Here is a 71,744-nt window from a genome sequence, read left to right as displayed (position 1 = left end):
CAAAGAGAAAGAAGCTTTCTGAGCAACTTCTTTGTGTTCTGTGAAATCATCTCACAGAGTTACAGCTTTCCCCTGAAGAAGCCTTTCGCTAAGACAGTTCTTGTGGAATTGGCAAAGTGATATTTGGAAGCCCATAGAGGGCTAAGGTGAAAAAGGAAATATCATCAGATGAAATCAGGAAAGAAGCTTTCTGAGAAACTGCTTAGTGTTCTGTTAATTCATCTCACAGAGTTACATGTGTATTTAGAGGATCTCTTCGCTAGCCTTCTTTCTCTGGAATCTGAGAACAGATATTTCGGTTTCCTTTGAAGACCATAGGGCCAAAGGAAATATCCTCCGATAACAAAGAGAAAGAAGCTTTCTAAGAAACTTCTTTGTGTTCTGTGAAATCATCTCACAGAGTTACAGCTTTCCCCTGAAGAAGCCTTTCGCTAAGACAGTTCTTGTGGAATTGGCAAAATGATATTTGGAAGCCCATAGAGGGCTATGGTGAAAAAGGAAATATCCTTAAATAAAATCTGGAAAGAAGCTTTCTGAGAAACTGCTTAGTGTTCTGTGAATTCATCTCACAGAGTTACATGTGTATTTCGAGGATCTCTTTGCTAGCCTTCTTTCTCTGGAATCTGAGAACAGATATTTCGGATCCCTCTGAAGACTACAGGGCCAAAGGAAATATCCTCCGATAACAAAGAGAAAGAAGCTTTCTGAGAAACTTCTTTGTGTTCTGTGAAATCATCTCACAGAGTTACAGCTTTCCCCTCAAGAAGCCTTTCGCTAAGACAGTTCTTGTGGAATTGGCAAAGTGATATTTGGAAGCCCATAGAGGGCTATGGTGAAAAAGGAAATATCGTCAGATGAAATCTGGAAAGAAGCTTTCTGGGAAACTGCTTAGTGTTTGTTAATTCATCTCACAGAGATACATGTGTATTTCGAGGATCTCTTTGATAGCACTATTTCTGTGGAATCTGAGAACAGATATTTTGGATCACTTTGAAGGCTATAGGGCCAAAGGAAATATCCTCGAATAACAAAGAGAAAGAAGCTTTCTGAGAAATTTCTTTGTGTTCTGTGAAATCATCTCACAGAGTTACAGCTTTCCCCTCAAGAAGCCTTTCGCTAAGACAGTTCTTGTGGAATTGGCAAAGTGATATTTGGAAGCCCATAGAGGGCTATGGTGAAAAAGGAAATAACCTCAGATGAAATCTGGAAAGAAGCTTTCTGAGAAACTGCTTAGTGTTCTGTTAATTCATGTCACAGAGTTACATGTGTATTTCGAGGATCTCTTTGCTAGCCTTCTTTCTCTGGAATCTGAGAACAGTTATTTCGGTTCCCTTTGAAGAGTATAGGGCCAAAGGAAATATCTTCCGATAACAAAGAGAAAGAAGCTTTCTGAGAAACTTCTTTGTGTTCTGTGAAATCATCTCACAGAGTTACAGCTTTCCCCTCAAGAAGCCTTTCGCTAAGACAGTTCTTGTGGAATTGGCAAAGTGATATTTGGAAGCCCATAGAAGGCTAAGGTGAAAAAGGAAATAACCTCAGATGAAAACTGGAAAGAAGCTTTCTGAGAAACTGCTTAGTGTTCTGTTAATTCATCTCACAGAGTTACATGTGTATTTCGAGGATCTCTTTGCTAGCCCTATTTCTGTGAAATCTGAGAACAGATATTTCGGATCCCTTTGAAGACTATAGGGCCAAAGGAAATATCCTCCGATAACAAAGAGAAAGAAGCTTCCTGAGAAACTTCTTTGTGTTCTGTGAAATCATCTCACAGAGTTACAGCTTTCCCCTCAAGAAGCCTTTGGCTAAGACAGTTCTTGTGGAATTGGCAAAGTGATATTTGGAAGCCCATAGAGGGCTACGGTGAAAAAGGAAATATCCTCAGATGAAATCTGGAAAGAAGCTTTCTGAGAAACTGCTTAGTGTTCTGTTAATTCATCTCACAGAGTTACATGTGTATTTCGAGGATCTCTTTGCTAGCCCTATTTCTGTGAAATCTGAGAACAGATATTTCGGATCCCTTTGAAGACTATAGGGCCAAAGGAAATATCCTCCGATAACAAAGAGAAAGAAGCTTTCTGAGAAACTTCTTTGTGTTCTGTGAAATCATCTCACAGAGTTACAGCTTTCCCCTCAAGAAACCTTTCGCTAAGACAGTTCTTGTGGAATTGGCAAAGTGATATTTGTAAGCCCATAAAGGGCTATGGTGAAAAAGGAAATATCCTCAGATGAAATCTGGAAAGAAGCTTTCTGAGAAACTGCTTAGTGTTCTGTTAATTCATGTCACAGAGTTACATGTGTATTTCGAGGATCTCTTTGCTAGCCTTCTTTCTCTGGAATCTGAGAACAGTTATTTCGGTTCACTTTGAAGACTATAGGGCCAAAGGAAACATCCTCAGACAACAAAGAGAAAGAAGCTTTCTGAGAAACTTCTTTGTGTTCTGTGAAATCATCTCACAGAGTTACAGCTTTCCCCTCAAGAAGTCTTTGGCTAAGACAGTTCTTGTGGAATTGGCAAAGTGATATTTGGAAGCCCATAGAGGGCTCTGGTGAAAAAGGAAATATCCTCAGATGAAATCTGGAAAGAAGCTTTCTGAGAAACTGCTTAGTGTTCTGTGAATTCATCTCACAGAGTTACATGTGTATTTCGAGGATCTCTTTGCTAGCCTTATTTCTGTGGAATCTGAGAACAGATATTTCGGATCCCTTTGAAGACTATAGGGCCAAAGGAAATATCCTCCGATAACAAAGAGAAAGAAGCTTTCTGAGAAACTTCTTTGTGTTCTGTGAAATCATCTCACAGAGTTACAGCTTTCCCCTCAAGAAGCCTTTCGCTAAGACAGTTCTTGTGGAATTGGCAAAGTGATATTTGGAAGCCCATAGAGGGCTATGGTGAAAAAGGAAATATCATCAGATGAAAACTGGAAAGAAGCTTTCTGAGAAACTGCTTAGTGTTCTGTTAATTGATCTCACAGAGTTACATGTGTATTTCGAGGATCTCTTTGCTAGCCCTATTTCTGTGAAATCTGAGAACAGATATTTCGGATCCCTTTGAAGACTATAGGGCCATAGGAAATATCCTCCGATAACAAAGAGAAAGAAGCTTTCTGAGAAACTTCTTTGTGTTCTGTGAAATCATCTCACGGAGTTACAGCTTTCCCCTCAACAAGCCTTTCGCTAAGACAGTTCTTGTGGAATTGGCAAAGTGATATTTGGAAGCCCATAGAGGGCTATGGTGAAAAAGGAAATATCCTTAGATAAAAACTGGAAAGAAGCTTTCTGAGAAACTGCTTAGTGTTCTGTGAATTCATCTCACAGAGTTACATGTGTATTTCGAGGATCTCTTTGGTAGCCTTCTTTCTGTGGAATCTGAGAACAGATATTTCGGATCCCTCTGAAGACTATAGGGCCAAAGGAAATATCCTCTGATAACAAAGAGAAAGAAGCTTTCTGAGAAACTTCTTTGTGTTCTGTGAAATCATCTCACAGAGTTACAGCTTTCCCCTCAAGAAGTCTTTGGCTAAGACAGTTCTTGTGGAATTGGCAAAGTGATATTTGGAAGCCCATAGAGGGCTATGGTGAAAAAGGAAATATCCTCAGACTAAATCTGGAAAGAAGCTTTCTGAGAAACTGCTTAGTGTTCTGTTAATTCATCTCACAGAGTTACATGTGTATTTCGAAGATCTCTTTGCTAGCCTTCTTTCTGTGGAATCTGAGAACAGATATTTCGGATCCCTTTGAAGACTATAGGGCCAAAGGAAATATCCTCCGATAACAAAGAGAAAGAAGCTTTCTGAGAAACTTCTTTGTGTTCTGTGAAATCATCTCACAGAGTTACAGCTTTCCCCTCAAGAAGCCTTTCGCTAAGACAGTTCTTGTGGAATTGGCAAAGTGATATTTGGAAGCCCATAGAGGGCTATGGTGAAAAAGGAAATATCCTCAGATGAAATCTGGAAAGAAGCTTTCTGAGAAACTGCTTAGTGTTCTGTTAATTCATCTCACAGAGTTACATGTGTATTTCGAGGATCTCTTTGCTAGCCTTCTTTCTGTGGAATCTGAGAACAGATATTTCGGATCCCTTTGAAGACTACAGTGCCAAAGGAAATATCCTCCAATAACAAAGAGAAAGAAGCTTTCTGAGAAACATCTTTGTGTTCTGTGAAATCATCTCACAGAGTTACAGCTTTCCCCTGAAGAAGACTTTCGCTAAGACAGTTCTTGTGGAATTGGCAAAGTGATATTTGGAAGCCCATAGAGGGCTATGGTAAAAAAAGGAAATAACCTCAGATGAAATCTGGAAAGAAGCTTTCTGAGAAACTGCTTAGTGTTCTGTTAATTCATCTCACAGAGTTACATGTGTATTTCGAGGATCTCTTTGATAGCCTTCTTTCTGTGGAATCTGAGAACAGATATTTCGGATCCCTTTGAAGACTATAGGGCCAAAGGAAATATCCTCCGATAACAAAGAGAAAGAAGCTTTCTGAGAAACTTCTTTGTGTTCTGTGAAATCATCTCACAGATTTACAGCTTTCCCCTGGAGAAGCCTTTCGCTAAAACAGTTCTTGTGGAACTGGCAAAGTGATATTTGGAAGCCCATAGAGGGCTATGGTGAAAAAGGAAATATCCTCAGATGGAATCTGGAAAGAAGCTTTCTGAGAAACTGCTTACTGTTCTGTTAATTCATCTCACAGAGTTACATGTGTATTTCGAGGATCTCTTTGCTAGCCCTATTTCTGTGAAATCTGAGAACAGATATTTCGGATCCCTTTGAAGACTATAGGGCCAAAGGAAATATCCTCCGATAACAAAGAGAAAGAAGCTTTCTGAGAAACTTCTTTGTGTTCTGTGAAATCATCTCACAGAGTTACAGCTTTCCCCTCAAGAAACCTTTCGCTAAGACAGTTCTTGTGGAATTGGCAAAGTGATATTTGTAAGCCCATAAAGGGCTATGGTGAAAAAGGAAATATCCTCAGATGAAATCTGGAAAGAAGCTTTCTGAGAAACTGCTTAGTGTTCTGTTAATTCATGTCACAGAGTTACATGTGTATTTCGAGGATCTCTTTGCTAGCCTTCTTTCTCTGGAATCTGAGAACAGTTATTTCGGTTCACTTTGAAGACTATAGGGCCAAAGGAAACATCCTCCGACAACAAAGAGAAAGAAGCTTTCTGAGAAACTTCTTTGTGTTCTGTGAAATCATCTCACAGAGTTACAGCTTTCCCCTCAAGAAGTCTTTGGCTAAGACAGTTCTTGTGGAATTGGCAAAGTGATATTTGGAAGCCCATAGAGGGCTCTGGTGAAAAAGGAAATATCCTCAGATGAAATCTGGAAAGAAGCTTTCTGAGAAACTGCTTAGTGTTCTGTGAATTCATCTCACAGAGTTACATGTGTATTTCGAGGATCTCTTTGCTAGCCTTATTTCTGTGGAATCTGAGAACAGATATTTCGGATCCCTTTGAAGACTATAGGGCCAAAGGAAATATCCTCCGATAACAAAGAGAAAGAAGCTTTCTGAGAAACTTCTTTGTGTTCTGTGAAATCATCTCACAGAGTTACAGCTTTCCCCTCAAGAAGCCTTTCGCTAAGACAGTTCTTGTGGAATTGGCAAAGTGATATTTGGAAGCCCATAGAGGGCTATGGTGAAAAAGGAAATATCATCAGATGAAAACTGGAAAGAAGCTTTCTGAGAAACTGCTTAGTGTTCTGTTAATTGATCTCACAGAGTTACATGTGTATTTCGAGGATCTCTTTGCTAGCCCTATTTCTGTGAAATCTGAGAACAGATATTTCGGATCCCTTTGAAGACTATAGGGCCATAGGAAATATCCTGCGATAACAAAGAGAAAGAAGCTTTCTGAGAAACTTCTTTGTGTTCTGTGAAATCATCTCACAGAGTTACAGCTTTCCCCTGAAGAAGCCTTTCGCTAAGACAGTTCTTGTGGAATTGGCAAAATGATATTTGGAAGCCCATAGAGGGCTATGGTGAAAAAGGAAATATCCTTAGATAAAAACTGGAAAGAAGCTTTCTGAGAAACTGCTTAGTGTTCTGTGAATTCATCTCACAGAGTTACATGTGTATTTCGAGGATCTCTTTGGTAGCCTTCTTTCTGTGGAATCTGAGAACAGATATTTCGGATCCCTCTGAAGACTATAGGGCCAAAGGAAATATCCTCCGATAACAAAGAGAAAGAAGCTTTCTGAGAAACTTCTTTGTGTTCTGTGAAATCATCTCACAGAGTTACAGCTTTCCCCTCAAGAAGTCTTTGGCTAAGACAGTTCTTGTGGAATTGGCAAAGTGATATTTGGAAGCCCATAGAGGGCTATGGTGAAAAAGGAAATATCCTCAGACTAAATCTGGAAAGAAGCTTTCTGAGAAACTGCTTAGTGTTCTGTTAATTCATCTCACAGAGTTACATGTGTATTTCGAAGATCTCTTTGCTAGCCTTCTTTCTGTGGAATCTGAGAACAGATATTTCGGATCCCTTTGAAGACTATAGGGCCAAAGGAAATATCCTCCGATAACAAAGAGAAAGAAGCTTTCTGAGAAACTTCTTTGTGTTCTGTGAAATCATCTCACAGAGTTACAGCTTTCCCCTCAAGAAGCCTTTCGCTAAGACAGTTCTTGTGGAATTGGCAAAGTGATATTTGGAAGCCCATAGAGGGCTATGGTGAAAAAGGAAATATCCTCAGATGAAATCTGGAAAGAAGCTTTCTGAGAAACTGCTTAGTGTTCTGTTAATTCATCTCACAGAGTTACATGTGTATTTCGAGGATCTCTTTGCTAGCCTTCTTTCTGTGGAATCTGAGAACAGATATTTCGGATCCCTTTGAAGACTACAGTGCCAAAGGAAATATCCTCCAATAACAAAGAGAAAGAAGCTTTCTGAGAAACTTCTTTGTGTTCTGTGAAATCATCTCACAGAGTTACAGCTTTCCCCTGAAGAAGACTTTCGCTAAGACAGTTCTTGTGGAATTGGCAAAGTGATATTTGGAAGCCCATAGAGGGCTCTGGTGAAAAAGGAAATAACCTCAGATGAAATCTGGAAAGAAGCTTTCTGAGAAACTGCTTAGTGTTCTGTGAATTCATCTCACAGAGTTACATGTGTATTTCGAGGATCTCTTTGCTAGCCTTCTTTCTGTGGAATCTGAGAACATATATTTCGGATCCCTTTGAAGACTATAGGGCCAAAGGAAATATCCTCCGATAACAAAGAGAAAGAAGCTTTCTGAGAAACTTCTTTGTGTTCTGTGAAATCATCTCACAGATTTACAGCTTTCCCCTGGAGAAGCCTTTCGCTAAAACAGTTCTTGTGGAACTGGCAAAGTGATATTTGGAAGCCCATAGAGGGCTATGGTGAAAAAGGAAATATCCTCAGATGGAATCTGGAAAGAAGCTTTCTGAGAAACTGCTTACTGTTCTGTTAATTCATCTCACAGAGTTACATGTGTATTTCGAGGATCTCTTTGCTAGCCCTATTTCTGTGAAATCTGAGAACAGATATTTCGGATCCCTTTGAAGACTATAGGGCCAAAGGAAATATCCTCCGATAACAAAGAGAAAGAAGCTTTCTGAGAAACTTCTTTGTGTTCTGTGAAATCATCTCACAGAGATACAGCTTTCCCCTGAAGAAGCCTTTCGCTAAGCAGGTCTTGTGGAATTGGCAAGGTGATATTTGGAAGCCCATAGAGGGCTAGGGTGAAAAATGAAATATCCTCAGACTAAATCTGGAAAGAAGCATTCTGCGAAACTGCTTAGTGTTCTGTGAATTCATCTCACAGAGTTACATGTGTATTTCGAGGATCTCTTTGCTAGCCCTATTTCTGTGGAATCTGGGAACAGATATTTCGGATCCCTTTGAAGACTATAGGGCCAAAGGAAATATCCTCCGATAACAAAGAGAAGGAAGCTTTCTGAGAAACTTCTTTGTGTTCTGTGAAATCATCTCACAGAGTTACAGCTTTCCCCTGAAGAAGCCTTTCGCTAAGACAGTTCTTGTGGAATTGGCAAAGTGATATTTGGAAGCCCATAGAGGTCTATGGTGAAAAAGGAAATATCCTCAGATGAAATCTGGAAAGAAGCTTTCTGAGAAACTGCTTAGTGTTCTGTGAATTCATCTCACAGAGTTACATGTGTATTTCGAGGATCTCTTTGCTAGCCTTCTTTCTGTGGAATCTGAGAACATATATTTCGGATCCCTTTGAAGACTATAGGGCCAAAGGAAATATCCTCCGATAACAAAGAGAAAGAAGCTTTCTGAGAAACTTCTTTGTGTTCTGTGAAATCATCTCACAGAGATACAGCTTTCCCCTGAAGAAGCCTTTCTCTAAAACAGTTCTTGTGGAACTGGCAAAGTGATATTTGGAAGCCCATAGAGGGCTATGGTGAAAAAGGAAATATCCTCAGATGAAATCTGGAAAGAAGCTTTCTGCGAAACTGCTTAGTGTTCTGTTAATTCATCTCACAGAGTTACATGTGCATTTCGAGGATCTCTTTGCTAGCCCTATTTCTGTGAAATCTGAGAACAGATATTTTGGATCCCTTTGAAGACTATAGGGCCAAAGGAAATATCCTCCGATAACAAAGAGAAAGAAGCTTTCTGAGAAACTTCTTTGTGTTCTGTGAAATCATCTCACAGAGTTACAGCTTTCCCCTCATGAAGCCTTTCGCTAAGACAGTTCTTGTGGAATTGGCAAAGTGATATTTGGAAGCCCATAGAGGGCTACGGTGAAAAAGGAAATATCCTCAGATGAAATATGGAAAGAAGCTTTCTGAGAAACTGCTTAGTGTTCTGTTAATTCATCTCACAGAGTTACATGTGTATTTCGAGGATCTCTTTGCTAGCCTTCTTTCTGTGGAATCTGAGAACAGATATTTCGGATCCCTTTGAAGACTACAGTGCCAAAGGAAATATCCTCCAATAACAAAGAGAAAGAAGCTTTCTGAGAAACTTCTTTGTGTTCTGTGAAATCATCTCACAGAGTTACAGCTGTCCCCTGAAGAAGACTTTCCCTAAGACAGTTCTTGTGGAATTGGCAAAGTGATATTTGGAAGCCCATAGAGGGCTATGGTGAAAAAGGAAATAACCTCAGATGAAATCTGGAAAGAAGCTTTCTGAGAAACTGCTTAGTGTTCTGTGAATTCATCTCACAGAGTTACATGTGTATTTCGAGGATCTCTTTGCTAGTCTTCTTTCTGTGGAATCTGAGAACATATATTTCGGATCCCTTTGAAGACTATAGGGCCAAAGGAAATATCCTCCGATAACAAAGAGAAAGAAGCTTTCTGAGAAACTTCTTAGTGTTCTGTGAAATCATCTCACAGATTTACAGCTTTCCCCTGGAGAAGCCTTTCGCTAAAACAGTTCTTGTGGAACTGGCAAAGTGATATTTGGAAGCCCATAGAGGGCTATGGTGAAAAAGGAAATATCCTCAGATGGAATCTGGAAAGAAGCTTTCTGAGAAACTGCTTACTGTTCTGTTAATTCATCTCACAGAGTTACATGTGTATTTCGAGGATCTCTTTGCTAGCCCTATTTCTGTGAAATCTGAGAACAGATATTTCGGATCCCTTTGAAGACTATAGGGCCAAAGGAAATATCCTCCGATAACAAAGAGAAAGAAGCTTTCTGAGAAACTTCTTTGTGTTCTGTGAAATCATCTCACAGAGATACAGCTTTCCCCTCAAGAAGCCTTTCGCTAAGACAGTTCTTGTGGAATTGGCAAAGTGATATTTGGAAGCCCAGAGAGGGCTATGGTGAAAAAGGAAATAACCTCAGATGAAATCTGGAAAGAAGCTTTCTGAGAAACTGCTTAGTGTTCTGTGAATTCATCTCACAGAATTACATGTGTATTTCGAGGATCTCTTTGCTAGCCTTCTTTCTGTGGAATCTGAGAACAGATATTTCGGATCCCTTTGAAGACTACAGGGCCAAAGGAAATATCCTCCGATAACAAAGAGAAAGAAGCTTTCTGAGAAACTTCTTTGTGTTCTGTGAAATCATCTCACAGAGTTACAGCTTTCCCCTGAAGAAGCCTTTCGCTAAGACAGTTCTTGTGGAATTGGCAAAGTGATATTTGGAAGCCCAGAGAGGGCTATGGTGAAAAAGGAAATAACCTCAGATGAAATCTGGAAAGAAGCTTTCTGAGAAACTGCTTAGTGTTCTGTGAATTCATCTCACAGAATTACATGTGTATTTCGAGGATCTCTTTGCTAGCCTTCTTTCTGTGGAATCTGAGAACAGATATTTCGGATCCCTTTGAAGACTACAGGGCCAAAGGAAATATCCTCCGATAACAAAGAGAAAGAAGCTTTATGAGAAACTTCTTTGTGTTCTGTGAAATCATCTCACAGAGTTACAGCTTTCCCCTCAAGAAGCCTTTCGCTAAGACAGTTCTTGTGGAATTGGCAAAGTGATATTTGGAAGCCCATAGAGGGCTCTGGTGAAAAAGGAAATATCCTCAGATGAAATCTGGAAAGAAGCTTTCTGCGAAACTGCTTAGTGTTCTGTTAATTCATCTCACAGAGTTACATGTGCATTTCGAGGATCTCTTTGCTAGCCCTATTTCTGTGAAATCTGAGAACAGATATTTCGGATCCCTTTAAAGACTATAGGGCCAAAGGAAATATCCTCCGATAACAAAGAGAAAGAAGCTTTCTGAGAAGCTTCTTTGTGTTCTGTGAAATCATCTCACAGAGTTACAGCTTTCCCCTGAAGAAGCCTTTCGCTAAGACAGTTCTTGTGGAATTGGCAAAGTGATATTTGGAAGCCCATAGAGGGCTATGGTGAAAAAGGAAATATCCTCAGATGAAATCTGGAAAGAAGCTTTCTGAGAAACTGCTTAGTGTTCTGTTAATTCATCTCACAGAGTTACATGTGTATTTCGAGTATCTCTTTGCTAGCCCTATTTCTGTGAAATCTGAGAACAGATATTTCGGATCCCTTTGAAGTCTATAGGGCCAAAGGAGATATCCTCCGTAACAAAGAGAAAGAAGCTTTCTGAGAAACTTCTTTGTGTTCTGTGAAATCATCTCACCGAGTTACAGCTTTCCCCTCAAGAAGCCTTTCGCTAAGACAGTTCTTGTGGAATTGGCAAAGGGATATTTGGAAGCCCTAACAGGGCTATGGTGAAAAAGTAAATATCATCTGATGAAATCTGGAAAGAAGTTTTCTGAGAAACTGCTTAGTGTTCTGTGAATTCATCTCACAGACTTACATGTGTATTTCGAGGATCTCTTTGCTAGCCTTCTTTCTGTGGAATCTGAGAACAGATATTTCGGTTCCCTTTGAAGAGTATAGGGCCAAAGGAAATATCCTCCGATAACAAAGAGAAAGAAGCTTTCTGAGAAACTTCTTTGTGTTCTGTGAAATCATCTCACAGAGTTACAGCTTTCCCCTGAAGAAGCCTTTCGCTAAGACAGTTCCTGTGGAATTGGCAAAATGATATTTGGAAGCCCATAGAGGGCTATGGTGAAAAAGGAAATATCCTCAGATTAAATCTGGAAAGAAGCTTTCTGAGAAACTGCTTAGTGTTCTGTTAATTCATGTCACAGAGTTACATGTGTATTTCTTGGATTTCTTTGCTAGCCTTCTTTCTGTGGAATCTGAGAACAGATATTTCTGATCCCGTTGAAGACTATAGGGCCAAAGGAAATATCCACCGATAACAAAGAGAAAGAAGCCTTCTGAGAAACTTCTTTGTGTTCTATTTAATCATCTCACAGAGTTACAGCTTTCCCCTGAAGAAGCCTTTCTCTGAGACAGGTCTTGTGGAATTGGCAAAGTGATATTTGTAAGCCCATAGGGGCCTACGGTGAAAAAGGAAATATCCCCAGATGAAATCTGGAAAGAAGCTTTCTGAGAAACTGCTTAGTGTTCTGTTAATTCATCTCACAGAGTTACATGTGTATTTCGAGGATCTCTTTGCTAGCCTTATTTCTGTGGAATCTGAGAACAGATATTTCGGATCCCTTTGAGGGCTATAGGGCCAAAGGAATTATCCTCCGATAACAAAGAGAAAGAAGCTTTCTGAGAAACTTCTTTGTGTTCTGTGAAATCATCTCACAGAGTTACAGCTTTCCCCTGAAGAAGACTTTCGCTAAGTCAGTTCTTGTGGAATTGGCAAAGTGATATTTGGAAGCCCATAGAGGGCTCTGGTGAAAAAGGAAATAACCTCAGATGAAATCTGGAAAGAAGCTTTCTGAGAAACTGCTTAGTGTTCTGTGAATTCATCTCACAGAGTTACATGTGTATTTCGAGGATGTCTTTGCTAGTCTTCTTTCTGTGGAATCTGAGAACATATATTTCGGATCCCTTTGAAGACTATAGGGACAAAGGAAATATCCTCCGATAACAAAGAGAAAGAAGCTTTCTGAGAAACTTCTTTGTGTTCTGTGAAATCATCTCACAGATTTACAGCTTTCCCCTGGAGAAGCCTTTCGCTAAAACAGTTCTTTTGGAACTGGCAAAGTGATATTTGGAAGCCCATAGAGGGCTATGGTGAAAAAGGAAATATCCTCAGATGGAATCTGGAAAGAAGCTTTCTGAGAAACTGCTTACTGTTCTGTTAATTCATCTCACAGAGTTACATGTGTATTTCGAGGATCTCTTTGCTAGCCCTATTTCTGTGAAATCTGAGAACAGATATTTCGGATCCCTTTGAAGACTATAGGGCCAAAGGAAATATGCTCCGATAACAAAGAGAAAGAAGCTTTCTGAGAAACTTCTTTGTGTTCTGTGAAATCATCTCACAGAGATACAGCTTTCCCCTGAAGAAGCCTTTCGCTAAGAAGGTCTTGTGGAATTGGCAAGGTGATATTTGGAAGTCCATAGAGGGCTATGGTGAAAAAGGAAATATCGTCAGATGAAATCTGGAAAGAAGCTTTCTGCGAAACTGCTTAGTGTTTGTTAATTCATCTCACAGAGATACATGTGTATTTCGAGGATCTCTTTGATAGCACTATTTCTGTGGAATCTGAGAACAGATATTTTGGATCCCTTTGAAGGCTATAGGGCCAAAGGAAATATCCTCGAATAACAAAGAGAAAGAAGCTTTCTGAGAAATTTCTTTGTGTTCTGTGAAATCATCTCACAGAGTTACAGCTTTCCCCTCAAGAAGCCTTTCGCTAAGACAGTTCTTGTGGAATTGGCAAAGTGATATTTGGAAGCCCATAGAGGGCTATGGTGAAAAAGGAAATAACCTCAGATGAAATCTGGAAAGAAGCTTTCTGAGAAACTGCTTAGTGTTCTGTTAATTCATGTCACAGAGTTACATGTGTATTTCGAGGATCTCTTTGCTAGCCTTCTTTCTCTGGAATCTGAGAACAGTTATTTCGGTTCCCTTTGAAGACTATAGGGCCAAAGGAAATATCTTCCGATAACAAAGAGAAAGAAGCTTTCTGAGAAACTTCTTTGTGTTCTGTGAAATCATCTCACAGAGTTACAGCTTTCCCCTGAAGAAGCCTTTCGCTAAGACAGTTCTTGTGGAATTGGCAAAGTGATATTTGGAAGCCCATAGAGGGCTATGGTGAAAAAGGAAATATCGTCAGATGAAATCTGGAAAGAAGCTTTCTGCGAAACTGCTTAGTGTTCTGTTAATTCATCTCACAGAGATACATGTGTATTTCGAGGATCTCTTTGATAGCACTATTTCTGTGGAATCTGAGAACAGATATTTTGGATCCCTTTGAAGGCTATAGGGCCAAAGGAAATATCCTCGAATAACAAAGAGAAAGAAGCTTTCTGAGAAATTTCTTTGTGTTCTGTGAAATCATCTCACAGAGTTACAGCTTTCCCCTCAAGAAGCCTTTCGCTAAGACAGTTCTTGTGGAATTGGCAAAGTGATATTTGGAAGCCCATAGAGGGCTATGGTGAAAAAGGAAATATCCTCAGATGAAATCTGGAAAGAAGCTTTCTGAGAAACTGCTTAGTGTTCTGTTAATTCATGTCACAGAGTTACATGTGTATTTCGAGGATCTCTTTGCTAGCCTTCTTTCTCTGGAATCTGAGAACAGTTATTTCGGTTCCCTTTGAAGACTATAGGGCCAAAGGAAATATCCTCCGATAACAAAGAGAAAGAAGCTTTCTGAGAAACTTCTTTGTGTTCTGTGAAATCATCTCACAGAGTTACAGCTTTCCCCTGAAGAAGCCTTTCGCTAAGACAGTTCTTGTGGAATTGGCAAAGTGATATTTGGAAGCCCATAGAGGGCTAAGGTGAAAAAGGAAATAACCTCAGATGAAAACTGGAAAGAAGCTTTCTGAGAAACTGCTTAGTGTTCTGTTAATTCATCTCACAGAGTTACATGTGTATTTCGAGGATCTCTTTGCTAGCCCTATTTCTGTGAAATCTGAGAACAGATATTTCGGATCCCTTTGAAGACTGTAGGGCCAAAGGAATTATCCTCCGATAACAAAGAGAAAGAAGCTTCCTGAGAAACTTCTTTGTGTTCTGTGAAATCATCTCACAGAGTTACAGCTTTCCCCTCAAGAAGCCTTTCGCTAAGACAGTTCTCGTGGAATTGGCAAAGTGATATTTGGAAGCCCATAGAGGGCTCTGGTGAAAAAGGAAATATCCTCAGATGAAATCTGGAAAGAAGCTTTCTGAGAAACTGCTTAGTGTTCTGTTAATTCATCTCACAGAGTTACATGTGTATTTCGAGGATCTCCTTGCTAGCCCTATTTCTGTGAAATCTGAGAACAGATATTTCGGATCCCTTTGAAGACTATAGGGCCAAAGGAAATATCCTCCGATAACAAAGAGAAAGAAGCTTTCTGAGAAACTTCTTTGTGTTCTGTGAAATCATCTCACAGAGTTACAGCATTCCCCTGAAGAAGCCTTTCGCTAAGACAGTTCTTGTGGAATTGGCAAAATGATATTTGGAAGCCCATAGAGGGCTATGGTGAAAAAGGAAATATCCTTAGATAAAATCTGGAAAGAAGCTTTCTGAGAAACTGCTTAGTGTTCTGTGAATTCATCTCACAGAGTTACATGTGTATTTCGAAGATCTCTTTGCTAGCCTTCTTTCTGTGGAAACTGAGAACAGATATTTCGGATCCCTTTGAAGACTATAGGGCCAAAGGAAATATCCTCCGATAACAAAGAGAAAGAAGCTTCCTGAGAAACTTCTTTGTGTTCTGTGAAATCATCTCACAGAGTTACAGCTTTCCCCTCAAGAAGCCTTTCGCTAAAACAGTTCTTGTGGAATTGGCAAAGTGATATTTGGAAGCCCATAGAGGGCTATGGTGAAAAAGGAAATATCCTCAGATGAAATCTGGAAAGAAGCTTTCTGAGAAACTGCTTAGTGTTCTGTGAATTCATCTCACAGAGTTACAAGTGTATTTCGAGGATCTCTTTGCTAGCCTTCTTTCTGTGGAATCTGAGAACAGATATTTCGGATCCCTTTGAAGACTACAGTGCCAAAGGAAATATCCTCCAATAACAAAGAGAAAGAAGCTTTCTGAGAAACTTCTTTGTGTTCTGTGAAATCATCTCACAGAGTTACAGCTTTCCCCTGAAGAAGACTTTCGCTAAGACAGTTCTTGTGGAATTGGCAAAGTGATATTTGGAAGCCCATAGAGGGCTATGGTGAAAAAGGAAATAACCTCAGATGAAATCTGGAAAGAAGCTTTCTGAGAAACTGCTTAGTGTTCTGTGAATTCATCTCACAGAGTTACATGTGTATTTCGAGGATCTCTTTGCTAGCCTTCTTTCTGTGGAATCTGAGAACATATATTTCGGATCCCTTTGAAGACTATAGGGCCAAAGGAAATATCCTCCGATAACAAAGAGAAAGAAGCTTTCTGAGAAACTTCTTTGTGTTCTGTGAAATCATCTCACAGATTTACAGCTTTCCCCTGGAGAAGCCTTTCGCTAAAACAGTTCTTGTGGAACTGGCAAAGTGATATTTGGAAGCCCATAGAGGGCTATGGTGAAAAAGGAAATATCCTCAGATGGAATCTGGAAAGAAGCTTTCTGAGAAACTGCTTACTGTTCTGTTAATTCATCTCACAGAGTTACATGTGTATTTCGAGGATCTCTTTGCTAGCCCTTTTTCTGTGAAATCTGAGAACAGATATTTCGGATCCCTTTGAAGGCTATAGGGCCAAAGGAAATATCCTCCGATAACAAAGAGAAAGAAGCTTTCTGAGAAAATTCTTTGTGTTCTGTGAAATCATCTCACAGAGATACAGCTTTCCCCTGAAGAAGCCTTTCGTTAAGCAGGTCTTGTGGAATTGGCTAGGTGATATTTGGAAGCCCATAGAGGGCTATGGTGAAAAAGGAAATATCCTCAGATGAAATCTGGAAAGAAGCTTTCTGCGAAACTGCTTAGTGTTCTGTTAATTCATCTCACAGAGTTACATGTGCATTTCGAGGATCTCTTTGCTAGCCCTATTTCTGTGAAATCTGAGAACAGATATTTCGGATCCCTTTGAAGACTATAGGGCCAAAGGAAATATCCTCCGATAACAAAGAGAAAGAAGCTTTCTGAGAAACTTCTTTGTGTTCTGTGAAATCATCTCACAGAGTTACAGCTTTCCCCTCAACAAGCCTTTCGCTAAGACAGTTCTTGTGGAATTGGCAAAGTGATATTTGGAAGCCCATAGAGGGCTACGGTGAAAAAGGAAATATCCTCAGATGAAATCTGGAAAGAAGCTTTCTGCGAAACTGCTTAGTGTTCTGTTAATTCATCTCACAGAGTTACATGTGTATTTCGAGGATCTCTTTGCTAGCCTTCTTTCTGTGGAATCTGAGAACAGATATTTCGGATCCCTTTGAGGACTATAGGGCCAAAGGAATTATCCTCCGATAACAAAGAGAAAGAAGCTTTTTGAGAAACTTCTTTGTGTTCTGTGAAATCATCTCACAAAGTTACAGCTTTCCCCTGAAGAAGCCTTTCGCTAAGACAGTTCTTGTGGAATTGGCAAAGTGATATTTGGAAGCCCATAGAGGGCTATGGTGAAAAAGGAAATATCCTCAGATGAAATCTGGAAAGAAGCTTTCTGAGAAACTGCTTAGTGTTCTGTTAATTCATCTCACCGAGTTACATGTGTATTTCGAGTATCTCTTTGCTAGCCTTCTTTCTGTGGAATCTGAGAACAGATATTTCGGATCCCTTTGAAGACTATAGGGCCAAAGGAAATATCCTCCGATAACAAAGAGAAAGAAGCTTTCTGAGAAACTTCTTTGTGTTCTGTGAAATCATCTCACAGAGTTACAGCTTTCCCCTCAGGAAGCCTTTCGCTAAGACAGTTCTTGTGGAATTGGCAAAGTGATATTTGGAAGCCCATAGAGGGCTCTGGTGAAAAAGGAAATATCCTCAGATGAAATCTGGAAAGAAGCTTTCTGAGAAACTGCTTAGTGTTCTGTTAATTCATCTCACAGAGTTACATGTGTATTTCGAGGATCTCCTTGCTAGCCCTATTTCTGTGAAATCTGAGAACAGATATTTCGGATCCCTTTGAAGACTATAGGGCCAAAGGAAATATCCTCCGATAACAAAGAGAAAGAAGCTTTCTGAGAAATTTCTTTGTGTTCTGTGAAATCATCTCACAGAGTTACAGCTTTCCCCTCAAGAAGCCTTTCGCTAAGACAGTTCTTGTGGAATTGGCAAAGTGATATTTGGAAGCCCATAGAGGGCTAAGGTGAAAAAGGAAATATCATCAGATGAAATCTGGAAAGAAGCTTTCTGAGAAACTGCTTAGTGTTCTGTTAATTCATCTCACAGAGTTACATGTGTATTTAGAGGATCTCTTCGCTAGCCTTCTTTCTCTTGAATCTGAGAACAGATATTTCGGTTTCCTTTGAAGACCATGGGGCCAAAGGAAATATCCTCCGATAACAAAGAGAAAGAAGCTTTCTAAGAAACTTCTTTGTGTTCTCTGAAATCATCTCACAGAGTTACAGCTTTCCCCTGAAGAAGCCTTTCGCTAAGACAGTTCTTGTGGAATTGGCAAAGTGATATTTGGAAGCCCATAGAGGGCTATGGTGAAAAAGGAAATATCCTTAAATAAAATCTGGAAAGAAGCTTTCTGAGAAACTGCTTAGTGTTCTGTGAATTCATCTCACAGAGTTACATGTGCATTTCGAGGATCTCTTTGCTAGCCCTATTTCTGTGAAATCTGAGAACAGATATTTCGGATCCCTTTAAAGACTATAGGGCCAAAGGAAATATCCTCCGATAACAAAGAGAAAGAAGCTTTCTGAGAAGCTTCTTTGTGTTCTGTGAAATCATCTCACAGAGTTACAGCTTTCCCCTGAAGAAGCCTTTCGCTAAGACAGTTCTTGTGGAATTGGCAAAGTGATATTTGGAAGCCCATAGAGGGCTATGGTGAAAAAGGAAATATCCTCAGATGAAATCTGGAAAGAAGCTTTCTGAGAAACTGCTTAGTGTTCTGTTAATTCATCTCACAGAGTTACATGTGTATTTCGAGTATCTCTTTGCTAGCCCTATTTCTGTGAAATCTGAGAACAGATATTTCGGATCCCTTTGAAGTCTATAGGGCCAAAGGAAATATCCTCCGTAACAAAGAGAAAGAAGCTTTCTGAGAAACTTCTTTGTGTTCTGTGAAATCATCTCACCGAGTTACAGCTTTCCCCTCAAGAAGCCTTTCGCTAAGACAGTTCTTGTGGAATTGGCAAAGGGATATTTGGAAGCCCTAACAGGGCTATGGTGAAAAAGTAAATATCATCTGATGAAATCTGGAAAGAAGCTTTCTGAGAAACTGCTTAGTGTTCTGTGAATTCATCTCACAGACTTACATGTGTATTTCGAGGATCTCTTTGCTAGCCTTCTTTCTGTGGAATCTGAGAACAGATATTTCGGTTCCCTTTGAAGAGTATAGGGCCAAAGGAAATATCCTCCGATAACAAAGAGAAAGAAGCTTTCTGAGAAACTTCTTTGTGTTCTGTGAAATCATCTCACAGAGTTACAGCTTTCCCCTGAAGAAGCCTTTCGCTAAGACAGTTCCTGTGGAATTGGCAAAATGATATTTGGAAGCCCATAGAGGGCTATGGTGAAAAAGGAAATATCCTCAGATTAAATCTGGAAAGAAGCTTTCTGAGAAACTGCTTAGTGTTCTGTTAATTCATGTCACAGAGTTACATGTGTATTTCTTGGATTTCTTTGCTAGCCTTCTTTCTGTGGAATCTGAGAACAGATATTTCGGATCCCGTTGAAGACTATAGGGCCAAAGGAAATATCCACCGATAACAAAGAGAAAGAAGCCCTCTGAGAAACTTCTTTGTGTTCTATTTAATCATCTCACAGAGTTACAGCTTTCCCCTGAAGAAGCCTTTCTCTGAGACAGGTCTTGTGGAATTGGCAAAGTGATATTTGTAAGCCCATAGGGGGCTACGGTGAAAAAGGAAATATCCCCAGATGAAATCTGGAAAGAAGCTTTCTGAGAAACTGCTTAGTGTTCTGTGAATTCATCTCACAGAGTTACATGTGTATTTCGAGGATCTCTTTGCTAGCCTTATTTCTGTGGAATCTGAGAACAGATATTTCAGATCCCTTTGAGGACTATAGGGCCAAAGGAATTATCCTCCGATAACAAAGAGAAAGAAGCTTTCTGAGAAACTTCTTTGTGTTCTGTGAAATCATCTCACAGAGTTACAGCTTTCCCCTGAAGAAGCCTTTCGCTAAGACAGTTCTTGTGGAATTGGCAAAGTGATATTTGGAAGCCCATAGAGGGCTATGGTGAAAAAGGAAATAACCTCAGATGAAATCTGGAAAGAAGCTTTCTGAGAAACTGCTTAGTGTTCTGTGAATTCATCTCACAGAGTTACATGTGTATTTCGAGGATCTCTTTGCTAGTCTTCTTTCTGTGGAATCTGAGAACATATATTTCGGATCCCTTTGAAGACTATAGGGACAAAGGAAATATCCTCCGATAACAAAGAGAAAGAAGCTTTCTGAGAAACTTCTTTGTGTTCTGTGAATTCATCTCACAGATTTACAGCTTTCCCCTGGAGAAGCCTTTCGCTAAAACAGTTCTTTTGGAACTGGCAAAGTGATATTTGGAAGCCCATAGAGGGCTATGGTGAAAAAGGAAATATCCTCAGATGGAATCTGGAAAGAAGCTTTCTGAGAAACTGCTTACTGTTCTGTTAATTCATCTCACAGAGTTACATGTGTATTTCGAGGATCTCTTTGCTAGCCCTATTTCTGTGAAATCTGAGAACAGATATTTCGGATCCCTTTGAAGACTATAGGGCCAAAGGAAATATGCTCCGATAACAAAGAGAAAGAAGCTTTCTGAGAAACTTCTTTGTGTTCTGTGAAATCATCTCACAGAGATACAGCTTTCCCCTGAAGAAGCCTTTCGCTAAGCAGGTCTTGTGGAATTGGCAAGGTGATATTTGGAAGCCCATAGAGGGCTATGGTGAAAAAGGAAATATCGTCAGATGAAATCTGGAAAGAAGCTTTCTGCGAAACTGCTTAGTGTTTGTTAATTCATCTCACAGAGATACATGTGTATTTCGAGGATCTCTTTGATAGCACTATTTCTGTGGAATCTGCGAACAGATATTTTGGATCCCTTTGAAGGCTATAGGGCCAAAGGAAATATCCTCGAATAACAAAGAGAAAGAAGCTTTCTGAGAAATTTCTTTGTGTTCTGTGAAATCATCTCACAGAGTTACAGCTTTCCCCTCAAGAAGCCTTTCGCTAAGACAGTTCTTGTGGAATTGGCAAAGTGATATTTGGAAGCCCATAGAGGGCTATGGTGAAAAAGGAAATAACCTCAGATGAAATCTGGAAAGAAGCTTTCTGAGAAACTGCTTAGTGTTCTGTTAATTCATGTCACAGAGTTACATGTGTATTTCGAGGATCTCTTTGCTAGCCTTCTTTCTCTGGAATCTGAGAACAGTTATTTCGGTTCCCTTTGAAGACTATAGGGCCAAAGGAAATATCTTCCGATAACAAAGAGAAAGAAGCTTTCTGAGAAACTTCTTTGTGTTCTGTGAAATCATCTCACAGAGTTACAGCTTTCCCCTCAAGAAGCCTTTCGCTAAGACAGTTCTTGTGGAATTGGCAAAGTGATATTTGGAAGCCCATAGAGGGCTAAGGTGAAAAAGGAAATAACCTCAGATGAAAACTGGAAAGAAGCTTTCTGAGAAACTGCTTAGTGTTCTGTTAATTCATCTCACAGAGTTACATGTGTATTTCGAGGATCTCTTTGCTAGCCCTATTTCTGTGAAATCTGAGAACAGATATTTCGGATCCCTTTGAAGACTATAGGGCCAAAGGAAATATCCTCCGATAACAAAGAGAAAGAAGCTTCCTGAGAAACTTCTTTGTGTTCTGTGAAATCATCTCACAGAGTTACAGCTTTCCCCTCAAGAAGCCTTTCGCTAAGACAGTTCTTGTGGAATTGGCAAAGTGATATTTGGAAGCCCATAGAGGGCTATGGTGAAAAAGGAAATATCCTCAGATGAAATCTGGAAAGAAGCTTTCTGAGAAACTGCTTAGTGTTCTGTTAATTCATCTCACAGAGTTACATGTGTATTTCGAGGATCTCTTTGCTAGCCCTATTTCTGTGAAATCTGAGAACAGATATTTCGGATCCCTTTGAAGACTATAGGGCCAAAGGAAATATCCTCCGATAACAAAGAGAAAGAAGCTTTCTGAGAAACTTCTTTGTGTTCTGTGAAATCATCTCACAGAGTTACAGCTTTTCCCTCAAGAAGCCTTTCGCTAAGACAGTTCTTGTGGAATTGGCAAAGTGATATTTGGAAGCCCATAGAGGGCTAAGGTGAAAAAGTAAATATCATCAGATGAAATCTGGAAAGAAGCTTTCTGAGAAACTGCTTAGTGTTCTGTTAATTCATCTCACAGAGTTACATGTGTATTTCGAGGATCTCTTTGCTAGCCTTCTTTCTGTGGAATCTGAGAACAGATATTTCGGTTCCCTTTGAAGACCATAGGGCCAAAGGAAATATCCTCCGATAACAAAGAGAAAGAAGCTTTCTGAGAAACTTCTTTGTGTTCTGTGAAATCATCTCACAGAGTTACAGCTTTCCCCTGAAGAAGCCTTTCGCTAAGACAGTTCTTGTGGAATTGGCAAAGTGATATTTGGAAGCCCATAGAGGGCTATGGTGAAAAAGGAAATATCGTCAGATGAAAACTGGAAAGAAGCTTTCTGAGAAACTGCTTAGTGTTCTGTTAATTCATCTCACAGAGTTACATGTGTATTTCGAGGATCTCTTTGCTAGCCCTATTTCTGTGAAATCTGAGAACAGATATTTCGGATCCCTTTGAAAACTATAGGGCCAAAGGAAATATCCTCCGATAACCAAGAGAAAGAAGCTTCCTGAGAAACTTCTTTGTGTTCTGTGAAATCATCTCACAGAGTTACAGCTTTCCCCTCAAGAAGCCTTTCGCTAAGACAGTTCTTGTGGAATTGGCAAAGTGATATTTGGAAGCCCATAGAGGGCTCTGGTGAAAAAGGAAATATCCTCAGATGAAATCTGGAAAGAAGCTTTCTGAGAAACTGCTTAGTGTTCTGTTAATTCATCTCACAGAGTTACATGTGTATTTCGAGGATCTCTTTGCTAGCCCTATTTCTGTGAAATCTGAGAACAGATATTTCGGATCCCTTTGAAGACTATAGGGCCAAAGGAAATATCCTCCGATAACAAAGAGAAAGAAGCTTTCTGAGTAACTTCTTTGTGTTCTGTGAAATCATCTCACAGAGTTACAGCTTTCCCCTGAAGAAGCCTTTCGCTAAGACAGTTCTTGTGGAATTGGCAAAGTGATATTTGGAAGCCCATAGAGGGCTATGGTGAAAAAGGAAATATCGTCAGATGAAATCTGGAAAGAAGCTTTCTGCGAAACTGCTTAGTGTTCTGTTAATTCATCTCACAGAGATACATGTGTATTTCGAGGATCTCTTTGATAGCACTATTTCTGTGGAATCTGAGAACAGATATTTTGGATCCCTTTGAAGGCTATAGGGCCAAAGGAAATATCCTCGAATAACAAAGAGAAAGAAGCTTTCTGAGAAATTTCTTTGTGTTCTGTGAAATCATCTCACAGAGTTACAGCTTTCCCCTCAAGAAGCCTTTCGCTAAGACAGTTCTTGTGGAATTGGCAAAGTGATATTTGGAAGCCCATAGAGGGCTATGGTGAAAAAGGAAATATCCTCAGATGAAATCTGGAAAGAAGCTTTCTGAGAAACTGCTTAGTGTTCTGTTAATTCATGTCACAGAGTTACATGTGTATTTCGAGGATCTCTTTGCTAGCCTTCTTTCTCTGGAATCTGAGAACAGTTATTTCGGTTCCCTTTGAAGACTATAGGGCCAAAGGAAATATCCTCCGATAACAAAGAGAAAGAAGCTTTCTGAGAAACTTCTTTGTGTTCTGTGAAATCATCTCACAGAGTTACAGCTTTCCCCTGAAGAAGCCTTTCGCTAAGACAGTTCTTGTGGAATTGGCAAAGTGATATTTGGAAGCCCATAGAGGGCTAAGGTGAAAAAGGAAATAACCTCAGATGAAAACTGGAAAGAAGCTTTCTGAGAAACTGCTTAGTGTTCTGTTAATTCATCTCACAGAGTTGCATGTGTATTTCGAGGATCTCTTTGCTAGCCCTATTTCTGTGAAATCTGAGAACAGATATTTCGGATCCCTTTGAAGACTGTAGGGCCAAAGGAATTATCCTCCGATAACAAAGAGAAAGAAGCTTCCTGAGAAACTTCTTTGTGTTCTGTGAAATCATCTCACAGAGTTACAGCTTTCCCCTCAAGAAGCCTTTCGCTAAGACAGTTCTTGTGGAATTGGCAAAGTGATATTTGGAAGCCCATAGAGGGCTCTGGTGAAAAAGGAAATATCCTCAGATGAAATCTGGAAAGAAGCTTTCTGAGAAACTGCTTAGTGTTCTGTTAATTCATCTCACAGAGTTACATGTGTATTTCGAGGATCTCCTTGCTAGCCCTATTTCTGTGAAATCTGAGAACAGATATTTCGGATCCCTTTGAAGACTATAGGGCCAAAGGAAATATCCTCCGATAACAAAGAGAAAGAAGCTTTCTGAGAAACTTCTTTGTGTTCTGTGAAATCATCTCACAGAGTTACAGCATTCCCCTGAAGAAGCCTTTCGCTAAGACAGTTCTTGTGGAATTGGCAAAATGATATTTGGAAGCCCATAGAGGGCTATGGTGAAAAAGGAAATATCCTTAGATAAAATCTGGAAAGAAGCTTTCTGAGAAACTGCTTAGTGTTCTGTGAATTCATCTCACAGAGTTACATGTGTATTTCGAGGATCTCTTTGGTAGCCTTCTTTCTGTGGAATCTGAGAACAGATATTTCGGATCCCTCTGAAGACTATAGGGCCAAAGGAAATATCCTCCGATAACAAAGAGAAAGAAGCTTTCTGAGAAACTTCTTTGTGTTCTGTGAAGTCATCTCACAGAGTTACAGCTTTCCCCTCAAGAAGTCTTTGGCTAAGACAGTTCTTGTGGAATTGGCAAAGTGATATTTGGAAGCCCATAGAGGGCTATGGTGAAAAAGGAAATATCCTCAGACTAAATCTGGAAAGATGCTTTCTGAGAAACTGCTTAGTGTTCTGTTAATTCATCTCACAGAGTTACATGTGTATTTCGAAGATCTCTTTGTTAGCCTTCTTTCTGTGGAATCTGAGAACAGATATTTCGGATCCCTTTGAAGACTATAGGGCCAAAGGAAATATCCTCCGATAACAAAGAGAAAGAAGCTTCCTGAGAAACTTCTTTGTGTTCTGTGAAATCATCTCACAGAGTTACAGCTTTCCCCTCAAGAAGCCTTTCGCTAAGACAGTTCTTGTGGAATTGGCAAAGTGATATTTGGAAGCCCATAGAGGGCTATGGTGAAAAAGGAAATATCCTCAGATGAAATCTGGAAAGAAGCTTTCTGAGAAACTGCTTAGTGTTCTGTTAATTCATCTCACAGAGTTACATGTGTATTTCGAGGATCTCTTTGCTAGCCTTCTTTCTGTGGAATCTGAGAACAGATATTTCGGATCCCTTTGAAGACTACAGTGCCAAAGGAAATATCCTCCAATAACAAAGAGAAAGAAGCTTTCTGAGAAACTTCTTTGTGTTCTGTGAAATCATCTCACAGAGTTACAGCTTTCCCCTGAAGAAGACTTTCGCTAAGACAGTTCTTGTGGAATTGGCAAAGTGATATTTGGAAGCCCGTAGAGGGCTATGGTGAAAAAGGAAATATCATCTGATGAAATCTGGAAAGAAGCTTTCTGAGAAACTGCTTAGTGTTCTGTGAATTCATCTCACAGAGTTACATGTGTATTTCGAGGATCTCTTTGCTAGCCTTCTTTCTGTGGAATCTGAGAACATATATTTCGGATCCCTTTGAAGACTATAGGGCCAAAGGAAATATCCTCCGATAACAAAGAGAAAGAAGCTTTCTGAGAAACTTCTTTGTGTTCTGTGAAATCATCTCACAGATTTACAGCTTTCCCCTGGAGAAGCCTTTCGCTAAAACAGTTCTTGTGGAACTGGCAAAGTGATATTTGGAAGCCCATAGAGGGCTATGGTGAAAAAGGAAATATCCTCAGATGGAATCTGGAAAGAAGCTTTCTGAGAAACTGCTTACTGTTCTGTTAATTCATCTCACAGAGTTACATGTGTATTTCGAGGATCTCTTTGCTAGCCCTTTTTCTGTGAAATCTGAGAACAGATATTTCGGATCCCTTTGAAGGCTATAGGGCCAAAGGAAATATCCTCCGATAACAAAGAGAAAGAAGCTTTCTGAGAAAATTCTTTGTGTTCTGTGAAATCATCTCACAGAGATACAGCTTTCCCCTGAAGAAGCCTTTCGTTAAGCAGGTCTTGTGGAATTGGCTAGGTGATATTTGGAAGCCCATAGAGGGCTATGGTGAAAAAGGAAATATCCTCAGATGAAATCTGGAAAGAAGCTTTCTGCGAAACTGCTTAGTGTTCTGTTAATTCATCTCACAGAGTTACATGTGCATTTCGAGGATCTCTTTGCTAGCCCTATTTCTGTGAAATCTGAGAACAGATATTTCGGATCCCTTTGAAGACTATAGGGCCAAAGGAAATATCCTCCGATAAAAAAGAGAAAGAAGCTTTCTGAGAAACTTCTTTGTGTTCTGTGAAATCATCTCACAGAGTTACAGCTTTCCCCTCAACAAGCCTTTCGCTAAGACAGTTCTTGTGGAATTGGCAAAGTGATATTTGGAAGCCCATAGAGGGCTACGGTGAAAAAGGAAATATCCTCAGATGAAATCTGGAAAGAAGCTTTCCGCGAAACTGCTTAGTGTTCTGTTAATTCATCTCACAGAGTTACATGTGTATTTCGAGGATCTCTTTGCTAGCCTTCTTTCTGTGGAATCTGAGAACAGATATTTCGGATCCCTTTGAGGACTATAGGGCCAAAGGAATTATCCTCCGATAACAAAGAGAAAGAAGCTTTCTGAGAAACTTCTTTGTGTTCTGTGAAATCATCTCACAAAGTTACAGCTTTCCCCTGAAGAAGCCTTTCGCTAAGACAGTTCTTGTGGAATTGGCAAAGTGATATTTGGAAGCCCATAGAGGGTTATGGTGAAAAAGGAAATATCCTCAGATGAAATCTGGAAAGAAGCTTTCTGAGAAACTGCTTAGTGTTCTGTTAATTCATCTCACCGAGTTACATGTGTATTTCGAGTATCTCTTTGCTAGCCTTCTTTCTGTGGAATCTGAGAACAGATATTTCGGATCCCTTTGAAGACTATAGGGCCAAAGGAAATATCCTCCGATAAGAAAGAGAAAGAAGCTTTCTGAGAAACTTCTTTGTGTTCTGTGAAATCATCTCACAGAGTTACAGCTTTCCCCTCAAGAAGCCTTTCGCTAAGACAGTTCTTGTGGAATTGGCAAAGTGATATTTGGAAGCCCATAGAGGGCTCTGATGAAAAAGGAAATATCCTCAGATGAAATCTGGAAAGAAGCTTTCTCAGAAACTGCTTAGTGTTCTGTTAATTCATCTCACAGAGTTACATGTGTATTTCGAGGATCTCCTTGCTAGCCCTATTTCTGTGAAATCTGAGAACAGATATTTCGGATCCCTTTGAAGACTATAGGGCCAAAGGAAATATCCTCCGATAACAAAGAGAAAGAAGCTTTCTGAGAAATTTCTTTGTGTTCTGTGAAATCATCTCACAGAGTTACAGCTTTCCCCTCAAGAAGCCTTTCGCTAAGACCGTTCTTGTGGAATTGGCAAAGTGATATTTGGAAGCCCATAGAGGGCTAAGGTGAAAAAGGAAATATCATCAGATGAAATCTGGAAAGAAGCTTTCTGAGAAACTGCTTAGTGTTCTGTTAATTCATCTCACAGAGTTACATGTGTATTTAGAGGATCTCTTCGCTAGCCTTCTTTCTCTGGAATCTGAGAACAGATATTTCGGTTTCCTTTGAAGACCATAGGGCCAAAGGAAATATCCTCCGATAACAAAGAGAAAGAAGCTTTCTAAGAAACTTCTTTGTGTTCTCTGAAATCATCTCACAGAGTTACAGCTTTCCCCTGAAGAAGCCTTTCGCTAAGACAGTTCTTGTGGAATTGGCAAAGTGATATTTGGAAGCCCATAGAGGGCTATGGTGAAAAAGGAAATATCCTTAAATAAAATCTGGAAAGAAGCTTTCTGAGAAACTGCTTAGTGTTCTGTGAATTCATCTCACAGAGTTACATGTGTATTTCGAGGATCTCTTTGCTAGCCTTCTTTCTGTGGTATCTGAGAACAGATATTTCGGATCCCTCTGAAGACTACAGGGCCAAAGGAAATATCCTCCGATAACAAAGAGAAAGAAGCTTTCTGAGAAACTTCTTTGTGTTCTGTGAAATCATCTCACAGAGTTACAGCTTTCCCCTCAAGAAGCCTTTCGCTAAGACAGTTCTTGTGGAATTGGCAAAGTGATATTTGGAAGCCCATAGAGGGCTATGGTGAAAAAGGAAATATCGTCAGATGAAATCTGGAAAGAAGCTTTCTGCGAAACTGCTTAGTGTTTGTTAATTCATCTCACAGAGATACATGTGTATTTCGAGGATCTCTTTGATAGCACTATTTCTGTGGAATCTGAGAACAGATATTTTGGATCCCTTTGAAGACTATAGGGCCAAAGGAAATATCCTCCGATAACAAAGAGAAAGAAGCTTTCTGAGAAACTTCTTTGTGTTCTGTGAAATCATCTCACAGAGTTACAGCTTTCCCCTCAAGAAACCTTTCGCTAAGACAGTTCTTGTGGAATTGGCAAAGTGATATTTGTAAGCCCATAAAGGGCTATGGTGAAAAAGGAAATATCCTCAGATGAAATCTGGAAAGAAGCTTTCTGAGAAACTGCTTAGTGTTCTGTTAATTCATGTCACAGAGTTACATGTGTATTTCGAGGATCTCCTTGCTAGCCTTCTTTCTCTGGAATCTGAGAACAGTTATTTCGGTTCACTTTGAAGACTATAGGGCCAAAGGAAACATCCTCCGACAACAAAGAGAAAGAAGCTTTCTGAGAAACTTCTTTGTGTTCTGTGAAATCATCTCACAGAGTTACAGCTTTCCCCTCAAGAAGTCTTTGGCTAAGACAGTTCTTGTGGAATTGGCAAAGTGATATTTGGAAGCCCATAGAGGGCTCTGGTGAAAAAGGAAATATCCTCATATGAAATCTGGAAAGAAGCTTTCTGAGAAACTGCTTAGTGTTCTGTGAATTCATCTCACAGAGTTACATGTGTATTTCGAGGGTCTCTTTGCTAGCCTTATTTCTGTGGAATCTGAGAACAGATATTTCGGATCCCTTTGAAGACTATAGGGCCAAAGGAAATATCCTCCGATAACAAAGAGAAAGAAGCTTTCTGAGAAACTTCTTTGTGTTCTGTGAAATCATCTCACAGAGTTACAGCTTTCCCCTCAAGAAGCCTTTCGCTAAGACAGTTCTTGTGGAATTGGCAAAGTGATATTTGGAAGCCCATAGAGGGCTATGGTGAAAAAGGAAATATCATCAGATGAAAACTGGAAAGAAGCTTTCTGAGAAACTGCTTAGTGTTCTGTTAATTGATCTCACAGAGTTACATGTGTATTTCGAGGATCTCTTTGCTAGCCCTATTTCTGTGAAATCTGAGAACAGATATTTCGGATCCCTTTGAAGACTATAGGGCCATAGGAAATATCCTCCGATAACAAAGAGAAAGAAGCTTTCTGAGAAACTTCTTTGTGTTCTGTGAAATCATCTCACAGAGTTACAGCTTTCCCCTGAAGAAGCCTTTCGCTAAGACAGTTCTTGTGGAATTGGCAAAATGATATTTGGAAGCCCATAGAGGGCTATGGTGAAAAAGGAAATATCCTTAGATAAAAACTGGAAAGAAGCTTTCTGAGAAACTGCTTAGTGTTCTGTGAATTCATCTCACAGAGTTACATGTGTATTTCGAGGATCTCTTTGGTAGCCTTCTTTCTGTGGAATCTGAGAACAGATATTTCGGATCCCTCTGAAGACTATAGGGCCAAAGGAAATATCCTCCGATAACAAAGAGAAAGAAGCTTTCTGAGAAACTTCTTTGTGTTCTGTGAAATCATCTCACAGAGTTACAGCTTTCCCCTCAAGAAGTCTTTGGCTAAGACAGTTCTTGTGGAATTGGCAAAGTGATATTTGGAAGCCCATAGAGGGCTATGGTGAAAAAGGAAATATCCTCAGACTAAATCTGGAAAGAAGCTTTCTGAGAAACTGCTTAGTGTTCTGTTAATTCATCTCACAGAGTTACATGTGTATTTCGAAGATCTCTTTGCTAGCCTTCTTTCTGTGGAATCTGAGAACAGATATTTCGGATCCCTTTGAAGACTATAGGGCCAAAGGAAATATCCTCCGATAACAAAGAGAAAGAAGCTTTCTGAGAAACTTCTTTGTGTTCTGTGAAATCATCTCACAGAGTTACAGCTTTCCCCTCAAGAAGCCTTTCGCTAAGACAGTTCTTGTGGAATTGGCAAAGTGATATTTGGAAGCCCATAGAGGGCTATGGTGAAAAAGGAAATATCCTCAGATGAAATCTGGAAAGAAGCTTTCTGAGAAACTGCTTAGTGTTCTGTTAATTCATCTCACAGAGTTACATGTGTATTTCGAGGATCTCTTTGCTAGCCTTCTTTCTGTGGAATCTGAGAACAGATATTTCGGATCCCTTTGAAGACTACAGTGCCAAAGGAAATATCCTCCAATAACAAAGAGAAAGAAGCTTTCTGAGAAACTTCTTTGTGTTCTGTGAAATCATCTCACAGAGTTACAGCTTTCCCCTGAAGAAGACTTTCGCTAAGACAGTTCTTGTGGAATTGGCAAAGTGATATTTGGAAGCCCATAGAGGGCTATGGTTAAAGAGGAAATAACCTCAGATGAAATCTGGAAAGAAGCTTTCTGAGAAACTGCTTAGTGTTCTGTGAATTCATCTCACAGAGTTACATGTGTATTTCGAGGATCTCTTTGCTAGCCTTCTTTCTGTGGAATCTGAGAACATATATTTCGGATCCCTTTGAAGACTATAGGGCCAAAGGAAATATCCTCCGATAACAAAGAGAAAGAAGCTTTCTGAGAAACTTCTTTGTGTTCTGTGAAATCATCTCACAGATTTACAGCTTTCCCCTGGAGAAGCCTTTCGCTAAAACAGTTCTTGTGGAACTGGCAAAGTGATATTTGGAAGCCCATAGAGGGCTATGGTGAAAAAGGAAATATCCTCAGATGGAATCTGGAAAGAAGCTTTCTGAGAAACTGCTTACTGTTCTGTTAATTCATCTCACAGAGTTACATGTGCATTTCGAGGATCTCTTTGCTAGCCCTATTTCTGTGAAATCTGAGAACAGATATTTCGGATCCCTTTGAAGACTATAGGGCCAAAGGAAATATCCTCCGATAACAAAGAGAAAGAAGCTTTCTGAGAAACTTCTTTGTGTTCTGTGAAATCATCTCACAGAGTTACAGCTTTCCCCTCAACAAGCCTTTCGCTAAGACAGTTCTTGTGGAATTGGCAAAGTGATATTTGGAAGCCCATAGAGGGCTACGGTGAAAAAGGAAATATCCTCAGATGAAATCTGGAAAGAAGCTTTCTGCGAAACTGCTTAGTGTTCTGTTAATTCATCTCACAGAGTTACATGTGTATTTCGAGGATCTCTTTGCTAGCCTTCTTTCTGTGGAATCTGAGAACAGATATTTCGGATCCCTTTGAGGACTATAGGGCCAAAGGAATTATCCTCCGATAACAAAGAGAAAGAAGCTTTCTGAGAAACTTCTTTGTGTTCTGTGAAATCATCTCACAAAGTTACAGCTTTCCCCTGAAGAAGCCTTTCGCTAAGACAGTTCTTGTGGAATTGGCAAAGTGATATTTGGAAGCCCATAGAGGGCTATGGTGAAAAAGGAAATATCCTCAAATGAAATCTGGAAAGAAGCTTTCTGAGAAACTGCTTAGTGTTCTGTTAATTCATCTCACCGAGTTACATGTGTATTTCGAGTATCTCTTTGCTAGCCTTCTTTCTGTGGAATCTGAGAACAGATATTTCGGATCCCTTTGAAGACTATAGGGCCAAAGGAAATATCCTCCGATAACAAAGAGAAAGAAGCTTTCTGAGAAACTTCTTTGTGTTCTGTGAAATCATCTCACAGAGTTACAGCTTTCCCCTCAAGAAGCCTTTCGCTAAGACAGTTCTTGTGGAATTGGCAAAGTGATATTTGGAAGCCCATAGAGGGCTCTGGTGAAAAAGGAAATATCCTCAGATGAAATCTGGAAAGAAGCTTTCTGAGAAACTGCTTAGTGTTCTGTTAATTCATCTCACAGAGTTACATGTGTATTTCGAGGATCTCTTTGCTAGCCCTATTTCTGTGAAATCTGAGAACAGATATTTCGGATCCCTTTGAAGACTCTAGGGCCAAAGGAAATATCCTCCGATAACAAAGAGAAAGAAGCTTTCTGAGAAACTTCTTTGTGTTCTGTGAAATCATCTCACAGAGTTACAGCTTTCCCCTGAAGAAGCCTTTCGCTAAGACAGTTCTTGTGGAATTGGCAAAGTGATATTTGGAAGCCCATAGAGGGCTAAGGTGAAAAAGGAAATATCATCAGATGAAATCAGGAAAGAAGCTTTCTGAGAAACTGCTTAGTGTTCTGTTAATTCATCTCACAGTGTTACATGTGTATTTAGAGGATCTCTTCGCTAGCCTTCTTTCTCTGGAATCTGAGAACAGATATTTCGGTTTCCTTTGAAGACCATAGGGCCAAAGGAAATATCCTCCAATAACAAAGAGAAAGAAGCTTTCTAAGAAACTTCTTTGTGTTCTATGAAATCATCTCACAGAGTTACAGCTTTCCCCTGAAGAAGCCTTTCGCTAAGACAGTTCTTGTGGAATTGGCAAAATGATATTTGGAAGCCCATAGAGGGCTATGGTGAAAAAGGAAATATCCTTAAATAAAATCTGGAAAGAAGCTTTCTGAGAAACTGCTTAGTGTTCTGTGAATTCATCTCACAGAGTTACATGTGTATTTCGAGGATCTCTTTGCTAGCCTTCTTTCTATGGAATCTGAGAACAGATATTTCGGATCCCTCTGAAGACTACAGGGCCAAAGGAAATATCCTCCGATAACAAAGAGAAAGAAGCTTTCTGAGAAACTTCTTTGTGTTCTGTGAAATCATCTCACAGAGTTACAGCTTTCCCCTCAAGAAGCCTTTCGCTAAGACAGTTCTTGTGGAATTGGCAAAGTGATATTTGGAAGCCCATAGAGGGCTATGGTGAAAAAGGAAATATCGTCAGATGAAATCTGGAAAGAAGCTTTCTGCGAAACTGCTTAGTGTTTGTTAATTCATCTCACAGAGATACATGTGTATTTCGAGGATCTCTTTGATAGCACTATTTCTGTGGAATCTGAGAACAGATATTTTGGATCCCTTTGAAGGCTATAGGGCCAAAGGAAATATCCTCGAATAACAAAGAGAAAGAAGCTTTCTGAGAAATTTCTTTGTGTTCTGTGAAATCATCTCACAGAGTTACAGCTTTCCCCTCAAGAAGCCTTTCGCTAAGACAGTTCTTGTGGAATTGGCAAAGTGATATTTGGAAGCCCATAGAGGGCTATGGTGAAAAAGGAAATAACCTCAGATGAAATCTGGAAAGAAGCTTTCTGAGAAACTGCTTAGTGTTCTGTTAATTCATGTCACAGAGTTACATGTGTATTTCGAGGATCTCTTTGCTAGCCTTCTTTCTCTGGAATCTGAGAACAGTTATTTCGGTTCCCTTTGAAGACTATAGGGCCAAAGGAAATATCTTCCGATAACAAAGAGAAAGAAGCTTTCTGAGAAACTTCTTTGTGTTCTGTGAAATCATCTCACAGAGTTACAGCTTTCCCCTCAAGAAGCCTTTCGCTAAGACAGTTCTTGTGGAATTGGCAAAGTGATATTTGGAAGCCCATAGAAGGCTAAGGTGAAAAAGGAAATTACCTCAGATTAAAACTGGAAAGAAGCTTTCTGAGAAACTGCTTAGTGTTCTGTTAATTCATCTCACAGAGTTACATGTGTATTTCGAGGATCTCTTTGCTAGCCCTATTTCTGTGAAATCTGAGAACAGATATTTCGGATCCCTTTGAAGACTATAGGGCCAAAGGAAATATCCTCCGATAACAAAGAGAAAGAAGCTTCCTGAGAAACTTCTTTGTGTTCTGTGAAATCATCTCACAGAGTTACAGCTTTCCCCTCAAGAAGCCTTTCGCTAAGACAGTTCTTCTGGAATTGGCAAAGTGATATTTGGAAGCCCATAGAGGGCTCTGGTGAAAAAGGAAATATCCTCAGATGAAATCTGGAAAGAAGCTTTCTGAGAAACTGCTTAGTGTTGTGTTAATTCATCTCACAGAGTTACATGTGTATTTCGAGGATCTCTTTGCTAGCCCTATTTCTGTGAAATCTGAGAACAGATATTTCGGATCCCTTTGAAGACTATAGGGCCAAAGGAAATATCCTCCGATAACAAAGAGAAAGAAGCTTTCTGAGAAACTTCTTTGTGTTCTGTGAAATCATCTCACAGAGTTACAGCTTTCCCCTCAAGAAACCTTTCGCTAAGACAGTTCTTGTGGAATTGGCAAAGTGATATTTGTAAGCCCATAAAGGGCTATGGTGAAAAAGGAAATATCCTCAGATGAAATCTGGAAAGAAGCTTTCTGAGAAACTGCTTAGTGTTCTGTTAATTCATGTCACAGAGTTACATGTGTATTTCGAGGATCTCTTTGCTAGCCTTCTTTCTCTGGAATCTGAGAACAGTTATTTCGGTTCACTTTGAAGACTATAGGGCCAAAGGAAACATCCTCCGACAACAAAGAGAAAGAAGCTTTCTGAGAAACTTCTTTGTGTTCTGTGAAATCATCTCACAGAGTTACAGCTTTCCCCTCAAGAAGTCTTTGGCTAAGACAGTTCTTGTGGAATTGGCAAAGTGATATTTGGAAGCCCATAGAAGGCTAAGGTGAAAAAGGAAATAACCTCAGATGAAAACTGGAAAGAAGCTTTCTGAGAAACTGCTTAGTGTTCTGTTAATTCATCTCACAGAGTTACATGTGTATTTCGAGGATCTCTTTGCTAGCCCTATTTCTGTGAAATCTGAGAACAGATATTTCGGATCCCTTTGAAGACTATAGGGCCAAAGGAAATATCCTCCGATAACAAAGAGAAAGAAGCTTCCTGAGAAACTTCTTTGTGTTCTGTGAAATCATCTCACTGAGTTACAGCTTTCCCCTCAAGAAGCCTTTCGCTAAGACAGTTCTTGTGGAATTGGCAAAGTGATATTTGGAAGCCCATAGAGGGCTCTGGTGAAAAAGGAAATATCCTCAGATGAAATCTGGAAAGAAGCTTTCTGAGAAACTGCTTAGTGTTCTGTTAATTCATCTCACAGAGTTACATGTGTATTTCGAGGATCTCTTTGCTAGCCCTATTTCTGTGAAATCTGAGAACAGATATTTCGGATCCCTTTGAAGACTATAGGGCCAAAGGAAATATCCTCCGATAACAAAGAGAAAGAAGCTTTCTGAGAAACTTCTTTGTGTTCTGTGAAATCATCTCACAGAGTTACAGCTTTCCCCTCAAGAAGCCTTTCGCTAAGACAGTTCTTGTGGAATTGGCAAAGTGATATTTGGAAGCCCATAGAGGGCTATGGTGAAAAAGGAAATATCATCAGATGAAAACTGGAAAGAAGCTTTCTGAGAAACTGCTTAGTGTTCTGTTAATTGATCTCACAGAGTTACATGTGTATTTCGAGGATCTCTTTGCTAGCCCTATTTCTGTGAAATCTGAGAACAGATATTTCGGATCCCTTTGAAGACTATAGGGCCATAGGAAATATCCTCCGATAACAAAGAGAAAGAAGCTTTCTGAGAAACTTCTTTGTGTTCTGTGAAATCATCTCACAGAGTTACAGCTTTCCCCTGAAGAAGCCTTTCGCTAAGACAGTTGTTGTGGAATTGGGAAAATGATATTTGGAAGCCCATAGAGTGCTATGGTGAAAAAGGAAATATCCTTAGATAAAAACTGGAAAGAAGCTTTCTGAGAAACTGCTTAGTGTTCTGTGAATTCATCTCACAGAGTTACATGTGTATTTCGAGGATCTCTTTGGTAGCCTTCTTTCTGTGGAATCTGAGAACAGATATTTCGGATCCCTCTGAAGACTATAGGGCCAAAGGAAATATCCTCCGATAACAAAGAGAAAGAAGCTTTCTGAGAAACTTCTTTGTGTTCTGTGAAATCATCTCACAGAGTTACAGCTTTCCCCTCAAGAAGTCTTCGGCTAAGACAGTTCTTGTGGAATTGGCAAAGTGATATTTGGAAGCCCATAGAGGGCTATGGTGAAAAAGGAAATATCCTCAGACTAAATCTGGAAAGAAGCTTTCTGAGAAACTGCTTAGTGTTCTGTTAATTCATCTCACAGAGTTACATGTGTATTTCGAAGATCTCTTTGCTAGCCTTCTTTCTGTGGAATCTGAGAACAGATATTTCGGATCCCTTTGAAGACTATAGGGCCAAAGGAAATATCCTCCGATAACAAAGAGAAAGAAGCTTTCTGAGAAACTTCTCTGTGTTCTGTGAAATCATCTCACAGAGTTACAGCTTTCCCCTCAAGAAGCCTTTCGCTAAGACAGTTCTTGTGGAATTGGCAAAGTGATATTTGGAAGCCCATAGAGGGCTATGGTGAAAAAGGAAATATCCTCAGATGAAATCTGGAAAGAAGCTTTCTGAGAAACTGCTTAGTGTTCTGTTAATTCATCTCACAGAGTTACATGTGTATTTCGAGGATCTCTTTGCTAGCCTTCTTTCTGTGGAATCTGAGAACAGATATTTCGGATCCCTTTGAAGACTACAGTGCCAAAGGAAATATCCTCCAATAACAAAGAGAAAGAAGCTTTCTGAGAAACTTCTTTGTGTTCTGTGAAATCATCTCACAGAGTTACAGCTTTCCCCTGAAGAAGACTTTCGCTAAGACAGTTCTTGTGGAATTGGCAAAGTGATATTTGGAAGCCCATAGAGGGCTATGGTGAAAAAGGAAATAACCTCAGATGAAATCTGGAAAGAAGCTTTCTGAGAAACTGCTTAGTGTTCTGTGAATTCATCTCACAGAGTTACATGTGTATTTCGAGGATCTCTTTGCTAGCCTTCTTTCTGTGGAATCTGAGAACATATATTTCGGATCCCTTTGAAGACTATAGGGCCAAAGGAAATATCCTCCGATAACAAAGAGAATGAAGCTTTCTGAGAAACTTCTTTGTGTTCTGTGAAATCATCTCACAGATTTACAGCTTTCCCCTGGAGAAGCCTTTCGCTAAAACAGTTCTTGTGGAACTGGCAAAGTGATATTTGGAAGCCCATAGAGGGCTATGGTGAAAAAGGAAATATCCTCAGATGGAATCTGGAAAGAAGCTTTCTGAGAAACTGCTTAGTGTTCTGTTAATTCATCTCACAGAGTTACATGTGTATTTCGAGGATCTCTTTGCTAGCCCTATTTCTGTGAAATCTGAGAACAGATATTTCGGATCCCTTTGAAGACTATAGGGCCAAAGGAAATATCCTCCGATAACAAAGAGAAAGAAGCTTTCTGAGAAACTTCTTTGTGTTCTGTGAAATCATCTCACAGAGATACAGCTTTCCCCTGAAGAAGCCTTTCGCTAAGCAGGTCTTGTGGAATTGGCAAGGTGATATTTGGAAGCCCATAGAGGGCTATGGTGAAAAATGAAATATCCTCAGACTAAATCTGGAAAGAAGCTTTCTGCGAAACTGCTTAGTGTTCTGTGAATTCATCTCACAGAGTTACATGTGTATTTCGAGGATCTCTTTGCTAGCCCTATTTCTGTGGAATCTGAGAACAGATATTTCGGATCCCTTTGAAGACTATAGGACCAAAGGAAATATCCTCCGATAACAAAGAGAAGGAAGCTTTCTGAGAAACTTCTTTGTGTTCTGTGAAATCATCTCACAGAGTTACAGCTTTCCCCTGAAGAAGCCTTTCGCTAAGAAAGTTCTTGTGGAATTGGCAAAGTGATATTTGGAAGCCCATAGAGGGCTATGGTGAAAAAGGAAATATCCTCAGATGAAATCTGGAAAGAAGCTTTCTGCGAAACTGCTTAGTGTTCTGTGAATTCATCTCACAGAGTTACATGTGTATTTCGAGGATCTCTTTGCTAGCCTTCTTTCTGTGGAATCTGAGAACATATATTTCGGATCCCTTTGAAGACTATAGGGCCAAAGGAAATATCCTCCGATAACAAAGAGAAAGAAGGTTTCTGAGAAACTTCTTTGTGTTCTGTGAAATCATCTCACAGATTTACAGCTTTCCCCTGAAGAAGCCTTTCTCTAAAACAGTTCTTGTGGAACTGGCAAAGTGATATTTGGAAGCCCATAGAGGGCTATAGTGAAAAAGGAAATATCCTCAGATGAAATCTGGAAAGAAGCTTTCTGAGAAACTGCTTAGTGTTCTGTTAATTCATCTCACAGAGTTACATGTGTATTTCGAGGATCTCTTTGCTAGCCCTATTTCTGTGAAATCTGAGAACAGATATTTCGGATCCCTTTGAAGAATATAGGGCCAAAGGAAATATCCTCCGATAACAAAGAGAAAGAAGCTTTCTGAGAAACTTCTTTGTGTTCTGTGAAATCATCTCACAGAGATACAGCTTTCCCCTGAAGAAGCCTTTCGCTAAGACAGGTCTTGTGGAATTGGCAAAGTGATATTTGGAAGCCCATAGAGGGCTATGGTGAAAAAGGAAATATCCTCAGATGAAATCTGGAAAGAAGCTTTCTGCGAAACTGCTTAGTGTTCTGTTAATTCATCTCACAGAGTTACATGTGCATTTCGAGGATCTCTTTGCTAGCCCTATTTCTGTGAAATCTGAGAACAGATATTTTGGATCCCTTTGAAGACTATAGGGCCAAAGGAAATATCCTCCGATAACAAAGAGAAAGAAGCTTTCTGAGAAACTTCTTTGTGTTCTGTGAAATCATCTCACAGAGTTACAGCTGTCCCCTGAAGAAGACTTTCCCTAATACAGTTCTTGTGGAATTGGCAAAGTGATATTTGGAAGCCCATAGAGGGCTATGGTGAAAAAGGAAATAACCTCAGATGAAATCTGGAAAGAAGCTTTCTGAGAAACTGCTTAGTGTTCTGTGAATTCATCTCACAGAGTTACATGTGTATTTCGAGGATCTCTTTGCTAGTCTTCTTTCTGTGGAATCTGAGAACATATATTTCGGATCCCTTTGAAGACTATAGGGCCAAAGGAATTATCCTCCGATAACAAAGAGAAAGAAGCTTTCTGAGAAACTTCTTTGTGTTCTGTGAAATCATCTCACAGATTTACAGCTTTCCCCTGGAGAAGCCTTTCGCTAAAACAGTTCTTGTGGAACTGGCAAAGTGATATTTGGAAGCCCATAGAGGGCTATGGTGAAAAAGGAAATATCCTCAGATGGAATCTGGAAAGAAGCTTTCTGAGAAACTGCTTACTGTTCTGTTAATTCATCTCGCAGAGTTACATGTGTATTTCGAGGATCTCTTTGCTAGCCCTATTTCTGTGAAATCTGAGAACAGATATTTCGGATCCCTTTGAAGACTATAGGGCCAAAGGAAATATCCTCCGATAACAAAGAGAAAGAAGCTTTCTGAGAAACTTCTTTGTGTTCTGTGAAATCATCTCACAGAGATACAGCTTTCCCCTCAAGAAGCCTTTCGCTAAGACAGTTCTTGTGGAATTGGCAAAGTGATATTTGGAAGCCCAGAGAGGGCTATGGTGAAAAAGGAAATAACCTCAGATGAAATCTGGAAAGAAGCTTTCTGAGAAACTGCTTAGTGTTCTGTGAATTCATCTCACAGAATTACATGTGTATTTCGAGGATCTCTTTGCTAGCCTTCTTTCTGTGGAATCTGAGAACAGATATTTCGGATCCCTTTGAAGACTACAGGGCCAAAGGAAATATCCTCCGATAACAAAGAGAAAGAAGCTTTCTGAGAAACTTCTTTGTGTTCTGTGAAATCATCTCACAGAGTTACAGCTTTCCCCTGAAGAAGCCTTTCGCTAAGACAGTTCTTGTGGAATTGGCAAAGTGATATTTGGAAGCCCAGAGAGGGCTATGGTGAAAAAGGAAATAACCTCAGATGAAATCTGGAAAGAAGCTTTCTGAGAAACTGCTTAGTGTTCTGTGAATTCATCTCACAGAGTTACATGTGTATTTCGAGGATCTCTTTGCTAGCCTTCTTTCTGTGGAATCTGAGAACAGATATTTCGGATCCCTTTGAAGACTACAGGGCCAAAGGAAATATCCTCCGATAACAAAGAGAAAGAAGCTTTCTGAGAAACTTCTTTGTGTTCTGTGAAATCATCTCACAGAGTTACAGCTTTCCCCTCAAGAAGCCTTTCGCTAAGACAGTTCTTGTGGAATTGGCAAAGTGATATTTGGAAGCCCATAGAGGGCTCTGGTGAAAAAGGAAATATCCTCAGATGAAATCTCGAAAGAAGCTTTCTGCGAAACTGCTTAGTGTTCTGTTAATTCATCTCACAGAGTTACATGTGCATTTCGAGGATCTCTTTGATAGCCCTATTTCTGTGAAATCTGAGAACAGATATTTCGGATCCCTTTAAAGACTATAGGGCCAAAGGAAATATCCTCCGATAACAAAGAGAAAGAAGCTTTCTGAGAAGCTTCTTTGTGTTCTGTGAAATCATCTCACAGAGTTACAGCTTTCCCCTGAAGAAGCCTTTCGCTAAGACAGTTCTTGTGGAATTGGCAAAGTGATATTTGGAAGCCCATAGAGGGCTATGGTGAAAAAGGAAATATCCTCAGATGAAATCTGGAAAGAAGCTTTCTGAGAAACTGCTTAGTGTTCTGTTAATTCATCTCACAGAGTTACATGTGTATTTCGAGTATCTCTTTGCTAGCCCTATTTCTGTGAAATCTGAGAACAGATATTTCGGATCCCTTTGAAGTCTATAGGGCCAAAGGAAATATCCTCCGTAACAAATAGAAAGAAGCTTTCTGAGAAACTTCTTTGTGTTCTGTGAAATCATCTCACCGAGTTACAGCTTTCCCCTCAAGAAGCCTTTCGCTAAGACAGTTCTTGTGGAATTGGCAAAGGGATATTTGGAAGCCCTAACAGGGCTATGGTGAAAAAGTAAATATCATCTGATGAAATCTGGAAAGAAGCTTTCTGAGAAACTGCTTAGTGTTCTGTGAATTCATCTCACAGATTTACATGTGTATTTCGAGGATCTCTTTGCTAGCCTTCTTTCTGTGGAATCTGAGAACAGATATTTCGGTTCCCTTTGAAGAGTATAGGGCCAAAGGAAATATCCTCCGATAACAAAGAGAAAGAAGCTTTCTGAGAAACTTCTTTGTGTTCTGTGAAATCATCTCACAGAGTTACAGCTTTCCCCTGAAGAAGCCTTTCGCTAAGACAGTTCCTGTGGAATTGGCAAAATGATATTTGGAAGCCCATAGAGGGCTATGGTGAAAAAGGAATTATCCTCAGATTAAATCTGGAAAGAAGCTTTCTGAGAAACTGCTTAGTGTTCTGTTAATTCATGTCACAGAGTTACATGTGTATTTCTTGGATTTCTTTGCTAGCCTTCTTTCTGTGGAATCTGAGAACAGATATTTCGGATCCCGTTGAAGACTATAGGGCCAAAGGAAATATCCACCGATAACAAAGAGAAAGAAGCCTTCTGAGAAACTTCTTTGTGTTCTATTTAATCATCTCACAGAGTTACAGCTTTCCCCTGAAGAAGCCTTTCTCTGAGACAGGTCTTGTGGAATTGGCAAAGTGATATTTGTAAGCCCATAGAGGGCTACGGTGAAAAAGGAAATATCCCCAGATGAAATCTGGAAAGAAGCTTTCTGAGAAACTGCTTAGTGTTCTGTTAATTCATCTCACAGAGTTACATGTGTATTTCGAGGATCTCTTTGCTAGCCTTATTTCTGTGGATTCTGAGAACAGATATTTCGGATCCCTTTGAGGACTATAGGGCCAAAGGAATTATCTTCCGATAACAAAGAGAAAGAAGCTTTCTGAGAAACTTCTTTGTGTTCTGTGAAATCATCTCACAGAGTTACAGCTTTCCCCTGAAGAAGACTTTCGCTAAGACAGTTCTTGTGGAATTGGCAAAGTGATATTTGGAAGCCCATAGAGGGCTATGGTGAAAAAGGAAATAACCTCAGATGAAATCTGGAAAGAAGCTTTCTGAGAAACTGCTTAGTGTTCTGTGAATTCATCTCACAGAGTTACATGTGTATTTCGAGGATCTCTTTGCTAGTCTTCTTTCTGTGGAATCTGAGAACATATATTTCGGATCCCTTTGAAGACTATAGGGACAAAGGAAATATCCTCCGATAACAAAGAGAAAGAAGCTTTCTGAGAAACTTCTTTGTGTTCTGTGAAATCATCTCACAGATTTACAGCTTTCCCCTGGAGAAGCCTTTCGCTAAAACAGTTCTTTTGGAACTGGCAAAATGATATTTGGAAGCCCATAGAGGGCTATGGTGAAAAAGGAAATATCCTCAGATGGAATCTGGAAAGAAGCTTTCTGAGAAACTGCTTACTGTTCTGTTAATTCATCTCACAGAGTTACATGTGTATTTCGAGGATCTCTTTGCTAGCCCTATTTCTGTGAAATCTGAGAACAGATATTTCGGATCCCTTTGAAGACTATAGGGCCAAAGGAAATATGCTCCGATAACAAAGAGAAAGAAGCTTTCTGAGAAACTTCTTTGTGTTCTGTGAAATCATCTCACAGAGATACAGCTTTCCCCTGAAGAAGCCTTTCGCTAAGCAGGTCTTGTGGAATTGGCAAGGTGATATTTGGAAGTCCATAGAGGGCTATGGTGAAAAAGGAAATATCGTCAGATGAAATCTGGAAAGAAGCTTTCTGCGAAACTGCTTAGTGTTTGTTAATTCATCTCACAGAGATACATGTGTATTTCGAGGATCTCTTTGATAGCACTATTTCTGTGGAATCTGAGAACAGATATTTTGGATCCCTTTGAAGGCTATAGGGCCAAAGGAAATATCCTCGAATAACAAAGAGAAAGAAGCTTTCTGAGAAATTTCTTTGTGTTCTGTGAAATCATCTCACAGAGTTACAGCTTTCCCCTCAAGAAGCCTTTCGCTAAGACAGTTCTTGTGGAATTGGCAAAGTGATATTTGGAAGCCCATAGAGGGCTATGGTGAAAAAGGAAATAACCTCAGATGAAATCTGGAAAGAAGCTTTCTGAGAAACTGCTTAGTGTTCTGTTAATTCATGTCACAGAGTTACATGTGTATTTCGAGGATCTCTTTGCTAGCCTTCTTTCTCTGGAATCTGAGAACAGTTATTTCGGTTCCCTTTGAAGACTATAGGGCCAAAGGAAATATCTTCCGATAACAAAGAGAAAGAAGCTTTCTGAGAAACTTCTTTGTGTTCTGTGAAATCATCTCACAGAGTTACAGCTTTCCCCTCAAGAAGCCTTTCGCTAAGACAGTTCTTGTTGAATTGACAAAGTGATATTTGGAAGCCCATAGAGGGCTAAGGTGAAATAGGAAATAACCTCAGATGAAAACTGGAAAGAAGCTTTCTGAGAAACTGCTTAGTGTTCTGTTAATTCATCTCACAGAGTTACATGTGTATTTCGAGGATCTCTTTGCTAGCCCTATTTCTGTGAAATCTGAGAACAGATATTTCGGATCCCTTTGAAGACTATAGGGCCAAAGGAAATATCCTCTGATAACAAAGAGAAAGAAGCTTCCTGAGAAACTTCTTTGTGTTCTGTGAAATCATCTCACAGAGTTACAGCTTTCCCCTCAAGAAGCCTTTCGCTAAGACAGTTCTTGTGGAATTGGCAAAGTGATATTTGGAAGCCCATAGAGGGCTCTGGTGAAAAAGGAAATATCCTCAGATGAAATCTGGAAAGAAGCTTTCTGAGAAACTGCTTAGTGTTCTGTTAATTCATCTCACAGAGTTACATGTGTATTTCGAGGATCTCTTTGCTAGCCCTATTTCTGTGAAATCTGAGAACAGATATTTCGGATCCCTTTGAAGACTATAGGGCCAAAGGAAATATCCTCCGATAACAAAGAGAAAGAAGCTTTCTGAGAAACTTCTTTGTGTTCTGTGAAATCATCTCACAGAGTTACAGCTTTCCCCTCAAGAAACCTTTCGCTAAGACAGTTCTTGTGGAATTGGCAAAGTGATATTTGTAAGCCCATAAAGGGCTATGGTGAAAAAGGAAATATCTTCAGATGAAATCTGGAAAGAAGCTTTCTGAGAAACTGCTTAGTGTTCTGTTAATTCATGTCACAGAGTTACATGTGTATTTCGAGGATCTCTTTGCTAGCCTTCTTTCTCTGGAATCTGAGAACAGTTATTTCGGTTCACTTTGAAGACTATAGGGCCAAAGGAAACATCCTCCGACAACAAAGAGAAAGAAGCTTTCTGAGAAACTTCTTTGTGTTCTGTGAAATCATCTCACAGAGTTACAGCTTTCCCCTCAAGAAGTCTTTGGCTAAGACAGTTCTTGTGGAATTGGCAAAGTGATATTTGGAAGCCCATAGAGGGCTAAGGTGAAAAAGGAAATAACCTCAGATGAAAACTGGAAAGAAGCTTTCTGAGAAACTGCTTAGTGTTCTGTTAATTCATCTCACAGAGTTACATGTGTATTTCGAGGATCTCTTTGCTAGCCCTATTTCTGTGAAATCTGAGAACAGATATTTCGGATCCCTTTGAAGACTATAGGGCCAAAGGAAATATCCTCCGATAACAAAGAGAAAGAAGCTTCCTGAGAAACTTCTTTGTGTTCTGTGAAATCATCTCACTGAGTTACAGCTTTCCCCTCAAGAAGCCTTTCGCTAAGACAGTTCTTGTGGAATTGGCAAAGTGATATTTGGAAGCCCATAGAGGGCTCTGGTGAAAAAGGAAATATCCTCAGATGAAATCTGGAAAGAAGCTTTCTGAGAAACTGCTTAGTGTTCTGTTAATTCATCTCACAGAGTTACATGTGTATTTCGAGGATCTCTTTGCTAGCCCTATTTCTGTGAAATCTGAGAACAGATATTTCGGATCCCTTTGAAGACTATAGGGTCAAAGGAAATATCCTCCGATAACAAAGAGAAAGAAGCTTTCTGAGAAACTTCTTTGTGTTCTGTGAAATCATCTCACAGAGTTACAGCTTTCCCCTCAAGAAACCTTTCGCTAAGACAGTTCTTGTGGAATTGGCAAAGTGATATTTGTAAGCCCATAAAGGGCTATGGTGAAAAAGGAAATATCCTCAGATGAAATCTGGAAAGAAGCTTTCTGAGAAACTGCTTAGTGTTCTGTTAATTCATGTCACAGAGTTACATGTGTATTTCGAGGATCTCTTTGCTAGCCTTCTTTCTCTGGAATCTGAGAACAGTTATTTCGGTTCACTTTGAAGACTATAGGGCCAAAGGAAATATCCTCCGACAACAAAGAGAAAGAAGCTTTCTAAGAAACTTCTTTGTGTTCTGTGAAATCATCTCACAGAGTTACAGCTTTCCCCTCAAGAAGTCTTTGGCTAAGACAGTTCTTGTGGAATTGGCAAAGTGATATTTGGAAGCCCATAGAGGGCTCTGGTGAAAAAGGAAATATCCTCAGATGAAATCTGGAAAGAAGCTTTCTGAGAAACTGCTTAGTGTTCTGTGAATTCATCTCACAGAGTTACATGTGTATTTCGAGGATCTCTTTGCTAGCCTTATTTCTGTGGAATCTGAGAACAGATATTTCGGATCCCTTTGAAGACTATAGGGCCAAAGGAAATATCCTCCGATAACAAAGAGAAAGAAGCTTTCTGAGAAACTTCTTTGTGTTCTGTGAAATCATCTCACAGAGTTACAGCTTTCCCCTCAAGAAGCCTTTCGCTAAGACAGTTCTTGTGGAATTGGCAAAGTGATATTTGGAAGCCCATAGAGGGCTATGGTGAAAAAGGAAATATCATCAGATGAAAACTGGAAAGAAGCTTTCTGAGAAACTGCTTAGTGTTCTGTTAATTCATCTCACAGAGTTACATGTGCATTTCGAGGATCTCTTAGCTAGCCTTCTTTCTGTGGAATCTGAGAACAGATATTTCGGATCCCTTTTATGACTATAGGGCCATAGGAAATATCCTCCGATAACAAAGAGAAAGAAGCTTTCTGAGAAACTTCTTTGTGTTCTGTGAAATCATCTCACAGAGTTACAGCTTTCCCCTGAAGAAGCCTTTCGCTAAGTCAGTTCTTGTGGAATTGGCAAAATGATATTTGGAAGCCCATAGAGGGCTATGGTGAAAAAGGAAATATCCTTAGATAAAAACTGGAAAGAAGCTTTCTGAGAAACTGCTTAGTGTTCTGTGAATTCATCTCACAGAGTTACATGTGTATTTCGAGGATCTCTTTGGTAGCCTTCTTTCTGTGGAATCTGAGAACAGATATTTCGGATCCCTCTGAAGACTATAGGGCCAAAGGAAATATCCTCCGATAACAAAGAGAAAGAAGCTTTCTGAGAAACTTCTTTGTGTTCTGTGAAATCATCTCACAGAGTTACAGCTTTCCCCTCAAGAAGTCTTTGGCTAAGACAGTTCTTGTGGAATTGGCAAAGTGATATTTGGAAGCCCATAGAGGGCTATGGTGAAAAAGGAAATATCCTCAGATGAAATCTGGAAAGAAGCTTTCTGAGAAACTGCTTAGTGTTCTGTTAATTCATCTCACAGAGTTACATGTGTATTTCGAAGATCTCTTTGCTAGCCTTCTTTCTGTGGAATCTGAGAACAGATATTTCGGATCCCTTTGAAGACTATAGGGCCAAAGGAAATATCCTCCGATAACAAAGAGAAAGAAGCTTTCTGAGAAACTTCTTTGTGTTCTGTGAAATCATCTCACAGAGTTACAGCTTTCCCCTCAAGAAGCCTTTCGCTAAGACAGTTCTTGTGGAATTGGCAAAGTGATATTTGGAAGCCCATAGAGGGCTATGGTGAAAAAGGAAATATCCTCAGATGAAATCTGGAAAGAAGCTTTCTGAGAAACTGCTTAGTGTTCTGTTAATTCATCTCACAGAGTTACATGTGTATTTCGAGGATCTCTTTGCTAGCCTTCTTTCTGTGGAATCTGAGAACAGATATTTCGGATCCCTTTGAAGACTACAGTGCCAAAGGAAATATCCTCCAATAACAAAGAGAAAGAAGCTTTCTGAGAAACTTCTTTGTGTTCTGTGAAATCATCTCACAGAGTTACAGCTTTCCCCTGTAGAAGACTTTCGCTAAGACAGTTCTTGTGGAATTGGCAAAGTGATATTTGGAAGCCCATAGAGGGCTATGGTGAAAAAGGAAATAACCTCAGATGAAATCTGGAAAGAAGCTTTCTGAGAAACTGCTTAGTGTTCTGTGAATTCATCTCACAGAGTTACATGTGTATTTCGAGGATCTCTTTGCTAGCCTTCTTTCTGTGGAATCTGAGAACATATATTTCGGATCCCTTTGAAGACTATAGGGCCAAAGGAAATATCCTCCGATAACAAAGAGAAAGAAGCTTTCTGAGAAACTTCTTTGTGTTCTGTGAAATCATCTCACAGATTTACAGCTTTCCCCTGGAGAAGCCTTTCGCTAAAACAGTTCTTGTGGAACTGGCAAAGTGATATTTGGAAGCCCATAGAGGGCTATGGTGAAAAAGGAAATATCCTCAGATGGAATCTGGAAAGAAGCTTTCTGAGAAACTGCTTACTGTTCTGTTAATTCATCTCACAGAGTTACATGTGTATTTCGAGGATCTCTTTGCTAGCCCTATTTCTGTGAAATCTGAGAACAGATATTTCGGATCCCTTTGAAGACTATAGGGCCAAAGGAAATATCCTCCGATAACAAAGAGAAAGAAGCTTTCTGAGAAACTTCTTTGTGTTCTGTGAAATCATCTCACAGAGATACAGCTTTCCCCTGAAGAAGCCTTTCGCTAAGCAGGTCTTGTGGAATTGGAAAGGTGATATTTGGAAGCCCATAGAGGGCTATGGTGAAAAATGAAATATCCTCAGACTAAATCTGGAAAGAAGCTTTCTGCGAAACTGCTTAGTGTTCTGTTAATTCATCTCACAGAGTTACATGTGTATTTCGAGGATCTCTTTGCTAGCCCTATTTCTGTGGAATCTGAGAACAGATATTTCGGATCCCTTTGAAGACTATAGGGCCAAAGGAAATATCCTCCGATAACAAAGAGAAAGAAGCTTTCTGAGAAACTTCTTTGTGTTGTGTGAAATCATCTCACAGAGATACAGCTTTCCCCTGAAGAAGCCTTTCGCTAAGACAGGTCTTGTGGAATTGGCAAAGTGATATTTGGAAGCCCATAGAGGGCTATGGTGAAAAAGGAAATATCCTCAGATGAAATCTGGAAAGAAGCTTTCTGCGAAACTGCTTAGTGTTCTGTTAATTCATCTCACAGAGTTACATGTGCATTTCGAGGATCTCTTTGCTAGCACTATTTCTGTGAAATCTGAGAACAGATATTTTGGATCCCTTTGAAGGCTATAGGGCCAAAGGAAATATCCTCTGATAACAAAGAGAAAGAAGCTTTCTGAGAAACTTCTTTGTGTTCTGTGAAATCATCTCACAGAGTTACAGCTTTCCCCTCATGAAGCCTTTCGCTAAGACAGTTCTTGTGGAATTGGCAAAGTGATATTTGGAAGCCCATAGAGGGCTACGGTGAAAAAGGAAATATCCTCAGATGAAATATGGAAAGAAGCTTTCTGAGAAACTGCTTAGTGTTCTGTTAATTCATCTCACAGAGTTACATGTGTATTTCGAGGATCTCTTTGCTAGCCTTCTTTCTGTGGAATCTGAGAACAGATATTTCGGATCCCTTTGAAGACTACAGTGCCAAAGGAAATATCCTCCAATAACAAAGAGAAAGAAGCTTTCTGAGAAACTTCTTTGTGTTCTGTGAAATCATCTCACAGAGTTACAGCTGTCCCCTGAAGAAGACTTTCGCTAAGACAGTTCTTGTGGAATTGGCAAAGTGATATTTGGAAGCCCATAGAGGGCTATGGTGAAAAAGGAAATATCCTCAGATGAAATCTGGAAAGAAGCTTTCTGAGAAACTGCTTAGTGTTCTGTGAATTCATCTCACAGAGTTACATGTGTATTTCGAGGATCTCTTTGCTAGTCTTCTTTCTGTGGAATCTGAGAACATATATTTCGGATCCCTTTGAAGACTATAGGGCCAAAGGAAATATCCTCCGATAACAAAGAGAAAGAAGCTTTCTGAGAAACTTCTTTGTGTTCTGTGAAATCATCTCACAGATTTACAGCTTTCCCCTGGAGAAGCCTTTCGCTAAAACAGTTCTTGTGGAACTGGCAAAGTGATATTTGGAAGCCCATAGAGGGCTATGGTGAAAAAGGAAATATCCTCAGATGGAATCTGGAAAGAAGCTTTCTGAGAAACTGCTTACTGTTCTGTTAATTCATCTCACAGAGTTACATGTGTATTTCGAGGATCTCTTTGCTAGCCCTATTTCTGTGAAATCTGAGAACAGATATTTCGGATCCCTTTGAAGACTATAGGGCCAAAGGAAATATCCTCCGATAACAAAGAGAAAGAAGCTTTCTGAGAAACTTCTTTGTGTTCTGTGAAATCATCTCACAGAGATACAGCTTTCCCCTCAAGAAGCCTTTCGCTAAGACAGTTCTTGTGGAATTGGCAAAGTGATATTTGGAAGCCCAGAGAGGGCTATGGTGAAAAAGGAAATAACCTCAGATGAAATCTGGAAAGAAGCTTTCTGAGAAACTGCTTAGTGTTCTGTGAATTCATCTCACAGAATTACATGTGTATTTCGAGGATCTCTTTGCTAGCCTTCTTTCTGTGGAATCTGAGAACAGATATTTCGGATCCCTTTGAAGACTACAGGGCCAAAGGAAATATCCTCCGATAACAAAGAGAAAGAAGCTTTCTGAGAAACTTCTTTGTGTTCTGTGAAATCATCTCACAGAGTTACAGCTTTCCCCTCAAGAAGCCTTTCGCTAAGACAGTTCTTGTGGAATTGGCAAAGTGATATTTGGAAGCCCAGAGAGGGCTATGGTGAAAAAGGAAATAACATCAGATGAAATCTGGAAAGAAGCTTTCTGAGAAACTGCTTAGTGTTCTGTGAATTCATCTCACAGAATTACATGTGTATTTCGAGGATCTCTTTGCTAGCCTTCTTTCTGTGGAATCTGAGAACAGATATTTCGGATCCCTTTGAAGACTACAGGGCCAAAGGAAATATCCTCCGATAACAAAGAGAAAGAAGCTTTCTGAGAAACTTCTTTGTGTTCTGTGAAATCATCTCACAGAGTTACAGCTTTCCCCTCAAGAAGCCTTTCGCTAAGACAGTTCTTGTGGAATTGGTAAAGTGATATTTGGAAGCCCATAGAGGGCTCTGGTGAAAAAGGAAATATCCTCAGATGAAATCTGGAAAGAAGCTTTCTGCGAAACTGCTTAGTGTTCTGTTAATTCATCTCACAGAGTTACATGTGTATTTCGAGGATCTCTTTGCTAGCCTTCTTTCTGTGGAATCTGAGAACAGATATTTCGGATCCCTTTGAAGACTACAGTGCCAAAGGAAATATCCTCCAATAACAAAGAGAAAGAAGCTTTCTGAGAAACTTCTTTGTGTTCTGTGAAATCATCTCACAGAGTTACAGCTGTCCCCTGAAGAAGACTTTCGCTAAGACAGTTCTTGTGGAATTGGCAAAGTGATATTTGGAAGCCCATAGAGGGCTCTGGTGAAAAAGGAAATAACCTCAGATGAAATCTGGAAAGAAGCTTTCTGAGAAACTGCTTAGTGTTCTGTGAATTCATCTCACAGAGTTACATGTGTATTTCGAGGATCTCTTTGCTAGTCTTCTTTCTGTGGAATCTGAGAACATATATTTCGGATCCCTTTGAAGACTATAGGGCCAAAGGAAATATCCTCCGATAACAAAGAGAAAGAAGCTTTCTGAGAAACTTCTTTGTGTTCTGTGAAATCATCTCACAGATTTACAGCTTTCCCCTGGAGAAGCCTTTCGCTAAAACAGTTCTTGTGGAACTGGCAAAGTGATATTTGGAAGCCCATAGAGGGCTATGGTGAAAAAGGAAATATCCTCAGATGGAATCTGGAAAGAAGCTTTCTGAGAAACTGCTTACTGTTCTGTTAATTCATCTCACAGAGTTACATGTGTATTTCGAGGATCTCTTTGCTAGCCCTATTTCTGTGAAATCTGAGAACAGATATTTCGGATCCCTTTGAAGACTATAGGGCCAAAGGAAATATCCTCCGATAACAAAGAGAAAGAAGCTTTCTGAGAAACTTCTTTGTGTTCTGTGAAATCATCTCACAGAGATACAGCTTTCCCCTCAAGAAGCCTTTCGCTAAGACAGTTCTTGTGGAATTGGCAAAGTGATATTTGGTAGCCCAGAGAGGGCTATGGTGAAAAAGGAAATAACCTCAGATGAAATCTGGAAAGAAGCTTTCTGAGAAACTGCTTAGTGTTCTGTGAATTCATCTCACAGAATTACATGTGTATTTCGAGGATCTCTTTGCTAGCCTTCTTTCTGTGGAATCTGAGAACAGATATTTCGGATCCCTTTGAAGACTACAGGGCCAAAGGAAATATCCTCCGATAACAAAGAGAAAGAAGCTTTCTGAGAAACTTCTTTGTGTTCTGTGAAATCATCTCACAGAGTTACAGCTTTCCCCTCAAGAAGCCTTTCGCTAAGACAGTTCTTGTGGAATTGGCAAAGTGATATTTGGAAGCCCAGAGAGGGCTATGGTGAAAAAGGAAATAACATCAGATGAAATCTGGAAAGAAGCTTTCTGAGAAACTGCTTAGTGTTCTGTGAATTCATCTCACAGAATTACATGTGTATTTCGAGGATCTCTTTGATAGCCTTCTTTCTGTGGAATCTGAGAACAGATATTTCGGATCCCTTTGAAGACTACAGGGCCAAAGGAAATATCCTCCGATAACAAAGAGAAAGAAGCTTTCTGAGAAACTTCTTTGTGTTCTGTGAAATCATCTCACAGAGTTACAGCTTTCCCCTCAAGAAGCCTTTCGCTAAGACAGTTCTTGTGGAATTGGCAAAGTGATATTTGGAAGCCCATAGAGGGCTCTGGTGAAAAAGGAAATATCCTCAGATGAAATCTGGAAAGAAGCTTTCTGCGAAACTGCTTAGTGTTCTGTTAATTCATCTCACAGAGTTACATGTGCATTTCGAGGATCTCTTTGCTAGCCCTATTTCTGTGAAATCTGAGAACAGATATTTCGGATCCCTTTAAAGACTATAGGGCCAAAGGAAATATCCTCCGATAACAAAGAGAAAGAAGCTTTCTGAGAAGCTTCTTTGTGTTCTGTGAAATCATCTCACAGAGTTACAGCTTTCCCCTGAAGAAGCCTTTCGCTAAGACAGTTCTTGTGGAATTGGCAAAGTGATATTTGGAAGCCCATAGAGGGCTATGGTGAAAAAGGAAGTATCCTCAGATGAAATCTGGAAAGAAGCTTTCTGAGAAACTGCTTAGTGTTCTGTTAATTCATCTCACAGAGTTACATGTGTATTTCGAGTATCTCTTTGCTAGCCCTATTTCTGTGAAATCTGAGAACAGATATTTCGGATCCCTTTGAAGTCTATAGGGCCAAAGGAAATATCCTCCGTAACAAAGAGAAAGAAGCTTTCTGAGAAACTTCTTTGTGTTCTGTGAAATCATCTCACCGAGTTACAGCTTTCCCCTCAAGAAGCCTTTCGCTAAGACAGTTCTTGTGGAATTGGCAAAGGGATATTTGGAAGCCCTAAGAGGGCTATGGTGAAAAAGTAAATATCATCTGATGAAATCTGGAAAGAAGCTTTCTGAGAAACTGCTTAGTGTTCTGTGAATTCATCTCACAGACTTACATGTGTATTTCGAGGATCTCTTTGCTAGCCTTCTTTCTGTGGAATCTGAGAACAGATATTTCGGTTCCCTTTGAAGAGTATAGGGCCAAAGGAAATATCCTCCGATAACAAAGAGAAAGAAGCTTTCTGAGAAACTTCTTTGTGTTCTGTGAAATCATCTCACAGAGTTACAGCTTTCCCCTGAAGAAGCCTTTCGCTAAGACAGTTCCTGTGGAATTGGCAAAATGATATTTGGAAGCCCATAGAGGGCTATGGTGAAAAAGGAAATATCCTCAGATTAAATCTGGAAAGAAGCTTTCTGAGAAACTGCTTAGTGTTCTGTTAATTCATGTCACAGAGTTACATGTGTATTTCTTGGATTTCTTTGCTAGCCTTCTTTCTGTGGAATCTGAGAACAGATATTTCGGATCCCGTTGAAGACTATAGGGCCAAAGGAAATATCCACCGATAACAAAGAGAAAGAAGCCTTCTGAGAAACTTCTTTGTGTTCTATTTAATCATCTCACAGAGTTACAGCTTTCCCCTGAAGAAGCCTTTCTCTGAGACAGGTCTTGTGGAATTGGCAAAGTGATATTTGTAAGCCCATAGAGGGCTACGGTGAAAAAGGAAATATCCCCAGATGAAATCTGGAAAGAAGCTTTCTGAGAAACTGCTTAGTGTTCTGTTAATTCATCTCACAGAGTTACATGTGTATTTCGAGGATCTCTTTGCTAGCCTTATTTCTGTGGAATCTGAGAACAGATATTTCGGATCCCTTTGAGTACTATAGGGCCAAAGGAATTATCCTCCCATAACAAAGAGAAAGAAGCTTTCTGAGAAACTTCTTTGTGTTCTGTGAAATCATCTCACAGAGTTACAGCTTTCCCCTGAAGAAGACTTTCGCTAAGACAGTTCTTGTGGAATTGGCAAAGTGATATTTGGAAGCCCATAGAGGGCTATGGTGAAAAAGGAAATAACCTCAGATGAAATCTGGAAAGAAGCTTTCTGAGAAACTGCTTAGTGTTCTGTGAATTCATCTCACAGAGTTACATGTGTATTTCGAGGATCTCTTTGCTAGTCTTCTTTCTGTGGAATCTGAGAACATATATTTCGGATCCCTTTGAAGACTATAGGGCCAAAGGAAATATCCTCCGATAACAAAGAGAAAGAAGCTTTCTGAGAAACTTCTTGGTGTTCTGTGAAATCATCTCACAGATTTACAGCTTTCCCCTGGAGAAGCCTTTCGCTAAAACAGTTCTTTTGGAACTGGCAAAGTGATATTTGGAAGCCCATAGAGGGCTATGGTGAAAAAGGAAATATCCTCAGATGGAATCTGGAAAGAAGCTTTCTGAGAAACTGCTTACTGTTCTGTTAATTCATCTCACAGAGTTACATGTGTATTTCGAGGATCTCTTTGCTAGCCCTATTTCTGTGAAATCTGAGAACAGATATTTCGGATCCCTTTGAAGACTATAGGGCCAAAGGAAATATGCTCCGATAACAAAGAGAAAGAAGCTTTCTGAGAAACTTCTTTGTGTTCTGTTAAATCATCTCACAGAGATACAGCTTTCCCCTGAAGAAGCCTTTCGCTAAGCAGGTCTTGTGGAATTGGCAAGGTGATATTTGGAAGTCCATAGAGGGCTATGGTGAAAAAGGAAATATCCTCAGATGAAATCTGGAAAGAAGCTTTCTGCGAAACTGCTTAGTGTTCTGTGAATTCATCTCACAGAGTTACATGTGTATTTCGAGGATCTCTTTGCTAGCCCTATTTCTGTGGAATCTGAGACCAGATATTTCGGATCCCTTTGAAGACTATAGGGCCAAAGGAAATATCCTCCGATAACAAAGAGAAAGAAGCTTTCTGAGAAACTTCTTTGTGTTCTGTGAAATCATCTCACAGAGTTACAGCTTTCCCCTCAAGAAGCCTTTCGCTAAGACAGTTCTTGTGGAATTGGCAAAGTGATATTTGGAAGCCCATAGAGGGCTATGGTGAAAAAGGAAATATCCTCAGATGAAATCTGGAAAGAAGCTTTCTGAGAAACTGCTTAGTGTTCTGTTAATTCATCTTAAAGAGTTACATGTGTATTTCGAGGATCTCTTTGCTAGCCTTCTTTCTGTGGAATCTGAGAACAGATATTTCGGATCCCTTTGAAGACTATAGGGCCAAAGGAAATATCCTCCGATAACAAAGAGAAAGAAGCTTTCTGAGAAACTTCTTTGTGTTCTGTGAAATCATCTCACAGAGTTACAGCTTTCCCCTCAAGAAGCCTTTCGCTAAGACAGTTCTTGTGGAATTGGCAAAGTGATATTTGGAAGCCCATAGAGGTCTATGGTGAAAAAGGAAATAACCTCAGATGAAATCTGGAAAGAAGCTTTCTGAGAAACTGCTTAGTGTTCTGTTAATTCATCTCACAGAATTACATGTGTATTTCGAGGATCTCTTTGCTAGCCTTCTTTCTGTGGAATCTGAGATCAGATATTTCGGATCCCTTTAAAGACTACAGGGCCAAAGGAAATATCCTCCGATAACAAAGAGAAAGAAGCTTTCTGAGAAACTTCTTTGTGTTCTGTGAAATCATCTCACAGAGTTACAGCTTTCCTCTCAAGAAGCCTTTCGCTAAGACAGTTCTTGTGGAATTGGCAAAGTGATATTTCGAAGCCCAGAGAGGGCTATGGTGAAAAAGGAAATATCGTCAGATGAAAACTGGAAAGAAGCTTTCTGAGAAACTGCTCAGTGTTCTGTTAATTCATCTCACAGAGTTACATGTGTATTTCGAGGATCTCTTTGCTAGCCCTATTTCTGTGAAATCTGAGAACAGATATTTCGGATCCCTTTGAAGACTATAGGGCCAAAGGAAATATCCTCCGATAACAAAGAGAAAGAAGCTTCCTGAGAAACTTCTTTGTGTTCTGTGAAATCATCTCACAGAGTTACAGCTTTCCCCTCAAGAAGCCTTTCGCTAAGACAGTTCTTGTGGAATTGGCAAAGTGATATTTGGCAGCCCATAGAGGGCTCTGGTGAAAAAGGAAATATCCTCAGATGAAATCCGGAAAGAAGCTTTCTGAGAAACTGCTTAGTGTTCTGTTAATTCATCTCACAGAGTTACATGTGTATTTCGAGAATCTCTTTGCTAGCCCTATTTCTGTGAAATCTGAGAACAGATATTTCGGATCCCTTTGAAGACTATAGGGCCAAAGGAAATATCCTCCGATAACAAAGAGAAAGAAGCTTTCTGAGAAACTTCTTTGTGTTCTGTGAAATCATCTCACAGAGTTACAGCTTTCCCCTCAAGAAGCCTTTCGCTAAAACAGTTCTTGTGGAATTGGCAAAGTGATATTTGGAAGCCCATAGAGGGCTAAGGTGAAAAAGTAAATATCATCAGATGAAATCTGGAAAGAAGCTTTCTGAGAAACTGCTTAGTGTTCTGTTAATTCATCTCACAGAGTTACATGTGTATTTAGAGGATCTCTTCGCTAGCCTTCTTTCTCTGGAATCTGAGAACAGATAGATCGGTTTCCTTTGAAGACCATAGGGCCAAAGGAAATATCCTCCGATAACAAAGAGAAAGAAGCTTTCTAAGAAACTTCTTTGTGTTCTGTGAAATCATCTCACAGAGTTACAGCTTTCCCCTGAAGAAGCCTTTCGCTAAGACAGTTCTTGTGGAATTGGCAAAATGATATTTGGAAGCCCATAGAGGGCTATGGTGAAAAAGGAAATATCCTTAGATAAAATCTGGAAAGAAGCTTTCTGAGAAACTGCTTAGTGTTCTGTGAATTCATCTCACAGAGTTACATGTGTATTTCGAGGATCTCTTTGTTAGACCTATTTCTGTGGAATCTGAGAACAGATATTTCGGATCCCTCTGAAGACTATAGGGCCAAAGGAAATATCCTCCGATAACAAAGAGAAAGAAGCTTTCTGAGAAACTTCTTTGTGTTCTGTGAAATCATCTGACAGAGTTACAGCTTTCCCCTCAAGAAGCCTTTCGCTAAGACAGTTCTTGTGGAATTGGCAAAGTGATATTTGGAAGCCCATAGAGGGCTATGGTGAAAAAGGAAATATCGTCAGATGAAATCTGGAAAGAAGCTTTCTGCGAAACTGCTTAGTGTTCTGTTAATTCATCTCACAGAGACATATGTGTATTTCGAGGATCTCTTTGATAGCACTATTTCTGTGGAATCTGAGAATAGAAATTTTGGATCCCTTTGAAGGATATAGGGCCAAAGGAAATATCCTCGAATAACAAAGAGTAAGAAGGTTTCTGAGAAATTTCTTTGTGTTCTGTGAAATTATCTCACAGAGTTACAGCTTTCCCCTCAAGAAGCCTTTCCCTAAGACAGTTCTTGTGGAATTGGCAAAGTGATATTTGGAAGCCCATAGAGGGCTCTGGTGAAAAAGGAAATATCCTCAGATGAAATCTGGAAAGAAGCTTTCTGAGAAACTGCTTAGTGTTCTGTTAATTCATCTCACAGAGTTACATGTGTATTTCGAGGATCTCTTTGCTAGCCCTATTTCTGTGAAATCTGAGAACAGATATTTCGGATCCCTTTGAAGACTATAGGGCCAAAGGAAATATCCTCCGATAACAATGAGAAAGAAGCTTTCTGAGAAACTTCTTTGTGTTCTGTGAAATCATCTCACAGAGTTACAGCTTTTCCCTCAAGAAGCCTTTCGCTAAGACAGTTCTTGTGGAATTGGCAAAGTGATATTTGGAAGCCCATAGAGGGCTAAGGTGAAAAAGTAAATATCATCAGATGAAATCTGGAAAGAAGCTTTCTGAGAAACTGCTTAGTGTTCTGTTAATTCATCTCACAGAGTTACATGTGTATTTCGAGGATCTCTTTGCTAGCCTTCTTTCTGTGGAATCTGAGAACAGATATTTCGGTTCCCTTTGAAGATCATAGGGCCAAAGGAAATATCCTCCGATAACAAAGAGAAAGAAGCTTTCTAAGAAACTTCTTTGTGTTCTGTGAAATCATCTCACAGAGTTACAGCTTTCCCCTCAAGAAGCCTTTCGCTAAGACAGTTCTTGTGGAATTGGCAAAGTGATATTTGGAAGCCCATAGAGGGCTATGGTGAAAAAGGAAATATCATCAGATGAAAACTGGAAAGAAGCTTTCTGAGAAACTGCTTAGTGTTCTGTTAATTGATCTCACAGAGTTACATGTGTATTTCGAGGATCTCTTTGCTAGCCCTATTTCTGTGAAATCTGAGAACAGATATTTCGGATCCCTTTGAAGACTATAGGGCCATAGGAAATATCCTCCGATAACAAAGAGAAAGAAGCTTTCTGAGAAACTTCTTTGTGTTCTGTGAAATCATCTCACAGAGTTACAGCTTTCCCCTGAAGAAGCCTTTCGCTAAGACAGTTCTTGTGGAATTGGCAAAATGATATTTGGAAGCCTATAGAGGGCTATGGTGAAAAAGGAAATATCCTTAGATAAAATCTGGAAAGAAGCTTTCTGAGAAACTGCTTAGTGTTCTGTGAATTCATCTCACAGAGTTACATGTGTATTTCGAGGATCTCTTTGCTAGCCTTCTTTCTGTGGAATCTGAGAACAGACATTTCGGATAACTCTGAAGACTATAGGGCCAAAGAAATATCCTCCGATAACAAAGAGAAAGAAGCTTTCTGAGAAACTTCTTTGTGTTCTGTGAAATCATCTCACAGAGTTACAGCTTTCCCCTCAAGAAGTCTTTGGCTAAGACAGTTCTTGTGGAATTGGCAAAGTGATATTTGGAAGCCCATAGAGGGCTCTGGTGAAAAAGGAAATATCCTCAGATTAAATCTGGAAAGAAGCTTTCTGAGAAACTGCTTAGTGTTCTGTTAATTCATCTCACAGAGTTACATGTGTATTTCGAGGATCTCTTTGCTAGCCTTCTTTCTGTGAGAATCTGAGAACAGATATTTCGGATCCCTTTGAAGACTATAGGGCCAAAGGAAATATCCTCCGATAACAAAGAGAAAGATGCTTTCTGAGAAACTTCTTTGTGTTCTGTGAAATCATCTCACAGAGTTACAGCTTTCCCCTCAAGAAGCCTTTCGCTAAGACAGTTCTTGTGGAATTGGCAAAGTGATATTTGGAAGCCCATAGAGGGCTATGGTGAAAAAGGAAATATCCTCAGATGAAATCTGGAAAGAAGCTTTCTGAGAAACTGCTTAGTGTTCTGTTAATTCATCTCACAGAGTTACATGTGTATTTCGAGGATCTCTTTGCTAGCCCTTTTTCTGTGAAATGTGAGAACAGATATTTCGGATCCCTTTGAAGACTATAGGGCCAAAGGAAATATGCTCGGATAACAAAGAGAAAGAAGCTTCCTGAGAAACTTCTTTGTGTTCTGTGAAATCATCTCACAGAGTTACAGCTTTCCCCTGAAGAAGCCTTTCGCTAAGACAGTTCTTGTGGAATTGGAAAAGTGATATTTGGAAGCCCATAGAGGGCTAAGGTGAAAAAGTAAATATCATCAGATGAAATCTGGCAAGAAGCTTTCTGAGAAACTGCTTAGTGTTCTGTGAATTCATCTCACAGAGTTACATGTGTATTTCGAGGATCTCTTTGCTAGCCTTCTTTCTGTGGAATCTGAGAACAGATATTTCGGTTCCCTTTGAAGACCATAGGGCCAAATTAAATATCCTCCGATAACAAAGAGAAAGAAGCTTTCTAAGAAACTTCTTTGTGTTCTGTGAAATCATCTCACAGAGTTACAGCTTTCCCCTGAAGAAGCCTTTCGCTAAGACAGTTCTTGTGGAATTGGCAAAGTGATATTTGGAAGCCCATAGAGGGCTATGGTGAAAAAGGAAATATCCTCAGATGAAATCTGGAAAGAAGCTTTCTGAGAAACTGCTTAGTGTTCTGTTAATTCATCTCACAGAGTTACATGTGTATTTCGAGGATCTCTTTGCTAGCCTTCTTTCTGTGGAATCTGAGAACAGATATTTCGGATCCCTTTGAAGACTACAGGGCCAAAGGAAATATCCTCCGATAACAAAGAGAAAGAAGCTTTCTGAGAAACTTCTTTGTGTTCTGTGAAATCATCTCACAGAGTTACAGCTTTACCCTCAAGAAGCCTTTCGCTAAGACAGTTCTTGTGGAATTGGCAAAGTGATATTTGGAAGCCCATAGAGGGCTATGGTGAAAAAGGAAATAACCTCAGATGAAATCTGGAAAGAAGCTTTCTGAGAAACTGCTTAGTGTTCTGTGAATTCATCTCACAGAGTTACATGTGTATTTCGAGGATCTCTTTGCTAGCCTTCTTTCTGTGGAATCTGAGAACATATATTTCGGATCCCTTTGAAGACTATAGGGCCAAAGGAAATATCCTCCGATAACAAAGAGAAAGAAGCTTTCTGAGAAACTTCTTTGTGTTCTGTGAAATCATCTCACAGATTTACAGCTTTCCCCTGAAGAAGCCTTTCGCTAAAACTGTTCTTGTGGAACTGGCAAAGTGATATTTGGAAGCCCATAGAGGTCTATGGTGAAAAAGGAAATATCCTCAGATGGAATCTGGAAAGAAGCTTTCTGAGAAACTGCTTACTGTTCTGTTAATTCATCTCACAGAGTTACATGTGTATTTCGAGGATCTCTTTGCTAGCCCTATTTCTGTGAAATCTGAGAACAGATATTTCGGATCCCTTTGAAGACTATAGGGCCAAAGGAAATATCCTCCGATAACAAAGAGAAAGAAGCTTTCTGAGAAACTTCTTTGTGTTCTGTGAAATCATCTCACAGAGTTACAGCTTTCCCCTCAAGAAGCCTTTCGCTAAGACAGTTCTTGTGGAATTGGCAAAGTGATATTTGGAAGCCCATAGAGGGCTACGGTGAAAAAGGAAATATCCTCAGATGAAATCTGGAAAGAAGCTTTCTGAGAAACTGCTTAGTGTTCTGTTAATTCATCTCACAGAGTTACATGTGTATTTCGAGGATCTCTTTGCTAGCCTTCTTTCTGTGGAATCTGAGAACAGATATTTCGGATCCCTTTGAAGACTACAGTGCCAAAGGAAATATCTTCCAATAACAAAGAGAAAGAAGCTTTCTGAGAAACTTCTTTGTGTTCTCTGAAATCATCTCACAGAGTTACAGCTTTCCCCTGAAGAAGACTTTCGCTAAGACAGTTCTTGTGGAATTGGCAAAGTGATATTTGGAAGCCCATAGAGGGCTATGGTGAAAAAGGAAATAACCTCAGATGAAATCTGGAAAGAAGCTTTCTGAGAAACTGCTTAGTGTTCTGTGAATTCATCTCACAGAGTTACATGTGTATTTCGAGGATCTCTTTGCTAGCCTTCTTTCTGTGGAATCTGAGAACATATATTTCGGATCCCTTTGAAGACTATAGGGCCAAAGGATATATCCTCCGATAACAAAGAGAAAGAAGCTTTCTGAGAAACTTCTTTGTGTTCTGTGAAATCATCTCACAGATTTACAGCTTTCCCCTGGAGAAGCCTTTCGCTAAAACAGTTCTTGTGGAACTGGCAAAGTGATGTTTGGAAGCCCATAGAGGGCTATGTTGAAAAAGGAAATATCCTCAGATGGAATCTGGAAAGAAGCTTTCTGAGAAACTGCTTACTGTTCTGTTAATTCATCTCACAGAGTTACATGTGTATTTCGAGGATCTCTTTGCTAGCCCTATTTCTGTGAAATCTGAGAACAGATATTTCGGATCCCTTTGAAGACTATAGGGCCAAAGGAAATATCCTCCGATAACAAAGAGAAAGAAGCTTTCTGAGAAGCTTCTTTGTGTTCTGTGAAATCATCTCACAGAGTTACAGCTTTCCCCTGAAGAAGCCTTTCGCTAAGACAGTTCTTGTGGAATTGGCAAAGTGATATTTGGAAGCCCATAGAGGGCTATGGTGAAAAAGGAAATATCCTCAGATGCAATCTGGAAAGAAGCTTTCTGAGAAACTGCTTAGTGTTCTGTTAATTCATCTCACAGAGTTACATGTGTATTTCAAGGATCTCTTTGCTACCCTATTTCTGTGAAATCTGAGAACAGATATTTCGGATCCCTTTGAAGTCTATAGGGCCAAAGGAAATATCCTCCGATAACAAAGAGAAGGAAGCTTTCTGAGAAACTTCTTTGTGTTATGTGAAATCATCTCACCGAGTTACAGCTTTCCCCTCAAGAAGCCTTTCGCTAAGACAGTTCTTGTGGAATTGGCAAAGTGATATTTGGAAGCCCTTAGAGGGCTATGGTGAAAAAGTAAATATCATCTGATGAAATCTGGAAAGAAGCTTTCTGAGAAACTGCTTAGTGTTCTGTGAATTCATCTCACAGACTTACATGTGTATTTCGAGGATCTCTTTGCTAGCCTTCTTTCTGTGGAATCTGAGAACAGATATTTCGGTTCCCTTTGAAGAGTATAGGGCCAAAGGAAATATCCTCCGATAACAAAGAGAAAGAAGCTTTCTGAGAAACTTCTTTGTGTTCTGTGAAATCATCTCACAGAGTTACAGCTTTCCCCTCAAGAAGCCTTTCGCTAAGACAGTTCCTGTGGAATTGGCAAAATGAAATTTGGAAGCCCATAGAGGGCTACGGTGAAAAAGGAAATATCCTTAGATAAAATCTGGAAAGAAGCTTTCTGAGAAACTGCTTAGTTTTCTGTTAATTCATCTCACAGATTTACATGTGTATTTCGAGGATCTCTTTGCTAGCCGTATTTCTGTGGAATCTGAGAACAGATAATTCGGATCCCTTTGAAGACTATAGGGCCAAAGGAAATATCATCCGATAACAAAGAGAAAGAAGATTTCTGAGAAACTTCTTTGTGTTCTGTGAAATCATCTCACAGAGTTACAGCTTTCCCCTCAAGAAGCCTTTTGCTAAGACAGTTCCTGTGGAATTGGCAAAGTGATATTTGGAAGCCCATAGAGGGCTATGGTGAAAAAGGAAATATCCTCAGATTAAATCTGGAAAGAAGCTTTCTGAGAAACTGCTTAGTGTTCTGTTAATTCATGTCACAGAGTTACATGTGTATTTCTTGGATTTCTTTGCTAGCCTTCTTTCTGTGGAATCTGAGAACAGATATTTCGGATCCCGTTGAAGACTCTAGGGCCAAAGGAAATATCCTCCGATAGCAAAGAGAAAGAAGCCTTCTGAGAAACTTGTTTGTGTTCTATTTAATCATCTAACAGAGTTACAGCTTTCCCCTGAAGAAGACTTTCTCTGAGACAGGTCTTGTGGAATTGGCAAAGTGATATTTCTAAGCCCATAGAGGGCTATGGTGAAAAAGGAAATATCCCCAGATGAAATCTGGAAAGAAGCTTTCTGAGAAACTGCTTAGTGTTCTGTTAATTCATCTCACAGAGTTACATGTGTATTTCGAGGATCTCTTTGCTAGCCTTCTTTCTGTGGAATCTGAGAACATATATTTCGGATCCCTTTGAAGACTATAGGGCCAAAGGAAATATCCTCCGATAACAAAGAGAAAGAAGCTTTCTGAGAAACTTCTTTGTGTTCTGTGAAATCATCTCACAGAGTTACAGCTTTTCCCTCAAGAAGCCTTTCGCTAAGACAGTTCTTGTGGAATTGGCAAAGTCATATTTGGAAGCCCATAGAGGGCTAAGGTGAAAAAGTAAATATCATCAGATGAAATCTGGAAAGAAGCTTTCTGAGAAACTGCTTAGTGTTCTGTTAATTCATCTCACAGAGTTACATGTGTATTTCGAGGATCTCTTTGCTAGCCTTCTTTCTGTGGAATCTGAGAACAGATATTTCGGTTCCCTTTGAAGACCATAGGGCCAAAGGAAATATCCTCCGATAACAAAGAGAAAGAAGCTTTCTAAGAAACTTCTTTGTGTTCTGTGAAATCATCTCACAGAGTTACAGCTTTCCCCTGAAGAAGCCTTTCGCTAAGACAGCTCTTGTGGAATTGGCAAAGTGATATTTGGAAGCCCATAGAGGGCTATGGTGAAAAAGGAAATATCCTCAGATGAAATCTGGAAAGAAGCTTTCTGAGAAACTGCTTAGTGTTCTGTTAATTCATCTCACAGAGTTACATGTGTATTTCGAGGATCTCTTTGCTAGCCCTATTTCTGTGAAATCTGAGAACAGATATTTCGGATCCCTTTGAAGACTATAGGGCCAAAGGAAATATCCTCCGATAACAAAGAGAAAGAAGCTTTCTGAGAAACTTCTTTGTGTTCTGTGAAATCATCTCACAGAGTTACAGCTTTCCCCTCCAGAAGCCCTTCGCTAAGACAGTTCTTGTGGAATTGGCAAAGTGATATTTGGAAGCCCATAGAGGGCTAAGGTGAAAAAGTAAATATCCTCAGATGAAATCTGGAAAGAAGCTTTCTGAGAAACTGCTTAGTGTTCTGTTAATTCATCTCACAGAGTTACATGTGTATTTAGAGGATCTCTTCGCTAGCCTTCTTTCTCTGGAATCTGAGAACAGATATTTCGGTTTCCTTTGAAGACCATAGGGCCAAAGGAAATATCCTCCGATATCAAAGAGAAGGAAGCTTTCTAAGAAACTTCTTTGTGTTCTGTGAAATCATCTTACAGAGTTACAGCTTTCCCCTGAAGAAGACTTTCGCTAAGACTGTTCTTGTGGAATTGGCAAAGTGATATTTGGAAGCCCATAGAGGGCTCAGGTGAAAAAGGAAATATCCACAGATGAAATATGGAAAGAAGCTTTCTGAGAAACTAGTTAGTGTTCTGTTAATTCATCTCACAGAGTTACATGTATATTTCGAGGATCTCTTTGCTAGCCCTATTTCTGTGCAATCTGAGAACAGATATTTCGGATCCCTTTGAAGACTAAAGCGCCAAAGGAAGTATCCTCCGATAACAAAGAGAAAGAAGCTTTCTGAGAAGCTTCTTTGTGTTCTGTGAAATCATCTCACAGAGTTACAGCATTCCCCTGAAGAAGCCTTTTTCTAAGACAGTTCTTGTGGAATTGGAAAAGTGATATTTGGAAGCCCATAGAGGGCTCTGGTGAAAAAGGAAATATCCTCAGATGAAATCTGGAAAGAAGCTTTCTGAGAAACTGCTTAGTGTCCTGTTAATTCATCTCACAGAGTTACATGTGTATTTCGAGGATCTCTTTGCTAGCCCTATTTCTGTGGAATCTGAGAACAGATATTTCGGATCCCTTTGAAGACTATAGGGCCAAAGGAAATATCCTCCGATAACAAAGAGAAAGAAGCTTTCTGAGAAAATTCTTTGTGTTCTGTGAAATCATCTCACTGACTTACAGCTTTCCTCTCAAGAAGCCTTTCGCTAAGACAGTACTTGTGGAATTGGCAAAGTGATATTGGGAAGCCCATAGAGGGCTATGGTGAAAAAGTAAATATCATCTGATGAAATCTGGAAAGAAGCTTTCTGAGAAACTGCTTAGTGTTCTGTGAATTCATCTCACAGACTTACATGTGTATTTCGAGGATCTCTTTGCTAGCCTTCTTTCTGTGGAATCTGAGAACAGATATTTCGGTTCCCTTTGAAGAGTATAGGGCCAAAGGAAATATCCTCCGATAACAAAGAGAAAGAAGGTTTCTGAGAAACTTCTTTGTGTTCTGTGAAATCATCTCACAGAGTTACAGCTTTCCCCTCAAGAAGCTTTTCGCTAAGACAGTTCCTGTGGAATTGGCAAAATGATATTTGGAAGCCCATAGAGGGCTACGGTGAAAAAGGAAATATCCTTACATAAAATCTGGAAAGAATCTTTCTGAGAAACTGCTTAGTGTTCTGTTAATTCATCTCACAGAGTTACATGTGTATTTCCAGGATCTCTTTGCTAGCCTTCTTTCTGTGGAATCTGAGAACAGATATTTCGGATCCCTTTGAAGACTATAGGGCCAAAGGAAATATCATCCGATAACAAAGAGAAAGAAGATTTCTGAGAAACTACTTTGTGTTCTGTGAAATCATCTCACAGAGTTACAGCTTTCCCCTGAAGAAGCCTTTCGCTAAGACAGTTCTTGTGGAATTGGCAAAGTGATATTTGGAAGCCCATAGAGGGCTATGGTGAAAAAGGAAATATCCTCAGATGAAATCTGGAAAGAAGCTTTCTGAGAAACTGCTTAGTGTTCTGTTAATTCATGTCACAGAGTTACATGTGTATTTCTTGGATTTCTTTGCTAGCCTTCTTTCTGTGGAATCTGAGAACAGATATTTCGGATCCCGTTGAAGACTATAGGGCCAAAGGAAATATCCTCCGATAACAAAGAGAAAGAAGCCTTCTGAGAAACTTCTTTGTGTTCTATTTAATCATCTCACAGAGTTACAGCTTTCCCCTGAAGAAGCCTTTGGCTAAGACAGTTCTTGTGGAATTGGCAAAGTGATATTTGGAAGCCCATAGAGGGCTCTGGTGAAAAAGGAAATATCCTCAGATGAAATCTGGAAAGAAGCTTTCTGAGAAACTGCTTAGTGTTCTGTGAATTCATCTCACAGAGTTACATGTGTATTTCGAGGATCTCTTTGCTAGCCTTCTTTCTGTGGAATCTGAGAACAGATATTTCGGATCCCTTAGAAGACTATAGGGCCAAAGGAAATATCCTCCGATAACAAAGAGAAAGAAGCTTTCTGAGAAACTTCTTTGTGTTCTGTGAATTCATCTCACAGAGTTACAGCTTTCCCCTCAAGAAGCCTTTCGCTAAGACAGTTCTTGTGGAATTGGCAAAGTGATATTTGGAAGCCCATAGAGGGCTATGGTGAAAAAGGAAATATCGTCAGATGAAAACTGGAAAGAAGCTTTCTGAGAAACTGCTTAGTGTTCTCTTAATTCATCTCACAGAGTTACATGTGTATTTCGAGGATCTCTTTGCTAGCCCTATTTCTGTGAAATCTGAGAACAGATATTTCGGATCCCTTTGAAGACTATAGGGCCAAAGGAAATATCCTCCGATAACAAAGAGAAAGAAGCTTTCTGAGAAACTTCTTTGTGTTCTGTGAAATCATCTCACAGACTTACAGCTTTCCCGTCAAGAAGCCTTTCGCTAAGACAGTTCTTGTGGAATTGGCAAAGTGATATTTGGAAGCCCATAGAGGGCTCTGGTGAAAAAGGAAATATCCTCAGATGAAATCTGGAAAGAAGCTTTCTTAGAAACTGCTTAGTGTTCTGTGAATTCATCTCACAGAGTTACATGTGTATTTCGAGGATCTCTTTGCTAGCCTTCTTTCTCTGGAATCTGAGAACAGATATTTCGGTTCCCTTTGAAGACCATAGGGCCAAAGGAAATATCCTCCGATAACAAAGAGAAAGAAGCTGTCTAAGAAACTTCTTTGTGTTTTGTGAAATCATCTCACAGAGTTACAGCTTTCCCCTGAAGAAGCCTTTCGCTAAGACAGTTCTTGTGGAATTGGCAAAATGATATTTGGAAGCCCATAGAGGGCTATGGTGAAAAAGGAAATATCCTTAGATAAAATCTGGAAAGAAGCTTTCTGAGAAACTGCTTAGTGTTCTGTGAATTCATCTCACAGAGTTACATGTGTATTTCGAGGATCTCTTTGCTAGCCTTCTTTCTGTGGAATCTGAGAACAGATATTTCGGATCCCTTTGAAGACTATAGGGCCAAATGAAATATCCTCCGATAACAAAGAGAAAGAAGCTTTCTGAGAAACTTCTTTGTGTTCTGCGAAATCATCTCACAGAGTTACAGCTTTGCCCTCAAGAAGCCTTTCGCTAAGACAGTTCTTGTGGAACTGGCAAAGTGATATTTGGAAGCCTATAGAGGGCTATGGTGAAAAAGGAAATATCCTCAGATGAAATCTGGAAAGAAGCTTCCTGCGAAACTGCTTAGTGTTCTGTTAATTCATCTCACAGAGTTACATGTGTATTTCGAGGATCTCTTTGCTAGCACTATTTCTGTGGAATCTGAGAACAGATATTTTGGATCCCTTTGAAGGCTATAGGGCCAAAGGAAATAACTCGAGTAACAAAGAGAAAGAAGCTTTCGGAGAAACTTCTTTGTGTTCTGTGAAATCATCTCACAGAGTTACAGCTTTCCCCTCAAGAAGACTTTCGCTAAGACAGTTCTTGTGGAATTGGCAAAGTGATATTTGGAAGCCCATAGAGGGCTCTGGTGAAAAAGGAAATATCCTCAGATGAAATCTGGAAAGAAGCTTTCTGAGAAACTGCTTAGTGTTCTGTTAATTCATGTCACAGAGTTACATGTGTATTTCGAGGACCTCTTTGCTAGCCTTCTTTCTCTGGAATCTGAGAACAGTTATTTCGGTTCCCTTTGAAGACTATAGGGCCAAAGGAAACATCCTCCGATAACAAAGAGAAAGAAGCTTTCTGAGAAGCTTCTTTGTGTTCTGTGAAATCATCTCACAGAGTTACAGCTTTCCCCTCAAGAAGCCTTTCGCTAAGACAGTTCTTGTGGAATTGGCAAAGTGATATTTGGAAGCCCTTAGAGGGCTATGGTGAAAAAGGAAATATCCTCAGATGAAATCTGGAAAGAAGCTTTCTGAGAAACTGCTTAGTGTTCTGTTAATTCATCTCACAGAGTTACCTGTGTATTTCGAGGATCTCTTTGCTAGCCTTCTTTTTGTGGAATCTGAGAACAGATATTTCGATTCCGTTTGAAGACTATAGGGCCAAAGGAAATATCCTCCGATAACAAAGAGAAAGAAGGTTTCTGAGAAACTTCTTTGTGTTCTGTGAAATCATCTCACAGAGTTACAGCTTTCCCCTCAAGAAGCCTTTCGCTAAGACAGTTCTTGTGGAATTGGCAAAGTGATATTTGGAAGCCCATAGAGGGCTATGGTGAAAAAGGAAATATCCTCAGATGAAATCTGGAAAGAAGCTTTCTGAGAAACTGCTTAGTGTTCTGTGAATTTATCTCACAGAGTTACATGTGTATTTCGAGGATCTCTTTGCTAGCCTTCTTTCTGTGGAATCTGAGAGCAGATATTTCGGATCCCTTTGAAGACTATAGGGCCAATGGAAATATCCTCCGATAACAAAGAGAAAGAAGCTTTCTGAGAAACTTCTTTGTGTTCTGTGAAATCATCTCACAGAGTTACAGCTTTCCCCTCAGGAAGACTTTCGCTAAGACAGTTCTTGTGGAATTGGCAAAGTGATATTTGGAAGCCCATAGAGGGCTCTGGTGAAAAAGGAAATATCCTCAGATGAAATCTGGAAAGAAGCTTTCTGAGAAATTGCTTAGTGTTCTGTTAATTCATGTCACAGTGTTACATGTGTATTTCGAGGATCTCTTTGCTAGCCTTCTTTCTGTGGAATCTGAGAACAGATATTTCGGATCCCTTTGAAGACTATAGGGCCAAAGGAAATATCCTCCGATATCAAAGTGAAAGAAGCTTTCTGAGAAACTTCTTTGTGTTCTGTGAATTCATCTCACAGAGTTACAGCTTTCCCCTCAAGAAGCCTTTCGCTAAGACAGTTCTTGTGGAATTGGCAAAGTGATATTTGGAAGCCCATAGAGGGCTATGGTGAAAAAGGAAATATCGTCAGATGAAAACTGGAAAGAAGCTTTCTGAGAAACTGCTTAGTGTTCTGTTAATTCATGTCACAGAGTTACATGTGTATTTCGAGGATCTCTTTGCTAGCCCTATTTCTGTGAAATCTGAGAACAGATATTTCGGATCCCTTTGAAGACTATAGGGCCAAAGGAAATATCCTCCGATAACAAAGAGAAAGAAGCTTTCTGAGAAACTTCTTTGTGTTCTGTGAAATCATCTCACAGAGTTACAGCTTTCCCCTCAAGAAGCCTTTCGCAAAGACAGTTCCTGTGGAATTGGCAAAGTGATATTTGGAAGCCCATAGAGGGCTCTGGTGAAAAAGGAAATATCCTCAGATGAAATCTGGAAAGAAGCTTTCTGAGAAACTGCTTAGTGTTCTGTGAATTCATCTCACAGAGTTACATGTGTATTTCGAGGATCTCTTTCCTAGCCTTCTTTCTCTGGAATCTGAGAACAGATATTTCGGTTCCCTTTGAAGACTATAGGGCCAAAGGAAATATCCTCCGATAACAAAGAGAAAGAAGCTTTCTGAGAAACTTCTTTGTGTTCTGTGAAATCATCTCACAGAGTTACAGCTTTCCCCTGAAGAAGCCTTTCGCTAAGACAGTTCTTGTGGAATTGGCAAAGTGATATTTGGAAGCCCATAGAGGGCTATGGTAAAAAAGGAAATATCCTCAGATGAAATCTGGAAAGAAGCTTTCTGAGAAACTGCTTAGTGTTCTGTGAATTTATCTCACAGAATTACATGTGTATTTCGAGGATGTCTTTGCTAGCCCTATTTCTGTGAAATCTGAGAACAGATATTTCGGATCCCTTTGAAGACTATAGGGCCAATGGAAATATCCTCCGATAACAAAGAGAAAGAAGCTTTCTGAGAAACTTCTTTGTGTTCTGTGAAATCATCTCACAGAGTTACAGCTTTCCCCTCAAGAAGCCTTTCGCTAAGACAGTTATTCTGGATTTGGCATAGTGATATTTGGAAGCCCATAGAGGGCTATGGTCAAAAAGGAAATAACCTCAGATGAAACCTGGAAAGAAGCTTTCTGAGAAACTGCTTAGTGTTCTGTGAATTCATCTCACAGAGTTACATGTGTATTTCGAGGATCTCTTTGATAGCCTTCTTTCTGTGGAATCTGAGAACAGATATTTCGGATCCCTTTGAAGACAATAGGGCCAAAGGAAATATCCTCCGATAACAAAGAGAAAGAAGCTTTCTGAGAAACTTCTTTGTGTTCTGTGAAATCATCTCACAGAGTTACAGCTTTCCCCTCAAAAAGCCTTTCGCTAAGACAGTTCTTGTGGAATTGGCAAAGTGATATTTGGAACCCCTAGAGGGCTCTGGTGAAAAAGGAAATATCCTCGGATGAAATCTGGAAAGAAGCTTTCTGAGAAACTGCTTAGTGTTCTGTGAATTCATCTCCCAGAGTTACATGTGTATTTCGAGGATATCTTTGCTAGCCTTCTTTCTGTGGAATCTGAGAACAGATATTTCGGTTCCCTTTGAAGACTATAGGGCCAAAGGAAATATCCTCCGATAACAAAGAGAAAGAAGCTTTCTGAGAAACTTCTTTGTGTTCTGTGAAATCATCTCACAGAGTTACAGTTTTCCCCTGAAGAAGCCTTTCGCTAAAACAGGTCTTGTGGAATTGGCAAAGTGATATTTGGAAGCCCATAGAGGGCTATGGTGAAAAAGGAACTATCCTCAGATGAAATCTGGAATGAAGCTTTCTGCGAAACTGCTTAGTGTTCTGTGAATTCATCTCACAGAGTTACATGTGTATTTCGAGGATCTCTTTGCTAGCCTTCTTTCTGTGGAATCTGAGAACAGATATTTCGGATCCCTTTGAAGACTATAGGGCCAAAGGAAATATCCTCCGATATCAAAGTGAAAGAAGCTTTCTGAGAAACTTCTTTGTGTTCTGTGAATTCATCTCACAGAGTTACAGCTTTCCCCTCAAGAAGCCTTTCGCTAAGACAGTTCTTGTGGAATTGGCAAAGTGATATTTGGAAGCCCATAGAGGGCTATGGTGAAAAAGGAAATATCGTCAGATGAAAACTGGAAAGAAGCTTTCTGAGAAACTGCTTAGTGTTCTGTTAATTCATGTCACAGAGTTACATGTGTATTTCGAGGATCTCTTTGCTAGCCCTATTTCTGTGAAATCTGAGAACAGATATTTCGGATCCCTTTGAAGACTATAGGGCCAAAGGAAATATCCTCCGATAACAAAGAGAAAGAAGCTTTCTGAGAAACTTCTTTGTGTTCTGTGAAATCATCTCACAGAGTTACAGCTTTCCCCTCAAGAAGCCTTTCGCAAAGACAGTTCCTGTGGAATTGGCAAAGTGATATTTGGAAGCCCATAGAGGGCTCTGGTGAAAAAGGAAATATCCTCAGATGAAATCTGGAAAGAAGCTTTCTGAGAAACTGCTTAGTGTTCTGTGAATTCATCTCACAGAGTTACATGTGTATTTCGAGGATCTCTTTCCTAGCCTTCTTTCTCTGGAATCTGAGAACAGATATTTCGGTTCCCTTTGAAGACTATAGGGCCAAAGGAAATATCCTCCGATAACAAAGAGAAAGAAGCTTTCTGAGAAACTTCTTTGTGTTCTGTGAAATCATCTCACAGAGTTACAGCTTTCCCCTGAAGAAGCCTTTCGCTAAGACAGTTCTTGTGGAATTGGCAAAGTGATATTTGGAAGCCCATAGAGGGCTATGGTAAAAAAGGAAATATCCTCAGATGAAATCTGGAAAGAAGCTTTCTGAGAAACTGCTTAGTGTTCTGTGAATTTATCTCACAGAATTACATGTGTATTTCGAGGATGTCTTTGCTAGCCCTATTTCTGTGAAATCTGAGAACAGATATTTCGGATCCCTTTGAAGACTATAGGGCCAATGGAAATATCCTCCGATAACAAAGAGAAAGAAGCTTTCTGAGAAACTTCTTTGTGTTCTGTGAAATCATCTCACAGAGTTACAGCTTTCCCCTCAAG

The sequence above is a fragment of the Macaca nemestrina genome, chromosome 11 (assembly GCF_043159975.1).
Source record: "Macaca nemestrina isolate mMacNem1 chromosome 11, mMacNem.hap1, whole genome shotgun sequence".
NCBI lineage: Eukaryota > Metazoa > Chordata > Mammalia > Primates > Cercopithecidae > Macaca > Macaca nemestrina.
The sequence above is the reverse complement of the archived record's forward strand: the minus strand, read 5'-3'. Positions refer to the sequence as shown.